The following is a 60948-nucleotide window of genomic DNA, read 5'->3' as shown; positions in this document are numbered from 1 at the left end:
AGTGTAATGGTGGAGGAGAGGTGAGGGCCTATTTTGACGGTCTGGGGGCGGTTGGTCAGGAAGTCCTTGATCCATTGGCAGATGGTTTGGGAAAATCCAAGGTCGGAAAGTTTGGTGACCAGTCTGCTCGGGATGACCGTGTTAAAGGCAGAGCTGAAGTCGAGGAAGAGCATCCTCACATAGCTCCCCTGGTGTTCAAGGTGGGTCAGTGCAGTGTGAAGAGCAGTGTGCGGGGATCACAGGTCGGTGCGGACTCGGTGAGCCGAAGGGCCTGTTTCCATGCTGTTTCTCTAAACTAAAACTAAACTAAATTTGAAATAAATTGTTAGGAGTACTGTGTTCGGTTTTGGTCCTCTTGCTATAGGAAGGATGTCGTTAAGCTGGGAAGAGTGCAGAGAGGATTTTCAAGGATGTTGCTAGGACTTGTGTGCCTGAGCTACAAGGAGAGGTTGGGCAGGATAGTACTTTATTCTGGTGAATTGAGTGGTTTGTTGTTAACTTTTGTATGTAGCGTGCAGTTACTATGTAAGTATGTAGTAAACTTTGTTTCTCTCTGTCCCTGCAAAGGAATCACAAAGTGTTTGTTTATCTGCTGAATCTGTCTTCTGTTCAGGGTATATTTTTATACTTTGTAGATAGACACAAAATGCTGGAGTACCTCCGCAGGAAAGGCAGCATCTCTGGATTGAAGGAATGGGTGATGTTTCTTCCTCACCCATTCCTTCTCTCCAGAGATGCTACCTGTCCCACTGAGTTACTCCAGCATTTTGTTTCTATCTTCGATGTAAACCAGCATCTGCAGTTCTTTCCTACACATTTTTATACATTCTCCTGTGTTCTCTTTTTTTTAACCCTGGTATTGAATACATCAGAGGCTTCAAAATAATTCAAATAGATAAATCGATTGGTGCCGACAAAACATCAGGCGTTGGTTTTAAAATTTAAAAATCAACTCAAATACCTCAATAAAACTCTGGTAAGTGTGCCGGCCTTCATCTGCAGCAAAAGCTTTCCCGATTGTAGATCAAATATTTACCTGTAGTTTTTGGTATTAGTTTTAGTTTAGAGATACAGCGCAGAAATAGGCCCTTCGGCCCACCGAGGCCATGTCGTCCAGCAATCCTCGCACACTAACACTATCCAACACACATTAGGGTCAATTTTATACAATTTTACCAAGCTAATTAACCCACGTGGTCACAGGGAGAACATACAAACTCCATACAGATAGCACTCATAGTCAGGATCTAACCCTGGTCTCTGGCGCTGGAAAGCAGCAACTTGTTTGGCAAATACACTAAACACATTTGATTAGGCTTTGATGGTTCCCAATTTTGGTCCGTCTTAAAAATTAGGATAATATTTCCAATTTTTATTTGGATCTTGGTTGCATTTGCTATTAAATCTTCTCCTTTCTCTCAGCCAAAATCTGAGAGGTTTTGTTACAGTCTTCTGAACCCTAGAATGGATAAAGCTGTAGATTAGCCCGTGATATTCGTTAGATTTGTTGTGAGCATCTGTGGATGTGACAACGTAGTGCCATAAAACACCCTTCACTCTTAATCAGGGCAGGTTTTCAATTTGCATTCAGTTAATGTAGCCCATACAAAAGTAGTTATCTGTACTCATCTTTGGTGGAGAACGATAGTGGAGAAGGTCTGGATCAAGTGGATGTTTCCATCAGTGGGAGAGTCTAGAGTAGAATTGTTTCCTGCCACATCCCAAAGATGTGCAGGTTTGTCGGTTAATTGGCTGTTGTAAATTGTCCCTAGTATGTGTAGGGGTGATTGTTGGTTGGCGTGGGCCGTGGGGCCTGTTTCCACACTCTATTTCTAAACTAAACGTGTGAGATTGTCCACTTTGATGGAAATAAGAATAAAATAAGAATATCGTTTAACAGTGGGTTGTCAGAGTGTTGTTATGCCGACAGGTCCAGTGTCCATGTTAGGTCGCAACTGTGGCAAACAGATGGTAAAGTGAGGATGTGAAGAGAATGAACGAGAAAAATCTATGTATTTTCTGTTTCCTTGTGTACTCCGAGTAAATTTGGTTCAGGTTCTGAAATTGCATCAGTTTTACAATTTGAAGTTTAAAACGTAATGTGACGTGACCATGCTACCATTTCTGATTCTCCTAGACGAAAATGACACGATTCAGTTTGAGGTTGAATGTAAGTACTGGGTGTGAAGTTTCTGTATTGACTTGTGAAGAGAATAGCATTGAGTACAGAGCCTAGAACTAAGTCATTGGTTGCTATTAACACAGCAGTTACCATCTACAATAGGGTAACTGTTTTAGTTTTAGTTCAGAGATACAGCGTGGAAACAGGCCCTTCGGCTCACCGAGTCCGCACTGACCAGCGATCCCCGAACATTAACACTACCCTAACTGCCTAACCTCTCCCTGTAGCCAGGGCCGTCTTAACGCATGGGCCTAATGGGCACTTGCCCGGGGGCCCACGAGCATAGGGGCCCCATGCTGATCTGTGTATGTTAAGTGACTTGCAATAAATAAATACTACTTTAAAAATGTAGGTTCAATAGGTGCTTTTTTCGCAACATTTTCGGTCACTAAGTGCTTCTCAGTGATCTGTAAGTGCATTTCGCAACAATGTAGCACCCTAAGTCCATCGCTAAGTGCTTTTCGGTAAGTGCTTTTCGCCGGCACGACGGGGGGGGGGGGGGGGCTGGTAGGGAAAGGGGGGTGGGGGAGAGTAACGGTAGGGGCCCCAGTACACTGCTTTGCCTGGGGGCCCATAATGCTGTAAAAACGGCCCTGCCTGTAGCTCAAGACAACGAGTCCTGGCAACATTCTTGAAAATCGTCTTTGCACTCTTCCCAGCTTAACGAGATCCTTCCTATAGCAAGATGACCAAAACTGAACACAATACTCCTAACAATTTATTTCATATTTAGTTTAGTTTTAGTTTAGAGATACAGTGCGGAAACCAGCCCTTCGGCCCACTGAATCTGCACCAACCGGCAATCCCCACACATTAACACTATCCTATACACACTAGGGCCAATTTTACATTTACAGTTCATAAAAACGTGGAGGAAAGAGCTGCAGATGCTGGTTTACACCAAAGATAGATACAAAATGCTGGAGTAACTCAGTAGGACAGGCGGCATCTATGGATAGAAGGAATGGGTGACGTTTTGGGTTGAGACCCTTCTTCAGACTGAGAGTCAAGGGAGAGGGAAAACAGAGATAAGGAAGGGTAAGGTGTGAAAACAAGACATCAAAAAAGATGCTCAAGGATGTGTCTTTTTTGTAAATCAGCATCTGTAGATCCTTGAGTCTTCAGAAACACAACCAGAATGATGTAAAGCACCAGACTTTGCTATATCACATGCTCAGCTGATTCTCATATCAAAATTAATTGAATTGGCTGAGGACCGACTTCTATAACAATTGTGACCTCAGGTGGAAGCAGAGATGGCTAACAGAGAAGAAAAACACGGCATTTTTAGCATATTTTGTAAGATTAATTCTTTACTTGGAAAGCACATGATGAGTCCGCCAATATTGAGAATGTTCTTGGAGGTTCCTCCACAGTCAAATTGTGTATCAGTTAATCACCATTCATATCTGGAGGAGCCAAGGCAACAGAGGCTTCATCTGATACAATATACATTAATGACTTGGATGAAGGGATTAAAAGTACCATTAGCAAATTTGCAGATGATACAAAGCTGGGTGGTAGTGTGAACTGTGAGGAAGATACTATGAGGTTGCAGGGTGACTTGGACAGGTTGTGTGAGTGGGCGGATGCATGGCAGATGCAGTTTAATGTGGATAAGTGTGAGGTTATCCACTTTGGTGGTAAGAATGGTAAGGCAGATTACCTGAATGGTGTCAAGTTAGGAAAAGGGTACGTACAACGAGATCTGGGAGTCCTAGTGCATCAGTCACTGAAAGGAAGCATGCAGGTACAGCAGGCAGTGAAGAAAGCCAATGGAATTGTTGGCCTTCATAACAAGAGGAGTTGTGTATAGGAGCAAAGAGGTCCTTCTGCAGTTGTACAGGGCCCTAGTGAGACCGCACCTGGAGTACTGTGTGCAGTTTTGGTCTCCAAATTTGAGGAAGGATATTCTTGCTATTGAGGGCGTGCAGCGTAGGTTTACTAGGTTAATTCCCGGAATGGCAGGACTGTCATATGTTGAAAGACTGGAGCGACTAGACTTGTATACACTGGAATTTAGAAGGATGAGAGGAGATCTTATCGAAATGTATAAGATTATTAAGGGGTTGGACACGTTAGAGGCAAGAAACATGTTCCCAATGTTGGGGGAGTCCAGAACAAGGGGCCACAGTTTAAGAGTAAGGGGTAGGCCATTTAGAACTGAGACGAGGAAAAACTTTTTCAGTCAGAGTTGTGAATCTGTGGAATTCTCTGCCTCAGAAGGCAGTGGAGGCCAATTCTCTGAATGCATTCAAGGGAGAGCTAGATAGAGCTCTTAAGGATAGCGGAGTCAGGGGGTATGGGGAGAAGGCAGGAACGGGGTACTGATTGAGAAAGATCAGCCATGATCACATTGAATGGCGGTGCTGGCTCGAAGGGCCGAATGGCCTCCTCCTGCATCTATTGTCTATTGATTCACTGGTTGAGGGATAACTCATTGCTGCTTCCTGCATGTTGGCGTGCTTCTCGCTCCATCATGGGTATTGAACTCCCCACCATCAAAGGCGACGCTGTCTCAAAGAGGTAGACAGCATCATTAAGGACCCACACCATTGGGAAGAAGCCATAGGAGTCTGAAACTGTGACATCCAGGTTCAGGAACAGCTTCCTAACAATCATCAGACTATTGAACACTACAAATGCCAACTAAACTCCAAACTGTCTTTGTTGCACTCGGGATTTTGTCTTGTACAATATTGGATTTTTTAATTTATTTAACTTTTTTTGGTACAGTACTGTGTCTCAATAGATAATGTAAAAGTCAGCACTCTTGACTCTTTCATTTGCACTCTATTGACTTTGGTTTTGCACTATTGTGGATACCTAGTATTACAGATATTATATTATTATATTGTGATTATATATTATCACTGGTTATGGCCAAGTTAAGCAGCAGCAAATAATTTCATTGGCTACGTTTACGGTACAATGACAATTAAACTTTCTTGACTCCTGATTCCCATAAACACTAAACAGGGACAGTTAATATTTCAGGATGAGGAACCCTTTTTATTTCAGATTTCTCGCATCTGCATTTTCTTTCATTTTTAGTAAAGGTGGTGCTGCACCTAATATGGCTTTCTGCATCCTCACTGAGCTAAGGTTGCTCCCTTTATTTGACTGTGGTGGTAGAGCATGGGCTACAGCTGGTTACAAGCCTCTTAACTACAGTGAAACTGAATTCCCCTTCTGGCGATGGCCCACAGCACCTCATGGTGGTTGTGTATATAATGAGAGGGTCTTTGAGGTGAAGATGAGACTTTGCTTCCATAGGAAGTGCTCAGTCCTACCATATGGATTTCCTACAGGTAGATACACAAGTTCAAGGCGAAATACCAGCAGTTAATCATCAGCTGCAGCCTCCATTTGCCAGTCGACTCCTTTAGCCACTTCGGTCAGTGGGGAAGATATTGACTCCCTCAAGATAATGTGCATCGCTCCCTCCCCACAGCACATTTGGTCCTCATTGTTTCACATACTGCTCCAAAATGTTCATTTTTAAGTCCTCACAGCCCCCGACAACTCTGTAATATCAGTCGTTGAGAAAATTGGCGGAAGGTCTTTCGCGTGGGTCAATCCTCGGAAAACGCCTGGCCCCGATGGTGCACTTGCTGCATTCGGGAAACCTGCGCAGCTGGAGTTTTTGCAGATATCTTCATCCTCTCACAATCAAAGGTTTAAAAAGACATACTGCTTTAAAAGGACATCCATAAAACCAGTGTCCAAGAAGAGCAAGGTGGCATGCCTCAATGACTATTGACCGGTGACACAAACGTCTGTGGTGATAAAGTATTTCAGGAAATGCCTGACCCGCTGAGGTCCTCCAGAACTTTGTGTTGAGAGGTTCAGTATCTGTTTCTTGTGTTAGCTCAATGTACACAGCAGGCTCTTCACGTGAAGCCGGGTAAATTTATTTTCCATTCAATACACTCACAATAATTTCCACAAGAGATCACTGGACATTGACTAGCCGCAAAGACTATATTTGATCCTCGTGAATTTCCCCTACCCTCTCACCCCAATCACCAGCTTCTTGCCCCACCATCAATTAAATGTTGTTCGCTTGTGCCTCACAATTTAGAAATTTCCAGTGACTATCTAATAATATTGATATTCAATTCAAATGACAAAGAACAAATAAATATATTTAAAAGTTCTCAACCAGTTCTGAAAGAGGCTATTACAGGTTTTTTACAACACTATGCAATACAAATATTTGAAACAGCAAATTAATATTAAAATAATTTTTAATCAAAAAATGTCACCTTTACAACTGAAGGACCAAACTTAGTAATTCTAAATGAATAAAAAATCTTTTCTAATGAATAATTAATGAAGGTCTTGGACTACCTGCTGACTTTCCACTGCCTAAGTCAGTACCATTTTGATTGCTTAATTTCTTAGTGTGAATGTGGTCTGTGGTTTACAGTTGGCTTAATTTAATACCACATTAAACAAATGGTTCCGACAGGCTAATTCCATCTTCATCACTTCAGCACATCAGAAGCAGCAACATCCACTCATCTGTACAATGAAGTACACAATACTATGGTACTTCCTCTATATAATCTGCCATATCGCTGCTGTGTGATATAGTGTGGTCCTGTGTAAAGTCATCAAGCTGCAAGAAAGCAAGGAATAAGAGTTATAAAAATGAAAAATCAATGCAAACCAAAATGCAGATACCCACAGTTGACAGAACCTTTGACAGCATCATATTGATTTCCTGTACAGTTGTTCTTGTTTGCTTTTCTCCTGCAGAGAGCAAGGGTAGAGGTAAAACAATTGCTGGACTAACTCAGCGGGTCAGGCAGCATCGCTGGAGAACATGGATAGGTGATGTTCGAGTCAGGATCCTTCTTTAACCTGTCTGAAGAAGGGTCCCAACTCAAAAGCGTCACCTATCCATGTTATCAGGAGATGCAGCTGACATGCTGAGTTACTTCAGTACTTCTTTTTTTGTAAACCAGCATCTGCACTTCCTTGGATCCGCAAGGCTAGAGGTCTTTCTTTGTCGCACCACCACCTTCCACATTCAAAAGACCATTCTACCACTTTCAACAGGATTCCACCACAGCCAAATCTTTCTCTCCCCTTTGAGCATTACTGAGGAATAGTTCCCTTTTTTTCACTCCTACATCTCCGCCAACTGTAACTTGTCTGATGCAACACCCAGCCTGTTATTTCTTCTGACAGGCAGCAGCTTTGAAGAGAAGGAATGGGTGACGTTTCGGGTCAAGACCTTTTTTCAGAGTTATTTCCTCTTTTCGCACCACCCAAGAACAGAAAATGATCATTCACATTTAGTTTTGTTTAGAAAAACAGCCTGGAAACAAGCCCTTTTCCCTTCTGAAAATCTAAAGCAGAAAATCCTGAAAATACTCAGTAGGTCAGGCAGCATTTGTGGAAAGAAACAGAATCAATATTTCAGTACAGTATTTTTATGGGGAGTAGGGAGGAGAATGGAGTTGAGAGGAGAAGATAGATCAGTCATGATTAAATGCTGGAGTAGACTCGATGGTCCGAATTACCTAATTCTAATCTTATGACATCTGAACTTACAAATGGCCCCTCAACAGAATTGACAATTAAAGTTGCCTGACTGTTGACTGTTTTTACCATTTTCTGTAAGACAGTGGTTTATAACATATTAAAAATTCAAAAGGTGTACAAACCTTATCACCGGTACAAAAATCTTCCCCTTCTAACGAAATATCCTCTTCAATCTCCTCACCAATGCTCAATTCGCTCTTGGTTTTATCTGAACGTTGACTGCCACTGAAACAAAGACATTTGCCTTTATGACATAAACCTCATGACAAAATGTTTTTGCAAAATGTGATACCATTCGCATAATAATGTTTTGATTATAAGAATTCAGTGCATAATAAATGGATTTTATTTCCAAAATAGTTTGAGCTTTTTTACAATATGAAACCAGCATATAAACTATTTAAGCAATTGAAATTAACATTAAGCACACCTAAAATTAATAACTTCATTCCAACTGTGCTGCTTCCTTCATCAAATTGGTGTATGGTGGACAACAAGGAAGCAAAAAATATTAAATCGCTTAATTTATTTTGAGGATGCACGTGACTCATCTCAATGTTAAGTTGCAAGTGTTTGCAAGTTGCAAGAGCTGAATACAGAGGTGTAGTTAACAACTTTGTTGAGTGGTGTGGGCTGAATCACCTGCAGCTCAACACGATAACTCCTTATAGGGTGGACTTTAGGAGGAAAGGAACTTTAGATGGAGAGTCCCCACTCCATCAATGGTGTGGATGTGCAGTTTACCAAGGAGTACAAATACCTTGGAGTGTACCTAGAAAGTAAACTGGACTGGTCCAGGAACGCTGAGGCCCTGAACAAGAAGGGACAGAGCCGGCTGTACTTTTTGAGAAGCCTCCACTCTTTAAATGTCTGCAGCAAGATGCTGCAGATGTTCCACCAATCGGTGGTAGCCAGTACCATCTTCTTCGCTGTTGTGTGCTGGGACAGCAGGGCGAAGGCCGTGGACGCCAACAGGATTAACAAACTCATTAGGAGGGCTGGCTCCATCCTGGGGGCGGAGTTAGATTCATGGGAGGTGGTCTTGGAGAGGAGGATGGTCCTCAAACTGTGGAGCATCTTGAACAATACAGCTCACCCCCTCCATGACATGCTAGTCAACCTGAAGAGTACCTTCAGCAACAGATTGGTTCAGACAAGATGTTGTACAGAACTCCACTGGAGATTCTTCTTCCCTATGGCTATCAAACTGTACAACTACTCTCCCTTCTGTCATGGGGTAGACTGACCCCCCCCCCCCCCCCCTCTTCCCTTCCCCCAAATCTTTGCACATCCCCAATCCTTTCCACTTGTCACTTTAATTTCATATTTCATGTATCTTGTGTTTTATGACTGTTGGCAGATCAATTTCCCTCCTGGGATAAATAGTTCTATCGTATCGTTTTTAAAGGCAAGTTGGGCCAAAGGGCCTGTTTCCACACTGTATCACTCCATGACTCTAAATACAAGGACTTAAAATGGAGAAGCAGCATAGAATTTTAAGAAACAAAAAGCTCTGTACCGATCAAACTATTTACTCATCACATGAAAAATCAAGGTGTATTTTAATTATGCTTCAATTATCAAAATTCATTTACCTGATGAAATCATCATAATATTCTTCTTCATCACCTGTTCCAAAGAGATCAGAAATGAAAATGTGAGTCAGAAGTCACCTTTAATATTGTTATACTGTGGAAGATTTATTTTCAGATAATGGGCCTCGAACAAGTGGTGTGTCGCAGGGATCGGTGCAAAGTACATACCCCCCCACACACATATATATAAAAAATATAAATGGATTTGAAAGAGAATGCATATTGAAAAGTTTGAAAATGACACCAAACTTGGAGGTATAATGGATAGGGAAGAATGTTGGCTGCGGCTGCAGCGTGATCAAGATCAATCGGTAGAGGGGGCACGGGAATTGCTATGGGGATTTAACCCATAAAAATGTGAAGTGAAACTAAACCGGGTGAGGATATACACGATGAATGGCACGGCTCGGGGAGATTGGATAGGATAGGACATATTTCTCTAGAGTGACGGCAGCTGCGTGGTACCATTATAGAGGTATTTTTAACTGATGAGAGGCATGGGTAGGGTAGATAATCACAGCCCCTTTTCCAGGGTAGTAGAGTTTGAAACTAGGCATAGGTTTAAGGTGAGAGAGGAAGATCTGAGGGGCAGGTTTATCTCCACAATGGGTGATGGGTACATGGAATGAGCTGCTGAAAGAAGTGGTAGAGGCTGGCACAATTAAGTCTATAAGATATTTAGACAAGTACCTGGATAGGAAAAGATTTAGAGTGATATGGACCAAATGCAGGCAAATGGGGATAGCTCAGATAGTCACTTTGGTCGGCATGGACGAGTTGGGGTGAAGGACCTGTTACCGTGCTGTATAACTATGAATGTACGAGGAGTAAAAAACCTCAGTCGTAAAAGAGGGAATTCAGCAAAAATATAAAGGAAAAAAAGCAAAACTCCACAAAATTAGAGAAGTGCATTAATAAATCTCTCAGTGATTCTCTCCTGATGAATGATATATATTTTTTAAACCAAAGCAAATTTAATTAACCTTAAAAAACCTGTGTGTCTTTGGAATGTAGGTGGAAACTGGAGCATCCGGAAAAACCCCATGAGATCACTGGAAGAACATGCAAACTTCATACAGACAGCACCCACACAGTCAGGATCGCACTCGGGTCTCTGGCACTGTAAGGCAGCAACTCTACTGTTGCGCCACTGTGCTGCCCAAAGAGCAACTCCATGATCTCACAGGACTCTATCCCCTTCTCCAGAACAAGAGTGCAAACATAATCCAAATTTTTGTTATAAATAAAATGAATCATAAAGGATGTTATATAAAATAAACTAAAACACGTTCAGTTTATTCACTAAAGCCACCTTTCACAAGAAAGCATGCTTGTATGTTTAAAATTATTCAGCTTGGGTTGATAATCCGAGTTCTTTACCTTCAGTCTGAATAACAACACATGTAATACTGGATGAGCACATCAGATTTATTCCACAGTGGGGTTCTTCCCGTGAGGATCTCCAGACACAATACTAGTGTCTGAAAAGATCTCAACTCAGGATAGGGGAAGAACAACTTTTCCACGATTGTTTACTTTTTTATACAGAAAGGAAAAAGGGGCGTAACAGATAACTGCTTTCTACTGAAAATAAGCATCCATTTTATATTAGCTAATAGCATAGATTCTCAGGGTAAGTAATGGATTTTTAACTAACCTTTTAAATCAGGTTCTTTTAACGTAGGTTCTTTTGTCGGCGTCCCCAGAGTTGCTGTGAGAGGAGGGGCATCTGAAAGCGACGTCAGGCCACCCACTGGTTTACTTTTCAGATCAGTCCGCCTACACATTTAAAAAAAAACTTTTAAAAACTTGGGTGTTGGAGAATCTTAGGCCATCACAAAATGTATAAGAAATGCAGAATTTAGAACGTCTTATTTCATAATATAGTTCCACACAGCACCTATACAAATTAATCTGTAAATGGACCAGACTAGATATCAAAACCAGGTCATGATTAACTTAAAATGAAATTGGAACCAACTGCATAACCCATTTACAACTCATTATAGTTCTAAACAAATAGTTGGTTAATCGCAAGGTTTGTATTTGAAAGAGTACATTGAAAGGAATTGTGGTATAATGGTTAAATTCAAGGCCTGGATGAATGATTCAAAGGGACATTCAAAGCTCACTGCATAGCTGGCAAATTTAAATCTAGTTAAATGAATCATTTGAAATGTAAAACTATTTTCTGGAATAGCGATCGTTAAATTAAAAATATGCTGAAAAAGAACAATTTTCTCACTAACACACTTCAATCTGTTGCATTTACCCCAGTGTGTGACATCACTGGTTAACTGGTCTCTGAATTAGACATGGAAAGCATTCATTTTTTATCAAAATGCTGTTAAAAAACAAGATAAGAATGAGATGAGATAAATCATGCTGCATGGCCACAAGCACCAGAATTGGACACAACAAGAGCAGTTCCAGCCCAGACAACCAAGTAAAGTTCACGACTCTGGCCCAAAAAGTGGGAGATTCTCCATTAGACTGATCACATAACACAAATTCTTACTCTCAGACTCGTCCCAGATCCTCAACCACAAATCCTGGATAGGTTGCCCAGTACTTACCCAGCAAGTCTTGATAAAAGAGCTCACAGACCACCTGCAACAAGCTGTGAGAAATGCAATGCAAGAGCTAAACCTACTTCAACTCATCTTCAACAAGTTGTAGGTGCATCTAATCCAGTTATTATTGCTGTAGGATTTATGAGGATATTGGCAGGACTTGAGGGCCTGAGCTGTGGGGAGAGGTTGGGACTTTATTTCCTGGAGTGCAGGAGGCTGAGGGGTTGAATTTATAGAGGTGTATAGGGTGAATGCACAGAGTCTTTAACCCAGAGCAGGGGAATCAGGAACCAGGGGACATAGTTTTGAGAGGGGAAAGAATTAATAGGAACCTGAGGGGCAACTTTTTCAAACAGAGGGTGGTGGGTATAAGGAACAAGGTGCCAGAGGAGGTAGTTGAGGCAGGTACTATAACAGCATTTAAAAGCTATTTGGACTGGTACATGGATAGGAAATATATGGGCCAATCATGGGCAAGTGGGACTAATGTAGATGAGGCACCTTGTTAACATGGGAAAGGGGAAAAACATTATAAGGAAATCATAGACAATCATATCACTTCCAAAATTATAACAGTCATTAGAAGTAATAACATATGGGAATTTTTAGAATTTTAAACTTGAAATAATTTAAACCAAACAAAAAAGTTAATGGTTGCAAATTTACTTTTCCATTATATGGGTCTTCTGTGATCTCATATGCACAAACCAAATGGTACGCATTAGACTTGACTATCCTGAAGTTTAATTTAGAGATACAGCATGGACACAGGCCATTCGGCCCATTGAATCCACACAGACCATCTATTACCCATTCACATTTGTTTCATGTTATCCCACTTTCCTACTCCCTTCACACCAGGTAAAATTTACAAAAGTGAATTAACATACATACCTGGGTCTTTGGGATGTGGGAGGAAATTGGAGCACCTAAAGGTCACACACACGGTCACAGGGAAACTACCAAGGTCAGGATCAACCCCAGGCCTGTCACTGAGAGGCAGCAGCTCTACCAGTTGCGCCACTGTGCTGCCCACAGGCAGTTTATCAATTTAGTTTCAATAGGAGTCCTTTTCATTCATGTTTTCTTTTAAATAACTACGGCAAAATAGTGAAAACTAGAATTCATGAAGTTCAAATATCATCCTATCTGCAAATGTTGTGTGACCTGATTTTCAAAGATGTGTTAATCCTTTTTACAACTTCCTTCCACTTTCAGATTACTCAATTCTTTACCATCGCCACCTTGAGTTATTGTACAAATATGAATCAGATGGTACTTACGCTTGCTGTCTGCTATGTTTTTTGCTATCTGACGCATGCAACCCTGAAACATTATTTCTCTGGGAAGGACTGACACCACAGTAGATAATTAACAGAGCAAATGGCAGTGAAATAGAGGAGAAAAGAAAACATTCATAATGAGTTAGTCTGAAGAATAGTCTCGACCCGAAACGTCACCCATTCCTTCTCTCCAGATATGTGTTGCCTGTCCCGCTGTTACTCCAGTATTTTGTGTCTACCTTCGATTTAAACCAGCATCTGCAGTTCTTTCCTACACATAATGAGTCAATTACTTCAAGATATCTACAGCAGCAGTTAATAAGCTTTGTAAACTACAAAAAAAACACGCTACTAATCAGAACTAGGTTGTTGGAAATAGATTTATTTTCCTTTACCCCCTTGTAAAGGCTTGAAGATTTGCAATAAGAAAATAGGCTACTGCAATCAAATTTAAGAGTTTATTAATTATTTTAACATATCCAATAAAACCAGAAAAATTTCGAAGTACGTAGTACCAAAAAAGGAAAAGTAATCTTTTACCAGGAATACATAACATTTACCATCAGAACTTTTACTACAGATACTATTGCAACGTTTAAGAAACATTTGGACAGATACTTGGATAGGACAGGTTTAGAGGGATATGGGCCAAACGCAGGCAGGTGGGACAGTGCAAATGCGATATGTAGGTGTGGGCAAGTTGGGCTGAAGGGCCTGTTTTCCATGTTGTATTACTCTATGATTCTACCAAGTTGAAGTCTCAGAGCATAACACGAGCTGGAGGCGGTGCTGTACAGTTATGATCAGCTGCGCATTGCCCCAAACATGTTAGGATTTCCGGTCTCGGAAGCAATTTACTCCTCCATTTTTCCACCAGTCAAAAGTAATGTTACATGAAGTTTCAGAGGCAACTGCTGGTGACTGGGGTGTCAGAAATATAGATAACACTGTTGAGTTAGGTCGAGCAAAGACACGGAGTGAAAAGGTCAATCATTAGAGGAGAGAGAACCTCTGGGATATATTCAATAGGACTGAAGGAAAAGCTCTTGCTAACATGGCCCACATCTGTTTCGCCTTTCTCATCTCCTTTTACCTATCAGTTCCTTAAGACAGAGGAAGCTCACAGACAACATGAGAAAAAAGGTGGAAAGGATTCAGCAACCAAACTACCCCCTGAAAATTAACTTCCTCTCCATACACCTTTTTTCTGCTGTAACAATTCACACACATCTCTGGGTCATCACGGACCCATTATAACTCTAATGCTCATTATTATTCTATTTGCCTAGTGCCATCCCATCACCAAGACTACCATCTTGTAACCATCTTCAAACCTCTCACATCACAATCATCATTCTTATTCCAACTTCAGCTCCCTTGTTTTTGTCTGTACATGTGATATTTTCCAGTTCCAATTATTTATAAGAACCAGTTCCAACTGGCCCTGAAATATCAACATCACCTTACTTTCTTCACAAATGCTGTCTACCTTTCTAATTGCTTCAGATGTCACTCATCCTTTTAATAGATCACCCCAGTAATGAATGGATTCATCAGAAATCTCCTTGTTCTGCCATGCGATAAATATTGCAATACCGAACAATAAATATATTCAAGGAGCAAAAAAATAGAGGAATTCCACGCAAGCTAATTTCCTTTTGTCATTCTGAAAGACTGTTCAAAAACAGTCTGTTAGATTTCACACCAAAACTGCAGTGTAACCAAAGTTTTGTCATAAGACTTTTTCTCTTGTGAAATTAGGAACACTAAAAGAACTATCATCACATCACCCAGTTACATTAGGACACATTCCTCAGATTATTGGCAAACTATATTGATGGTATTTTTCATGGTAGACATTTCAAAGGTCAAGACTTTACACTGAATTTACAATAAATGCAGTTCTCTACTATATGAAAAATTACATATTCTGAATTAAATGGCCAAAAACATGCTTGATACAACATTGTAAAGAGTAGAAGTGCGACATTCCTGTCAACAACCCTTTCACAATTTCCTCACAGGATTACATACAATCCCCATCCTCCACACTTTGTAAACTTAAAGGACATCTAAACCTCTGCCACTCACATCTGATCTCACATTCAGGTCCTGTAACAAAATATATGCAGCATTCAAGGATTCGGATCAATGAATGGACGGCAAGTCGCCGATGTCTCTACAAAGGCAAAGCTCATCTTAGCTACTTCACAGGTGGCCTTACGATTACGTCTCTTCAAATTAGCCTAAGCATTCTTCTAAAACATCTACTTGTTTTGCGAAACAGGGTTTGAAATGTGGTGTTGCTAATTTAGCTGGCAACTCCATTTTAGCTGACAGTCTGTTTAACCCTTACATTACAGGTCCATTGATCCATCACCTAGATCAGTGCTTCTTAAACTGGCGAATGGTTCGCCCAAGGGTGAATGAAACTAGAGGGGTGCATGAAGGGTGAATGACAATATCTATAAAATTATGCACAAGGGAGAATAAGACGAAAATTACCAAAAAAACATAAGTAAATTTAGTTGAGGGTGAATGAAATTTTGTGATAAACTCAAGGGTGAATGAGTTTAAGAAGCACTGATCTAGATACCTGCAGATTTATACTGTAACTTGATTTGGCAATGCCTCAGCTTCCAAATTCTTTTTTGATGGTCAAAGCTTTCTATTATTCATTATTTCTCCTCTCTACATTCCGCTTCAGCCACTCTAACCATTCTGCCCCATTTCTTATTCCTCCACACCTCTGGTTATAGTTTATACATTATCACCTACACAACCTCTCACATCTTTTGCTGTTGCATCTTCAGTTGTCCAAATCCCAAAGTTTTAGAATTCTCTCCCGAAGCATCTCTGTGTCTTACTTCCCTCTCTTTTCAATACTCCCCTAAATCATCTTTTTGACCAATTTATATTGGTCACCAGTCCAAATACCCTCTTTACAAAGATTACTGACAGACTTAATCTGATAATGTTCCACAAAGTGTATTTGGATATTGTAGGTAAATTCAAAATATTGTCATATTTATTGTACATATATTTCTCATCTTACCATCCACAGGTTTTGATTTGTTCAGGGAATGGGTCATCAAAGAATGAATCTTCATCTTCACCAAAATCTATCTTGTCATCTTTCTCTGGGAGGCTGATGGATGTGTTAGGCAACAAATCTTGTTTTGGCTCACCAGAAGACTGATCAGCTGTAGTTTTTATATCACATGGGGCTATAGTGGTATCTCCATGACCGATGTCAGTGACCTATGGAAAAGCAAATACAAGTGTTATACTTTTAAAAAAAGATCAAGCATTGAATAAATTTGATCAAATGTATAGTATCATTAAAACAAAAAAGAATGTAATGAATTAATGATCAGATGGAATTTATCAATCTGAATCAGTAAATAGCATTCATTTATCAAATGTCCTATGATTTATCACTCCAGGATTACAAGGTAATGCATTAGCAGGTAAATTAAAGTGTAAACATTCTAAATGTTAGATTGTTGCTACATATATCCAGTAATAAAATACTACATCTTTTAACCTTGTTAGAGATAATTAAATAAATATACACGTACAGAGAGAATGATAGTGAGTGCACAAATAGATTTTCATACAACCTACTCATCATAAGCTTTTATGGATTAAACTTTAAGGAATAGAATAAGGTTCATTACTGAATTGAGTGTATGATTAATATAATTACATCTGCACGAATGATAGTTTTTTCTTACCTTCAAATCACCTAATATAAATTGTAGAGCACTTATCAGTTCAAAAATAAAGATCAACTCTAATTTATTCCAGCATTATTACGGCTGAAGGCAGTGCTGTACAAAGATACTAGAGGAGCAAGATGAACCACTGTCAAAATCGCCAATACTGAGGTGTGGTACGCAAAGGAGCGTAACGTCTGCCATTTTAGTAGGCAAAAACCCACCATTTGCTATGCCTCTCGTAGTGTAATCAGTGTTTTGGGGGAACAGTATTCTTGATGATAGCATAAAAATGCAGAATATATCTCATCTATCAATTCACAGATTTTTGTTATTTGTTTAAAAATGTTTCTGCAAGTTTCTGCCTACTAAAATTGCACCATGACATACTACGGTTTTTAGGGTCGAGTGGTCTATCTTGCTCTGCTCTATTATCTTTGGTGCTGTATTACCCAATTAAAAAAATATGGAAGTGAGGGAGTACAGTAGCACACTATACATTTCGCTATTGCTGCCCTACATAACTAAAGCATCATTTCAGCACCTTCAATGTAATGTACAATAGCATATGTCACACAGACATTATCACTTGCTAGCTTAGAAATGACTTCCTTGTCAGAGTCAAGGAGCACCATTAAATTTATTATTTTCTGCAAAAGATTAAGCTTTGGAAAAGGTGAGACATAGATAATATCTGCAAAATTAGAGCGGACGAGGCTGTGGGTTGTTAAATAAATTTGGAAAGTCTTTACATGTAGATAATGATGACTATTGATGCTACGTACAATCATCAATAGCTGGCTATTGGTCTAGTAGTGCATTAACCATTAGCAAAGACTAAGGCAATAACAAAGTGGCACAGAAACTAAACAAAAGTAACTCAGTAACTCCACCACAAAACAATCTCTAACTAGCAAGTTGTGTTTAGTCTTATGAGGATTATAACAGTATTTTTTTTAGCATAAAATACTAGACAGCAGGAGAGAGTAATATTTTCACAATTATATGATGCTGCATCAGATCAATATTAAAGTAATTTATAACATGAAATAAAACACAAAAATTAAAATTCCTAATTTCTGTGATGCATAATTGGGATTTCCAAAAGCCATAGCAATCAAATAAAATCTTTAGAGATTGCTGTATAATTTTTATTAATTGCCTACATATTAAGAGGCATTTTCAGTCTTTTGGGAATCTATGTGCCGTATCTGTGCTAAAGGCAATGCTTGCACCAACACAGACTTGTGCCATCATGCAGTTACCTTCTCACCAGCTTTCTCCCCGCTCTCTTTAACTTTACCAGTTCCTTTGTATCTAGGTATCTGAACATGAACATAAAAACAATAATTTAACTAGTGCTACATCTAGCGTGGAACCAGTAACTTCAAGTCATCAGCGGATAGATGAAGTCTTCGGCAGTACATTCAAACCTCATTGAAATTTCCTTATAAGGAATGCGTTCACATCAAAAAAAGGTCAAAAACGAATTCAATAAAAGGGTATGAATTGTACATTGTAAATCTAATATTTATACACCAAATGTCATACAGAATCTACTGCAAAGTGACAAACTCCATACATTTATTTTTCCGCAGATGCTGCCAAGTGTATCCAGCTTTTTCAAACTTACAGCATCTGCAGAATTTTTGATTTTCAGAATACGTATATAGCTAGATTATTACACCAGATATAAATACAAACAGCAATCAATACATATTAAACCAAAATACAAAATAAAACAGCATCATATGCCCAGTGGGTTGGTTAGTAAGCACACTAACTGCCATGCCAAGAGTAACTTCAGTTTAAATATAGGATGAACATTAGAGGACATGTTCTGTTTCTAAAGTGGTCACATTGCAAATAAAGCAAGGAATTAAACACTGACCTCCTCGTCCTCATCAGGAATGCAGGAAAATAAATTTGGAAAGTCAGCCAAGTGTCCTTAAATGTAGATAACGATGACTATTGATACTAATAAACCAACAGCAATAAGGACTCCATAAGAGAATTCAGAATTAATCCTGATTTAAGAATATAAAAAATTCTGAAAGTTTATAATTTTGGATATTTTCCTCTCAATTACCACCAACCTGACTCTCAAATCTGATTCAGTGTTAGATACCATGTTTTCATTTCACACACTATTCAGTCAGGCCTGAGATTATGACCAGACACAGAGAAACAGGGTAACCAAAACAGCCTTGGACATGCCACATACAGACACCTAGCATTGCGTCCGTACATCTGATTTGTGTTTTTGAAATAATTTGCTCAAATTTATGCCTGCTTAAATGTGGTTTAATTAATTATTTTTTGTATTGCATGCTGTTTTTCAGGAGTAACCCCTGCGTAAAACATGTGGTGCCTGTAGTGTACCAATAGACACACGTTACAATTTCTCGGCCTCTCTCCTATCAGGATCAAAAATAACAAAATCAATGCATTACATTCTTAAAAACACAATGAACCAGAATCACGTTTTCCTCTATCCTTGCCTACCTAGTATTTGCTGAAGGTATACAGATAGGTTAATCAGTTATACATTAGTACAGATCTTAGTTAATTTTAGATAATAGTTAGAATAAGATTTAGCACTGATCTGTACTAGAGATTCAAAACACTTCAGACGACGAGTGTTGTCAGGCCGCAGAGCTTTAACCTGTAATTTGAAGTTGTGCCATAGTCTTTTCACACAAAAGTACAACAGTGCATGTACAGGACCACTGCAACTCGGTAAGCTTAAAATATTTTACACATGACAGCAAAAATGAATTTAATGATCTCCACCGTGTGAAACCACAGCAAGCTCCACTTTCTTACCTTGCTGCCTACGTTTGAAGTTGTTTGCCTCCCTTCTGGAACCTTGCATAAAGATTGTGCCCTACCAGAAATATCTTGAGCCACCTATCATTAAAGCAGACGACACTGATTGCAAATTATTTTTTAAAAATAAAGCACTGTCCTAAATTTATGTCACAAGCACATTATTTCTGCTTTCATCAGAATCTTAGCATAACTTTCTAAAATACTGAAACTACATCAAAAGACTAGCCAGGAGACAGAGAGGAGAACAATGAGTGTTTGATTATTGTAGCTTCTGCTTGAGCAATCCCTCAGGATCGAAGGTGATCTGCTTCCCCTCTGGATCTTTGAGTTCTGAGGTGGCTGATGAGGGCAATGTGAGAAAACACAGATTCTTCCACAGATGGGGCAAGCAGTGGCCAATGAGACCCACGGTGGTCTGCTGCTGCCACTAATTACCCAGGCCTAATGTGTGATCCTGATAAGTGGCCACAATACCATGCTCATTCGTCCTCTTCCATTTTGAGTGTCATGGGCCTGCGATTGCCAGGAGCTGCTGCACATTTTCAAGGAAGCTAAACACATCTTGAATCTTATGCTCTGTCCACCAGATAATCTACTCTCCGAATTGATTTGCTGTTTCACAAGCAGCCAGCACAAACATTATGACCTCCTATAGTATGTTAAGTAGTTCTATGGCACCAATGAAAAAATGTAGTTGAGCACCTTACAGGGGCTTTAAAGAGTTTTATGTTGGGATATTCAAACTCTAGTTACTTAATCTAAAGTCCAGAGAATACTAGCCCACTTCTCGATCTCATGGTGAACTTGCCTTCCTTAGAATCAGTCCAATGAATCTTGCACTCTCCAACGTAAAGACATCCATGTTCGAGTAAGGTGACCAAACCCATATACAGAACTCCAGGAAAAGAAATTAGGGCTGAAACAACTAAAAACAAACTCTTGGAGGAATCAGCGGGTCAGACAGCATCCATGGAGGGAAATGGACAGTTGATGTTTTGAGTCAAGACCTTTCATCTGGACAATACGCAGAGGGGAGATGGCCAGTATAAAAAGGAGTGGGGGTGAGGTGAGGCAAGAAATAGGTGGATCAAAGTATCAAGAAGTTGATTGGCAGATAGGGCCAGGTAGGAGAGGGAAGGGTGGAGATAGTGTCAGAGGCTAGGTGGTGATAAATGAGACGAGAAAGAGCTGGTAGGATAGAAAGCCATTACTCTTGTTATAATATTAATCTCCTGACTTCAGAGATGCCTCCAATATCCAGAAAAGAACGGTTTATTATTCCGTTTATATTTGACATTAACCCACCTTAAATCCATCACTTTTTTTGCTCTTTCATGGATATTGGAGGCATCTGAGGATTTGAGAGGTTAATGTTGTAAAATAAAATGCTATTAAAGCGACACGCTAAAATATCACCAGGTTTAAACATCTTAAGTGGAAACTTTGACTGATCTGTTGCAAAGTCAGAAGATTGGAAAGTTCAGTATTTCCTCTAGTCAGTTGATTGGCAGGTGAAATAATAAAGTTTAACACCATTACTGAATTGAAGGAGGGAAAATATTGGGAGAAATTCACTTATATGGAAGATTGTGCCCCTACATTGATGATTATGACATTGGTGTAGAAGTAAAACTAATAATAACTTTTATAAAGGCAAACTATAAATAAGTGAAATTTAAAAAATAGGGGAAAAGATTGAGGAATAATACTTATTGAGCAAAGGGAGCCCTTTCTCTTTGTTCAGAGGAAGACATAATATTAAAACATACAAGGTTTGTAAGTTTCACAAAATAGACGCTATAATAAAATTTCATCTGGTGGATGGGTATGGGGTGGAGTGAGGAGGGGAAAGAAATATGGACATTTAAATTGTGTAGAAACCCCCCAAGGCTGAATGCTTTTATTTATCACACCTTTGCAAATCTGTTTAAGAAAACAAATCCATGGGTTTTATGATGCGGTAAAATTCTATGATTCTGTAACACTGTCACTGAGTCACATAATGGGGAACACGCCCCGATCTTTATCAACAGGGACAGTGTGGAGAGAGTGTCTAGCTTCAGGTTTCTGGGCACACACATTTCGGAGGACCTCATATGGTCCACTAACCCGCTGCGCTGGTCAAGAAGGCACAGCAACGACTGTTTTTCCTAAGAACACTGAAAAAGACTGGTCTGCCCCAACAGCTGCTGACGGCCTTCTACCGCTGCACCACAGAGAGCATCCTAACGCATGGTATCTATGTGTGGTATCTCAGCACGGAGGCGGAGAGGAGAGCTCTTCAGCAGGTAGTCTACAGAGCTCAGACGATCATTGGGACACAGCTTCCAGCCTTGGAGGGCATCTACAATACACGATGCCTCAGGAAAGCCACCAACATTCATAAAGACTCCTCACACCCTTGCAATAGTCTGTTCGAACTTCTACCATCCGGAAGACGTTACAAGGCCTTCTACGCCAGCACCTCCAGACTTAGGAACAGCTTCATCCTCAGAGCTATAGCTGCTCTGAACCTGTCCGGCTGAGTGCGCCCCCCCTATGAACTGTCTCCTTCGAATGGTCATGTCGCACAGCGACAATTGCACTTTATACTGTTTTAACTGTTTCTAATTGTTTCTCTGGACTGTCTAAAAATCAGCTAATTAATTTATTGCATCGAATGGAAGTCGCATTCCCAATCTCGTTGTACCCCTGTACAATGACAATAAAGATATATTGTATTACCATATAAACAGCACAATTTATCTGTATCATTAGAACTGCACATGTACATTGTCTTAGTCATAATTCATGACTGCAGCTAGGTATCTAAACATTTCTCAATAGCAGTCAGAAAACAGAATGGTTTGTTGACAGATGACCCAAGTGTTCAGTGTGTTGCTGTCTCAGAGATATAACTATCTTTAAAAAACTGCAACTCAATCATAAACACACGGCCATTCCCAATCTTAAAAGTCAAGATGTTGTAAACCAGAAACCACAAACATTCAAACTCCTCTCACCCCAGATAAAGAACTATTCATCGTGATGGCAGAATTCAGTATCCTGTGATACAATAAGGTCAGAATAACTTGAATGAGCCCGTGCCCCTCCAGCTGAAAAGCTTTGAGAAAAGATCTAGTAGCCAGTGATAACACAGCAGAGCTAGATGATTAAAAGGAGTGGCCGGTTGCATTTCTCAGTCAAAGTATGCCGAGGAGGAAAGTGGAGTGAATAGTTTTAGAAATGAATCACTATTATTTTTAATCACAAAAATTTACTTACCACACTTCTGCATTGGATGAATAGCTTTTTATACATTCCCAGAAATTCATCATAATCAATTGCTAATTAAACAAGAAAGAAAAAGAAAAGTTACTTTAAAGCTTTATCCGAATAAACAAATGCCATTTTTTGTTAACTGATTTGCGAAGATATTTTAAAATTGTATCATATTATGGAAGGGATAACATTATAATAGCAAGACAACCACTTTGTTTATTCTTCATTCTTATGTTCATAATGCAACCATATGTTACGAATTGTAAAATTGATGTTGATTGTGTCAACATCAACATTGAAGAGAGGCAGAGACAGAGAATCCTACATTCAGGATATAAGAAATGCTCATTGTTCCAGCAGAGCTACAAAAATCCGTTCAAAGCAGAGGAATTTAAGAACAAGGAACTGCAGATGCTGGTTCACAACAACAAAAAAGACACAGATTAATTCAGCGGGTCAGGCAACATCTCTGGAGAACATGGATAGGTGACATTTTGGCTCAGGACCCGTCAGAATTTAGGAGTCTTTTTTCTTCAAATGGTACAAATAGCCAATGACACCAATGTCACTTCTGAATGATGTTTTGGGCCATACGGGCTGACCATCATTTCTACTCGAGTAAGACTCAGCACCAAGCTCTCTGATCAAGACTTGAACTGGACTCCCCTTCAATCATCCCACGTTCCTTGACATTTCACACGGGTTTTTTGACTGCCAGTATATCGACCATCTCACTATGTGTGAGGCTTATAGTAGTTCAATTTAACGTTATGGAATGAGTTTGAAGGATTTGCAGGTGTTGGGAGTCATGATTAACAGGGATTCAGTGCATAGTCAATTTGAGGGCAAATAATGCATTTGATGGAGATGTGATTGTTTTTCACTGATCTTGGCCCCCTTCAGCTATCAAAACTGTGGCACTGTATCTATATCCTCGATGTCTGACTCCTTGCACTCACCTCATTTGCCCAATTCCCCTGACTTGCTACCATTCATTCCCCCCAACCCCAAGGATGAAAAAACCTATATTTTTTCAACGAATACTCCAAATCCACATTAAAAAAATAAATCAGGACATCTGCACTTCCAATGATCAGGTATGTCTTAAAGCAAAACTGCAATGAACAGTGAAATGATTCTACCGCTAATTGTAACCACAAAACACCACCAAGAATTGCAAACAATGCTTCAAACATTGCAAGTTAGTTTCAACTGCTTCTTGCTGATGATAAAATTAGGCTGCAGTGACGTGCACCAAGACAATGAAGAGCTCAACTCTTGATGGGTAATCGTTGAAACCACGTTAATGGGATTACACCATGTATCCTGTAGGTTTCTACACCTGATCAGTTTAGTTTAGAGATACAGCACAGAAACAGGCCCTTTGGCCCACCTAGTCCGCACAGACCAGAGATCCCCGCACATTGACACTACCCTACACACACCAAGGACAATTTACACTTATACCAAGTCAATTTACCTACAGAACAGAGCTGTCCTTTCATAGGCACACATACATAATCATTCGCTCACTTCTCCACCAAAACACAGTCGCAACAGTTTGTACCATCTGCAAGATGCACTGCAGCAACTCCCCAACATTTCTCAGACAGCATCTTTCATTGCCACAGAAGGCTGTAGAGGCCAAGTCATAGGATATTTTTAAGGCGATTCGTGATTAGTAATTAATAAGGTTGTCAGGGTTTGGGGTCGATTGCAGGAGAATGGGGCGGAGATGGATAGATCAGCCAGGACTGAATGGCGGAGTAGACTTGAGGGGCCGAATGGCCTAATTCTGCTCTTAGAACTTATGAAACTCATGATGTCTACCAGCTGGAAGGACAAGAGCAGCAAAAGCATGGGAACATCACCATTGAAGTTGCTCCAATCTACATAGCATCTTGACCTGGAAATATATCACCATTCCTTCATTGTCACCGGGTCAGAATCCTCCCCTCCTTCCCTAAAAGCATGGAGGATGTACCCACACGTCAAGATTCAAGGCAGCAGCTCCCCACCACCATTGAAAGGGCAATTACGGATAGAGCACATAAATTCTGGCTCAGCCTGTGAAATCAACATCCTTTCAATGAATACAATCATGGGAAAGAGGTGCTGATTTTGAGCTACGATCCGAAGTGGCTCAGCAGGCTTGAGGGATCACTTCGCTTACCTCTGCTACTGTTTCTTATGAAAATAGAGTTATAGAGTTAGTCATACAGTGTGGAAACTGGCCCTTTGGCCCAACTTGCCTGCACCAACCAACATGACTAGCAATACACAATCAAGTTCAAATGACTACCTTGACATAAAGATCCTTTTTTGTTAAAATATGCTTATTTTTATTAGAATTAAAGAATTAAGAATAATCAATTCTACCACTACCCCTCAGATGACTAGACATAAACATTCTTTAATTGCCTCTATATTTACTACAAAACACTTACCATTACTAAAATCTTTATCCACTGCTCTAAATTCATCATTTACATATCTGTCCAGCATATTCCTATCAGTGAAACAATTTGTAATGATTAGATGTTTAAAAAGGTTTCCAGTGAAAGTAATTTAAAAGTATAAACTTTCTTTATAGTAGATGCTTGCTTACTTGTGAAAATGAGGGAAGAGATCTACAAATAGTTCCTTCAATTCTTCTTTATTTATTTCACCATTCTTGTCCTAAAATCAAGTTAGATCATGGAGATATTTGTTAATGAAAACATTGGCATAAAAATCATACAAGGGCTTTAAAAAAAAATTGAACATCTATACAATTCAAAAAATTCTGCCCCTGAGCAGCACTAATTTTAGCTGATAACAATATGAAATTTCTAGTTTTCCAGTGAAATGGATAGAATGGACAAATGATTTCTTATGGCAACTAAAAATCTACTGCTAATTAAACAAAAATATTAAAACGTACTTTACTACAAGACTTCCATTCGGAAAAGCCAAGAAATGCTTGTAGCTATTTATACCTGTTAACAAAATTGTTTTGTGTAAGCATTTATTGAGGCTAATAATCAATAAGATGCTGTGTGGATACTGCACTGGGCAAATGATGCACAGACTATAAGATCAAATGCTATTGTCTGGCTCTAGTCATTGGCATATGGAAGAAATTCAAACCATAAGATTAAGTGTCAGAGTACCAAATTATGAAGAATTGGACGCCAATTCAGATGAGTGACACAAAAATGAACACAGAGGAGTCTTTCTTCCCAAAGATGTTGATTGAGGTGAATATTTCCAGCATTTACTGTTCATATTATAGATTTCCAGCATCTGGTGGTGCCGTACAATGGCTGCCTCGCCAACAGTCTGTCTCATCCCTTTCTCTCTTTGTTGTTTTTTAGTCTGTAGTTAAATGTTGTTTTAGTGTATCTTTAGTTTTGTATTATGTGGGGGAAGGAGGAACTTTTTTAATCTCTTTCCTCGACGGAGATGTGACTTTTTCCTTATCGTTTCTTCATCTGCACTGCGGCTTAACATCTTGGAGCTGGCGGCCTCTTGCTGGGGATCGACCTTGGGAGCTCCAACCGCGGGAGCCTGCGGATTTGACATCACGCTCGCGGTCCCTTTGCCAGGGATCGCCCTCGGAAGCTCCAACCACGGGAGCCTGCGGATTTTAACATCATGGAGCTTGCAGTCCCTTGGTTAGGGACCGGCTTCAATCGCCCCGACTGTGGATGGTTCGACTCCCCCGACCGCGAGAGAAAAAGGAGGAAAGAAGATGACTTTATTGCCTTCCTTCACAGTGAGGAACATGGAGGAACCGCTGTGATGGTTGTTTATGTTAAATTTTTATGTGGTTGTGTATTTTGTTGCTTTTTTGGTATGACTGTATGGAAAATCAAATTCCTCGTATGGGTTAACATACTTGTTTTGTTTTCATACTTGGCTAATAAAATCAATTACAATTACAAAATCAATCACAATTTTGATTTTCACTTAAAAGGACTACTATTCCATAGTGCACAATCATCCATTCTTTAAAATTTGTGTCACCAAATCCTTAAGTATAAACTTGTATATATCCTTAATATCCTTAAGTATATCTATATCCTTAAGTATAGAACATTGTCAGTTCTCCTCGAGACCATTTGCTCGGATTGCCTAATCACTAAAAAATAAATCATTTTATAACCTAATATGTTTGGCCTAAGCCATAAATCTGATTATTATTTAAGTACATCAAAACATGTATCAAGTTTAATTTTACACTTATTTTCACATACATTACAGGGCCATTGGTGAATAGCTTAAACTTACTTTATCATAAAATTCAAACTTTTTCTTGGCTTCTGATATGTGCTTTGCTGATAATTCCTGGAATAAAATAAACACATTAGCAATAAGCCTGAAGAGAGGAGTAATACAATTACAAAGTAGGAATTCATAAAAGGAGATGGTTGGATATTTGTAACCTTTATCATTTATCCTCTTTTACTCTACATTGATACTTCATATCATATATAATCAACCCCTGTTATAACGGAGCATTGGGGGTGGGAGGAAATGGTGTCCATTATTGCTGATTGTCCACTACAACCAAGCAATGGGGTTTTCCTCCATTGACATCACTGCCCTGGCGCCGGGTCAAAATCCCCTCCCCCCCAGTCGTAACAGGGATAGAGTCCCCTGGTCCTCATCTTTTATCCCATCAGCCGTCGCATATAACGCCTAATCCTCTGACATTTTCACCACCTACAACCGGATCCCACCACTAGCCATATCCTCCCATCTCCAAACCTTTCTGCTTTCACAGAGACCGTTCTCTCGGCAACTCCCTGGTTAACTCATCCCTCCCCATCCAAACCACCCCCTCCCCATGTACCTTCCCCGTGCAACTGCAGGATATGTAACACCTGTCTCACTATGCAAGGACCACGACCATCTTTCAGATTAGGTAGCGGTTATAACATATAACATATAACAACTACAGCATGGAAACAGGCCTGTCCGGCCCTACCAGTCCACGCCGACCATTCTCCCTGACCTAGTCTCATCTACCTGCACTCAGACCATAACCCTCCAATCCCCTCCTATCCATATACCTATCCAATTTACTCTTAAATAATAAAATCGAGCCAGCCTCCACCACTTCCACCGGAAGCCCATTCCATACAGCCACAACCCTCTGAGTAAAGAAGTTCCCCCTCATGTTACCCCTAAACCTTTGTCCCTCAATTCTGAAGCTATGTCCCCTTGTTGGAATCTTCCCCACTCTCAAAGGGAAAAGCCTACCCACGTCAACTCTGTCCGTCCCTCTCAAAATTTAAAAAACCTCTATCAAGTCCCCCCTCAACCTTCTACGCTCCAAAGAATAAAGACCCAACCTGTTCAACCTCTCTCTGTAGCCTAAGTGCTGAAACCCAGGCAACATTCTAGTAAATCTCCTCTGTACCCTCTCCATTTTGTCGACATCCTTCCTATAATTTGGCGACCAGAACTGCACACCATACTCCAGATTTGGCCTCACCAATGCCCTGTACAATTTCAACATTACATCCCAACTTCTATACTCGATGCTCTGATTTATAAAGGCAAGCATACCAAACGCCTTCTTCACCACCCTATCCACATGAGATTCCACCTTCAGGGAACAATGCAGTTATTCCCAGATCCCTCTGTTCCACTGCATTCCTCAATTCCCTACCATTTACCCTGTACGTCCTATTTTGATTTGTCCTACCAAAATGCAGCACCTCACACTTATCAGCATTAAACTCCATCTGCCATCTTTCAGCCCACCCTTCCAAAAGGCCCAAGTCTCTCTGTAGACTTTGAAAATCTACCTCACTATCAACTACTCCACCTATCTTAGTATCATCTGCATATTTACTAATCCAATTTGCCACACCATCATCCAGATCATTAATGTAAATGACAAACAACAGTGGATCCAACACAGATCCTTGGGGCACTCCACTAGACACTGGCCTCCAACCTGACATACAATTGTCAACCGTTACCCTCTGGTATCTCCCATTCAGCCATTGTTGAATCCATCTTGCAACCTCACTATTAATACCCAACGATTTAACCTTCTTAATCAACCTTCCATGTGGAACCTTGTCAAATGCCTTACTGAAGTCCATATAGACAACATCCACAGCCTTGCCCTTATCAATTTCCCTGGTAACCTCTTCAAAAAATTCAAGAAGATTAGTCAAACATGACCTTCCAGGCACAAATCCATGTTGACTGTTTCTAATCAGGCCTTGATTATCCAAATAATTATATATATTGTCCCTAAGTATCTTTTCCATTAATTTTCCCACCACAGACGTCAAACTAATAGGTCTATAATTGCTAGGTTTACTTTTAGAACCTTTTTTAAACAAAGGCACAACATGCGCAATGCGCCAATCTTCCGGCACCATCCCTGTTTCTAATGACGTTTGAAATATTTCCGTCATAGCCCCTGCTATTTCTGCACTAACTTCCCTCAATGTCCTAGGGAATATCCTATCAGGACCTGGAGACTTATCCACTTTTATATTCTTCAAAAGTGTCCGTACCTCCTCTTCTTTAATCCTCCTAATTTCCATCACTACTCTACTTGTTTCGCTTACCTCACATAATTCAATATCCTTCTCCTCGGTAAATACCGAAGAAAAGAAATTGTTTAATATCTCCCCCATTTCTTCCGGCTCAGCACATAGCTGTCCACTCTGACTCTCTAATGGACCAATTTTATCCCTCACTATCCTTTTGCTATTGACATATCTGTAGAACCCCTTGGGGTTTACTTTTACATTACTTGCCAAAGCAGCCTCATATCTTTTTTTCGCTTTTCTAATTTCTTTTTTAAGATTCCTTTTACATTCTTTATATTCCTCAAGAACCTCATTTACTCCCTGCCGCTTATATTTATTGTATATCTCCCTCTTTTTCCGAACCAAGTGTCCAATTTCCCTGGAAAACCATGGCTCTTTCAAATTATTATTCTTTCCTTTCCACCGAACAGGGACATAAAGACTCTGTACTCTCAAAATTTCACCTTTAAATATCCTCCATTTCTCTATTATATCCTTTTCATAAAACAACAATTTCCATTTCACTCCTTTTAAATCCTTTCTCATCTCCTCAAAATTAGCCTTTCTCCAATCCAAAATCTCAACCCTTGGTCCAGATTTGACCTTCTCCATAATGATATTGAAACTAATGGCATTATGATCACTAGACCCAAAGTGCTCCTCAACACATACCTCCGTCACCTGACCCATCTCATTTCCTAACAGGAGGTCCAACACTGCCCCTTCTCTGGTAGGCACCTCTACGTATTGCTGCAAAAAACTATCCTGCACACATTTTACAAACTCCAAACCATCCAGCCCTTTAACAGAATGTGATTCCCAGTCTATATACGGAAAATTGAAATCACCCACAATCACCACTCTGTGCTTACTACTAATATCTGCTATCTCCTTACATATTTGCTCTTCCAATTCTCGTTCCCTATTTGGCGGTCTATAATACACCCCTACTTGCACCCCCTCCAACCTCATCTACTGTATCCGTTGTTCCAGATGTGGACTCTTACATATCAGTGACACTAAGTGGCCAACGTGATCTCCAGGTTGCCAAACACTTTAACTCCTCTTCCCATTCCCATATTGACCATTGTCCTGGGTGTCTTCTGTTGTCAGAGTGAGGCCAAACACAAATTGGAGGAACAGCACCTCGTGTTTCGCTTGGGCATCTTACAGCCCAATTATATGAATATTGATTTCTCTTACATCAAGTAACCCTTGCATCCCCTCTCTCTCCAACCTAGCTGTCTTCAATGTTTCAATGTTGTCCTGTTGAGTTTCAATGTATAACTTGTTATTACCTCGCCCGCAGTCATAAATGGACCATTGTGGGCTATACCTTTTCCTTGATCATTATTATTTTGTTACTTTTTTGTATATCTGTCATTCATTTGTTCCATATCTCCCTATATCTCTGGTTTCCCTTTCCCCTGACTCTCAGTCTGAAGAAGTGTCTCGACCCGAAATGTCACCCATTCTTTTTCTCCAGAGATGTCTGACCCAATAAGTTACTCCAGCTTTTTGTGTCTATCTTTGGTTTAAACCAGTATTTGCGGTTCCTTCCTACACATAGAAAACAGGCTTGGTTCTTGGAGTCAGAAGGTGGGTGTCCAGGGTTGTTTTTCAGATTGGAGGCCTTTAACCAATGGTGTGCCACAGAAATTAGTGCTGGGTCACTGAAAAACGACACTTGTAACATCAAACATAATTATGAAATAAAAAGCAAACTAGATTGCAGTGGAAATCAATTTGTACTAGCAAACATTAATGCCATCATAAAATGACCAAATGAAATCAGAAAGATATTATTTAGTACCTTTGGAATACAGGTAAGTTGGTCTCCCTGCAACAAGAGCAAACTATTATTGTGTGATATTAAGATTATGAACAATCTTACTGACAGAAATATGCATTCAGATTTCTGATTTTCGTTCTTTTAAATAGCAAACACATTCATTTTTCATATTTCAATTGCATTTATTTGTAAAATAATTTAGTTGAACCAGAATTACTAATGAATTCTTGTGGATCCATTGCAAGGTATATCCGCCCTTCTTTGGAATATGGGAGGAAACCGGAACTCCCAGAGGGTACCCATGTCAGACCTCCCAACATTTGATTTTGCAAATTCAGAATTTTGATGTCCAAAATTCAGAATTTTACATCAAAATTCATAATATGGCGCGTAATGCAACTTTTCTGCAAAAAAAAGTATGCATGCCAAATGCGCGTGTATGCGTTATGCTACATTCACGTGTGAAAAACGACTATTATTTCCAAGTCTGTAGTTCTTGGACTACATGTACAATGTCAGGCCTATCATGAGTATATTCTACTATTATAGAAAGGTTGTTGAACAGAAATACTTTTTACAACACAAAGAAAAATTTGTTTTGTTTTGTTTTTTCTATTTTGCTTTTTCCTTACACATCCCAATTCCCTTGGTGTTGAATAAAAGAACAATGGTCATAAAATGTTTGACTAAATTATGAAGAAATAGTTTCATTTAAAAAACTGCACATACCTAATTTAATTGAAGACATACTTGCTCCAGTGGTCTTCAACAGCAAATCACAACGGTCCATGTCCCCCCCACATCCACCCCTACCCCCCACCCCCCAACTCCCCCCACCACTACCCCTCCCCCCTAATCCACTCCCCCTCCCCCACTCCTTTCCTCCCCGACCCTCACTCCCTCCTCCCATTTCCCTGCCCCCTCCCCTCTCAACATCAACGGGCCTCACTCTCCGCAGCGAGGCGAGGCCAGCGGCGAGAGGCGAGGCCGGGCCAGCAGCATGGCGAGGCCGGGTGCGCGGCGAGGCGAGCGGCGAGACGAGGCCGGGCCAGCGTCGAGGCAAGGCGAAGCGAGGCTAGCGGCAAGGCGAGTACAGTGGCGAGGCTGGGCCAGCGGCGAGGCGATGTGAGACCAGAGGCGCAGCGGGGCGGGACGAGGCAAGCGGCAGGGCAGGGCAAGCGGCGAGGCATGTGTTTTGCGGAAAAATGTAAGGCGAAATCAGAATGGCGGAAATTAAATAAGAAAGTGGAAACGTTCCGCCAAATTCGGAAGGGTTGGGAGGTCTGCTATGTGGTTACAGGGAGAACATGCAATCTCCACATACAGCTAAGTGCCAGAGCTTGCTCTGCTTTAGCATGGTGTTTGAAGGCATTTACCCTCACTGACCAAGTCTAAACAAATTAATAATAGTGATTCTCCCCCCAACCCAGCCAAAGTCAATTGAAAGTGTTAGTTATAGATCAATTCTGAAAACAACAATAAAACGATAATATGATGAAGAGTTTATAATCCATTCATACCTCAGCTGATTCTCACTTAACTACATAAGATATCAGAGTGACCCAAGTGTCACTTTGAATATATTATAAATAATTTAAAATACAATATTACCCCAGCTTTCAAACCAGTAATGTAAACACCCCAGAAATCTATCAACCTATTTTCCATAACAAGTGTCAAAGCATTTATGAAATCTCATGATGCCTCACAAGATGAAAGCATTGCAGAATCAAAGCTTTCAGGTGTTTATATATTTTATAAATAATATAACTGCATATAGCTAATATCACATTTTGAAAATGAGCGCAAATGACAGATAATTACTTAAACAATATAATATTCAAAGATATCAACTTTTTACATGTAACATACTTCGGAAAAAATATGATCTCTCTCTTTTTGTCGATTTCTTCGCATCACCTCCAACAATATAGGTGCTCCCTTCAAGCAGTCTCCCTCACGGAGTCCTAGCTCCCTTGCCAAATTATCTCGTCCATCAAGTCCAGTGAACTATGTATAAACCAAAAAAAAATGATGTTGTTTATTTATCAAGAATTGTATTGATCTGAACTGGGATTGCAAATGTGCAAGTACTGCGAAATATTTCTCAGCTACCTGTCTTACTCCTGCCTAATAACTGCATCACATTGCTGATCATTCTGTTATAAAGTAAACATGCTGATAGTTTAATGGAGCTTAGAATGCCAATTTGTAGTTGTACAAAAGCAAGGAGTACTTCCGTTTATGTTAATAATAAACCGACCCTATAAGATGGCACCTCGTGTTAGGTTTCTTTCTGCTATGGCTTTTAGTATTTTCTTTTTTACATCATTTTATTTCAACAAATATATCAAACTCAAGGTGTGACTGTAAACAGACTGCAAACATGCACTCATACGTTCCTTTCACATAAGTATTGAGATGATTCAGATTTAGCACTCAGAGTTTGATGCTGATGAAATATACAGATTTTGATCAAAAGATTTGTGCTTAAGAGGTTTAATGAAACAAGAAATGGAATCTCGTTATTTATGAGTAAAGGAGTAGGAGTAAAGAATGTGTGATACGTGTTGTCTCAAAGGGACAAAAGTGCTTGGAAGATGTTACAAGGATGGACGACATAGATGTAGTGATTGCAACAATTGGATGGGACATGGCCATGAAAACATTTAAAACCATAATCAGGAAATAAAAGTAATTTGAAGACAGGTGGCTACCATAGATCAGAGGGGTAAAAGTTTCAGAAAAATAGGAAAGTAGAAATGTAATTATCTATGGAAGCTGAAGGATGGGAGAGCAATATTGCAGTAAAGTCCCAAGATGATAAAGCTGTTGACGAAGGTAGACACAAAATGCTGGAGTAACTCAGCGGGTCAGGCAGCATCTCAGGAGAGAAGGTATGGGTGACGTTTCGGGTCGAGACCCTTCTTCAGACTGATGTCAGGGGAGCGGGTGGGACAAAGATAGGATGTAGTAGGAGACAGGAAGACAGAGGGAGAACTGGGAAGGGGGAGGGGAAAGAGCGGGACAGAGGAACTATCTGAAGTTGGAGAAGTCAATGTTCATACCACTCGGGTGTAAACTGCCCAAGCGAAATATGAGATGCTGTTCCTCCTATTTGGGCTGGGCCTCACTATGACAATGGAGGAGGCCCATGACAAAGGTCAGACTGGGAGTGGGAGGGGGAGTTGAAGTGTTGAGCCACCGGGAGATCAGGTTGGTTAAGGCGGACTGAGCGAAGGTGTTGAGCGAAACGATCGCTGAGCCTGCGTTTGGTCTCGCTGATGTCGAGAAGTTGACATCTGGAACAGCGGATACAATAGATGAGGTTGGAGGAGGTGCAGGCGACCCTCTGCCTCACCTAGAAAGACTGTTTGGGTCCTTGGATGGAGTTGAGGGGGGAGGTAAAGGGACAGGTGTTGCATCTCCTGTGGTTGTAGGAGAAAGTACCTGGGGAGGGGGTAGTTGGGATAGGAAGGGACGAGTGGACCAGGGAGTTATGGAGGGAATGGTCTCGGCGGAAAGCAGAAAGGGGTGGAGATGGGCCAGTAGTGGGATCCCGTTGGAGTTGATGGAAATGTTGGGATAATTTGTTGTATACGACGGCTGTTGGGGTGGAAGGTGAGGACAAGAGGGACTCTATCCTTGTTACGAATGGGGATAGGTGGAAGCAAGAGCGGAGCTGCGGGATATAGAGGAGACCCTAGTGAGAGACTCATCTATAATGGAAGAGGGGAACCCTCGTTTCCTAAAGAACGAGGACATCTCTAATGCCCGAGTATGAAACACCTCATCCTGGACGCAGATGCGGCGTAGACGGAGGAATTAGGAGTAGGGGGATAGAGTTTTTACAGGGAACAAGGTGGGAAGAAGTGCAGTCAAGATAGCAGTGGGAGTCAGTAGGGTTGTAGTAGATGTCAGTCACTAGTCTGTCTCCTGTGATGGAGATGGTGAAATCCAGAAACGGTAGGGAGATGTCGGAGATGGTCCAAGTATATTTAAGAGCAGGATGGAAATTAGTGGTGAAATTTATGAAGTCAGTGAGTTCTGCATGGGTACAAGAGGTAGCACCAATGCAGTTGTCAATGTAGCGGAGGTAGAGTTCGGGGATGGGGCCAGTGTACGCCTGGAACAGGGATTGTTCGACGTACCCCACAAAGAGGCAGGCCTAGCCAGGGCCCATGCGAGTGCCCATAGTTGAGGTTAAGAACCAGCTCTGCTAGGCGGAGGAGAGTATTGGTAGATGGAGATTGGCTTGTTGATAAAGAGTCTGAGGCACAGTGCTACGAGATGGTGCTGTTGTGTCACAGTTCCATCACACCTGGTCTGTGTGGAGTATGCATATTCTCCCTGTTGTGGCTTAGTTATGCTTGTACTGGAGTTTGAACTGATACTGATTGTATCTATCTATGTATGGTATATCTAATCGTATCTATGTAAGGTGTATCTGATCTGTTTAGATGGCATGGTTATGGAGAGAAAGCAGGAGAATGGGGTTAGGAGGAAGAGATATATTAGCATTGAATGGCGAGTAGACTAGATGGGCCAAATGGCCTAATCCTGCTCCTATCACTTATGACCTTATGCGCATGCAAACAAACAAAAGCTTTTCTCTGCGCCTTGGTACATGTAACAATGATAAACTTAAATCGTACACTCACATTCCAAAGCAACTCTGATAGGTTAATTGGCCACCCTAAATTGCCCGAAGCATTGGTGATTGATAAAAGAGAATCAAACAGGAACTTATGAGCATGTTTGAGAATTTAGGTTCCTCGGTAATCAGGCATGTGAGTGAGGTAAAAAAAAAGGGGGAAAAGAGCCGAGCGCTTGCACGAGGCATACAGCAGTGTCAAAAAATTGGAAAATGTACACACAAAATTACTAGTTTCAGGCCTCTTTTAGTGCATTTCAAAGTAATAACAGATAATAAAATAATATAAATATGTCACTGTATACTAATAACACTTTGAAGTAAATTTGCACATTAATTGATAATCAGCCCAAAAAGGTGGTAATTGGCTTTTCTGCTGTGTTTCATATTTTAACCTGTCTTAATTAATTTAGTTATATAATCTTGCACTTAAATTTAATATTTACTAATTACAGTTCCATCACTGATTTTCTGGCACTCTTGGTTCCAGAGCTTTGCTGGTTTATCGAGCCGGCCAAGGAAGCCGGCTATGGGATAGATATGCTGGCTCCAGCTGGGCTGGAGTTCCAGAGCCCCGGCCGCAGGTTGCAAATTCAACCCACCGATCGGCTGTGGAAGTCCCGATGAGGTAGAAATTGGCTGCCTTGCCCAGCCTAGGTGCCACATTTTCGGGAGACTTCCAGAGCGCGGGGGATTTCTCGCGGAACCCCTAGCGATCACTAGCCGAACCCTAGTGTTCATTACAAGTCTAGACATCGTTTCTTTTCTTTTTTTTCCGATCCAATTTCTCCGTTGGTAAACACGATTTTGGCAAAGTGAAAAGCGCAGGAAATTGATTTTTAAAACGCGAAAATCCGCAGAAAATTCACATGCCTGGTAATGTGGAAGAATGTGATCGATAAGATGCTCTGAGAGCTGGCATAGATCATATGCTGTAAGGGAATGTTAAAGGGTGAAATAAAAAAAGTACTGGATTTCCCTAAATACACAATTAGATATCTGTAAAGATATATTGAAAAACAGAACCAAAATAATATTTTGATATTAACTTACAGTGTTTGTTTCTGGCTGGAATACTGCCAAAGTAAAATCAAGGTTGAAAAACTGGAGAAATTCAGTAACAAGACCAGCCACCAAGCGCCCTGTTAAAAGAAGGCCGAATTTCAATTTCAACATATTTATACTAGTTTGCTTCAAGTTGTGGCTTTGTTTTTTTTTTTACATTAGAAAATAATAAAAGCCACACTTACCGTCCTCTGTATTCAAAAAATTTTTCAAGCTCTCATTAACCAATGGTGTTTTGTTCTGTAAAATAAATTAACATTGATTGCTTGTATCACAGCTCTACGTTCTTCCTAATATCTTTTTGCCAGTTTTGTATGTTTCTACCTACCATTTTTTTTCCACTTTGCTTTCCATATTTTTGGGTTTTAGGTTTCCTTTCCAAGTTGTCTCGTCAACTTTATTTTCTTTTCACAAGTTTTATTTCCAAATTTCAAAACAATGCAAAAATCTATGACAGTCGAGACAGCTAATACTGCACAAATATATTGCAAAGCGATATTTAAAAAAATGCAAGTATAAATTCTGTAAAGTTTATTTGTGTGGAGAGGTGATGTGAAGAAGCAAAGTTCAGATAATTTCATGGAAACTATGATTCGATGGTGACTTTAAAGAGTTTTCAGTCCATTATTCAAATTCATCTTGACAATTTGGCAAATCTTTTAACTTGGCAAGTGGCTAGCATTAGGTTACTGCGATTGCTTTCAGGTCCATAACATTGAATAAATAAGTACACCAATATACATTTCATTTGTGTAACCCACTTAGAATTTTTTTTAAAGCACACCTGCCTTCAACCAGCACAACAGATTCACTGGATTAAAAAAAGACAAAGTGCTAGAGTAACTGAGTGGGTCAGGCTGCATCCCTGGAGAACATGGACAGGTGGTGTTTCTGGTCAGGACCCTTCTTCACACACCCTTCAATTTAACCACAAACAGAACTGCCCTGGTAGACCCATCATTTCCACCTACTCCTACCTCACAGAACTCATCTCTACATACATTGATTCCATCCTATACCCCTTGTCCAGTCCCCTTCCCGACCTACATCCGAGACACCCCACATGCCCATCAATTTAAACTGCTCCCCCTACTGCAGATTAACTGGATAGGATGCCTAGCTGCTGTAGAAAGCTATTATGTATAAAGACATGCACTACTTTCTTCCACAAGAAAAATCGCTGTGGGTGATTAATACAATTATACCATCAAGAACTGCGCAAGAAATAATGTGTTATAATTAATTTATTTCCAGGGATGAATCACAGCGTAATTTCATCTTGTAAAGAAGGTATAGTATAATGTTTTTCTTTAAGCTTAGTTCTTCAGAATTCCCTTAATAAGCTTCTCTGTATTCACCATCAGAAGATTCTTTAAAATCACATTAGTTCGACAAAGTTTTTGATTACCCACCCAGCATGTTCTTTTGGGCCTCATGTGCAGTAGTCTGTGATGAGTGTTTATATATACGTGCGTCTGTTGCCACATGAAACATGAAGCATGCATCTGTTGACCCAAATGACTCACTTTTATATTCTACATCCAATGTGATTATTTTCAGTAAATACTATAAGCAGTTCAAACAGGTCCCAAAGCTTTACTCAGCACTTACTTCAATTCTCTCCTGTTCTTCAAGTGCTAGGAATACAGCTGCCCGTAATTCAGCCTGAAACAGAAAATACAGTTTGATTAATTCCCCTTTTCTGCTGCTGAAACAATATATAAAGTGCTGCTTATACAAGATTAATAGCATTGAGAGAAGCAGAACTACTTAATAGCCTTTTTTTCTAAGTCAAAATAAAGAGGCTACACCCACTAAGGCAAAGCAATTTGAGTTGATTGTTATATGCACAAGTAGAGAGAAATGGATACAATGAAAATCTTACTTCCAGTGGCATCATCGACACATGGTCACAGACAACGTACAACATTTAAATTACACAAATTCTGTAAGGTAGTGAAAAGAATAAAGACTGCAAAAAACAATTTATTTATGTTACTCCAGCTGAGTTACTCCAGTATTTTGTGTCTATCTTCGATTTAAACCAGCATCTACAGTTTTTTCCTGCACAATTACAAAAAACAATTGCTTGAAGTGGTGATATATTAAATGTGTTCATCAAAGTAGCATAGGAAAGAGGACAGTGTGTGGAAATGCTCCTGTTATGTATTCTGAAATGAACCACAAGTAAATTCCATTCATTGTCCCACAGTGACACCAGTTAAAAATATCAGCAGAAAATACTGGCTTTTTACATCACTTCAACATCCGGGCTTCCCACCGATTCAGTTATTAAATGTTTTTATTTTATAAATGCAGTTTTTAAAATCAGCATCAGTGAATATGACACCCCTAAATATGGATGGATGCATGACAATAAAAAGCACCATATATATACAGCTTCTGTAATGTGGCAAAAGTTTCCAAAAATCCAAAAGAGCTTCACCATAAGTATTACATCAAATAGGTCAATAACTAAAGGCTTTGTCAAAGATACATGTTTTAATGAGCAAATTTAAAAGAAGGCAAAACAGAAGTGCTGGGAGGGAATTTCAGAACTTAAAACCTTATTAGCTGCTGGCATGGTCACATTGATGGAGTATTTGAAGATGACTGGAAGTCCAAAATAAGTGAGTTCGGTATCTCGACTGCGCATGCCCAGGTCATAGGTCACACGCGCTAAACATTCTCGCCGGCTGAGCTGCTGCGTGTATACAGACCTGCGTTTCATCCGTATTTTCCAGTTTTGCTTCTTCGAGGTAAGAAAATACTGCTTTCAAAACAATTAACTCGGTGTATTTATGGTTAATTTGTACAAAACTACGATGATTGTTGGTTTTATTGATTTATGCTTCGGTGAGTGAGCGAGATCGTGATTTCCGTTTGCATTATAACATGCTTACAGGACCCTATTTGAATTAACATATGATTGACTTTGTTATTTATTTTGTTTTATATGTTGCTAGGCAAAGCCATGCGCATTTGTACAATTTTGGAATGTGAGATTAGCACATAACACCTGAATAAGTGGATGCAGAATGTGTGTGACAGCCACAATTGTCAATTTGTAAGGGGAAACTGTTTCTGCCCACCTCCCTTCAAATGCTAGGAAACAAAACTGCAGATGCTGGTTTAAATTGAAGGTAGACACAAAATGCTGGACTAACTCAGCCGGTCAGGCAGCATCTCGGGAGTGAAGGAATGAGTGACGTTTCGGGTCGAGACCCTTCTTCAGAAGTCTGGAAGATAAGCGAGTTCGGTATCTACGTACCTCAAAGAAGCAAAACTAGAAAATACGGATGAAACTCAGGTCTGTACACACGCAGCAGCTCAGCCCGTGAGAATGTTCAGTGCGAGTGACCTATGACCTGCGCATACACAGTCGAGATACCGAACTCGCATATTGGAGGAGCTCAGATCTACTTAGAAGGTAACAAAGCTGCAGATAATAAAAGTGACTATCGGAAGGAATCAGTGATAATAATAATAATATATTCCTTTATTCGTCCCACACCCGGGAAATTTACAGTGTTCCAGCAGTAAAGTGGATAGCAAGAGAGCATTCATTATAAATAAAAGATACATAAATTGTCATCAGTTTTCTGTATGTTCTTAGATGTTATTGTTGACTCATCTGCTGGGAGCAGTGCTGGTTGTGCAGTCTCACAGCAGCGGAAAGGAAGGACCTCCTATATCTCTCCTTCACGCACGGGGTGATGGAGTCTGTCACTGAAGGAGCTACTCAGTGTAGTGACAATGTCCTGCATGGGGTGGGAGTCATTGTCCAGCAGCGATGTTAGCTTTGTCACCATCCTCCTCTCTCCCACCACCTGCACTGAGTAGAGGGGGCAACCCAGGACAGAGCTGGCTTTCCTGACCAGCTTGTCGAGTCTCTTCCCTTCCGCCGCCGCTGAGATGCTGCTGCTCCAGCAGACCACTCCATAGAAAATGGCCGATGCAACCACCGTGTTGTAGAAGGTCCTTAGTAGTGCCCCCTGCACTCCAAAGGACCCGAGTCTCCTTAGCAGATAATCTGCTCTGGCCCTTTCTGTATAGCGCATCGGTGTTTTCAGTCCAGTCCAGTTTATTGTTGATGTAGATACCCAGGTACTTATAAGAATCCACCCTCTCGATGTCTTTTCCCTGGATGTTCACCGGTGTCGGGAGAACCTGGCTGCGCCTGCGGAAATCTACCACCATCTCCCTGGTTTTCCCCGCATTGATCCGGAGGCAGTTCCACTGGCACCAGTCCACAAACTCCTTGATCAGTTCTCTGTACGCTGCTGCTGCACGTCGGGGCGGTCGTGGCTCCCGACATTGAAGCCCCCGCCGAGCAGAGAAAAATTCCGCGGCCTATTTCAGGTCGCACCGGATGGTGAAATCTAATACTTACATGTCACCCGAGGACTGCGGATGGTGCGACTGCCCCAACCGTGGGGAATAAAGAGGGAAGAAGATTGGATTTTATTGCCTTCCATCACAGTGAGGAATGTGGGGAACCCGCTGTGGTGGATGTTTATGTTAACTTTTATGCAGTTGTGTCTTGTTGCTTTTTTAAATATGGCTGTGTGGTAAATCAAATATCACTGTACCTTAATTGGTACACGTGACAATAAAAGACCTTGAACCCTGATATCCAAATAGATTTAAATAGATTAGTGGCAAGAAATTCCTAGCAATTATTTACCTCTGAGAATACTGTGAGATTGAGGCCAAAGTCTATAAGGAGCTGATTATCACTGCAAGACAAGTATGGAGTGGAAAAGTGTAACCATGGCACTCATTTTCAAACAGACAAAACAAACCTATGCTTAATAGGCAGACGTGAACAACTGGCACAATAATGAGCCTAATTAGGCACAAATATCAGGATTACATGTTTGTGCCTAATTAGGTGCAAATATCAGGATTACATGTTTTGGAGCTACAAATCCCACCTCGCTATCTGCCTTATTCTGGAAAATATTTCAGGCTATTTCAGCACAGAACAGCTTTCTTATTCTCAGCAAATCACTTATTCTGCTTAATCACGCTGGATCAGACTGCAAATGGGAAACCCTTTGGAGGAGTGCTGAATCTTTGACACCAAATTACTTTGTCCAATTACTCTAGCTGCTCTAGGTTTCAGTGTAATTATAATGAATGCTGAGAATATTTTGTTCGCTTTGTATTGGCAGCATCTACAATTTTACTTTTGTACAATTTTCTTTATTCACAACATGTATGCAATATTTTCCTCACCAACTGTGTGAACATTAAGATTAAGAACATTACAAGAACTCTGCCTGTCCACTTCCCTCATCCTCTGCTCCTACGCACAATTACGCTGGCTCTCCCTTTGGTTCCTCTGGCTGATCTCACTTCCCCTGTACTAATCACCCAGCCCTCTACCCCAGCCGCTCCTTGACCACCCCATTCTTCCTCGACTGTCCAGCCGCCCACACTCTTACTGCTCCCCTCTGATCACAATTCCCTTCTCTAATATGTTCATTTGCCGCCACTGCTCCCATTACCCCCCTTCTTTAACTCGCAATCCTTCCCTCTCCCCCACCCCTTGCATATGCCCCCATCCTCTCCCTCGCTTGTGCGTGCCCCACCCTCACCCGCTTGCACCCCACTCCACCCTCGCGCACCCATCCACCATCTCCCTCAAGCACCCATTCTATCTCCCCCCACCCCCACAACTCCCCACTCCTCTTACACCCCTTCTCCTCACATACTGGTTTCCCCCACTCCCTCTCACCGCCCAAACCTCAGACCCCCCCCCCCCCCCACCTCTCGCCTGTCACTGGACTTCATCATCAACCCTGTCCGATCCATTGCGGCCACAAACTTCGCCGACACCCGAGTTGCTTCCAACCAGCGTCCCGGCGAGCAGCGGCTCCACCACCGACGGGAAACGGCCGGGCCGGGCCGAGGGGGGACTGACCTTGATCTTATTCAACACGCCGCTGCTCTCCAGGGTCTGCACTAGCAGGTCCCGCAGCTCCGTGTCCTCCTCCGCCGACATCTTCATTCACCTCCCTCACCTAGTGCTCCCCACCCGCCAGCGCTTTCGCAACCCTCTGTTCCTCCCCCCAACACAAATCAGATCAGATCAGTCACGACCAGGCAAAACGTCCCTTCACATCACTGGCGGCCGTTGACGTTTCAAAAAATAACTCACGTCTACAGCCGTTAAACTTTGACGCCGCTGTGACGAAAGCGAGGCCGCGAACGGAACGCTAGCGCCAACGGTCGGCCCGCGGCGGGAGCGCGAGAGGCGGCGGGAACGAGGAGGCGCGCGGCCGACGAGCGCGCTTCTGGTTCTGGTTGATTACTGCGCAAACACTATCTCGCGCAGGTCGGAGTGAGTGGAGGAGTGATTAAAGTTTGAAGTGGGCCTTTTTGACCAAGTTGAAGAGATCTAGTTGCTCAACCCCCTTTTTAAATGACTGAATCATCGGTGTGTTGGGTGGTAGCATATTCCATTCCCTTGCCTTGTCGTCCTAGGGTAAAGGGAATATTGGTAGCAGTTTATTGAAATTCAGCGAGTTGGTGATGTAGGGACCGGTATTTTGTCTTGTTTCATGGCAGTTGGTGCTCTAGGATGATAATAGATAATAGACAATAGGTGCAGGAGGAGGCCATTCGGGCCTTCGAGCCAGCACCGCCATTCAACGTGATCATGGCTGATCATTCTCAATCAGTAGGGAGATGGGAGATTTGATGGCGCTCCTGATACTCGCCGGCACGGCCGTATGGAATTGTTCAGTTTATCTCTCCCGGGCGAGGCAACCCTTCCCCGACTGACGATCCTGCCGGGCGGGGAGTGTCCCCCGGGGCCGTGGACGGGCGAGGGGGGTTCAGGGAAGGAGAGGGAGCCATTCACCTCGGACCCAAAGGAAGCCTCTCCTGCATTGATCTAGTACCTTCCCCTCCCCCCTACCCCACTCGCCGGGCCCAGCAACCCTACAGATCCGTGCACCCGTTGAGCGGGGAGCGTCCCCCGAGGCCGTGGGCGGGAGCTTGTGGCGGGCAGGGAGCGTCCCCGGGTCCGTGGGCGGGAGCCGATGGCGGGCGGGGCGCAGCAACCCTACCGATCCGTGGACCCATTGGTGGTGAAAGCCACTTACCTGTGCTCCGTGCGAGCAGCGTTGTTCTGCGGGGAACGGCGGCGACGGCCATCTTGTTGGACCCTCTGCCGCAGCGCTGCACCACGGGAGGAAGGTCAGGCGCGAGGGCGGGGATGCGCATTTGTTAAAGACAGTACCACCATTGGCCGCGACTCCCCATGCGTGCAGCGTTGATCGACGGCGAAGGCAATGGAGAACGGTGACGGCGACGATGAGTAAGGTGGTCCTAAAATTGTCGCGCTACATGTGTCGCAGGCACAAATACGGTTATATCAAATGCGGCCAAAATAAATAACAAACATCCTCACATCACAAACATCCTCACATCCCTCACTGCGACACAGAGCTTTAGTAATATACAAGTTGGGAGGAATAGACGAATGAGAACGGCTGCCATTTTTGTTGGAGTCGTCGATGATGCCGTTGGTTGAAGCGGGCGCTGGAGGAGACGTGGGAGGAGGAGGAAAAGAAACTGCCCGCTGGGGGTTGTAGTCCAGTGATGGTCCAGGGGCACTGGGCCCAGGCAGGAGCGGGGACTCGACGACGTCGTCAGCTGAAGCTGGCGCTGGAGGAGACAGAGGGGAACGATAAGACCACGGAGACGACCATCTTCCTCCTGCTCGGAGTTTCCCCTGGGGCTGGGTGCGGGCGAGCACAAAATCGCAACATTTCTCCCCTCCCCCTATATTCCTTCTTCTGGCCTCACAATTCATACCTCTTCTCTCCTTATCTCACATTTCTAATCTTTTCATGTCTGACATTTGCCCAAACATCTGCTTACCCACCTCCCCCCTCACCTGTATCCACTTCACTCACTAGGCTTTGTCCTACCACTTCTCTCTTCTAGGATTCTACCACCCCACCACAACACAATCAGTCTTAAGAACGATCCTGAAATGCCACCTATCCTTGTTCTCCAGAGATGTTGCCGGACACGCTAAGTTACTCCAGCACATTTTGTCTCTTTTTATTTTGCAAGCCGGATTTACAGAAATTGTTTTCGAATTTGTTACATTTCGATTGGAAGACGTAAGAAAAGCAGCTTTTCTTTAGTATCGCCATTTTCAAGTCAGTAAGGGCAGCATAGTGGCGTCCTGATAGGGCCGCTGCCTCATAGTGCCAGAGACCCATGTTCAATCCTGACCTCAGGCAATGTCTTTGTGGAGTTTACACATTCTCCTTGTGACTGCGAGGTTTCCTCCATGTGCTCTGGATTCTCCCACATCGGGGAGACATGCGGGTCTGTAGGTTAATTGGCCTCTGTAAAATTGCCCCGAATGTGTAAGAAGTAGATGAGAAAGTGGAATAACAACTAGTGTGAATGAGTGATCAATGTTCAGTGTGGATTCTGTGGACCAAAGGGCCTGTTTCCATCTTTCAATCAATCAGTCAGTAAATTAACCCTATAAGTTGGCATTCGGTGGTAGTTTTCATTCAGGTATTGTATTGCTTTAACAGAGGGCCTGTTTCCAAGCTGTGTCTCTAAAACTAGACATGGGGGCTAGAGAGTGAACAACAGTGATGAGGATGACCATTGTGGCGTCAAACAAATGGTGACGTCAATAATAGGTAGGAAGCTGGAGTGACTCAGAGGGTGGGGAAGGATCTCTGGAGAAAATGGATATGTGAGGTTTGGGTTGAGACCCTTCACAATAGGACAGGTGACTGGAAGAGAGAAAAGACCAGGACAAATCAGGGCCAGCAATCTTGGGCAGGGTGGTTATCTGATAGTTCAATTTTTGACTAGGGACAGTGTGATCCCGAGATGAACGCAACATTGCGAACTGTGGAACTGGTTAATGGACTTTTAATGGTGGAAGGTGGGGAGTAGGGGAGCAAGAAGGGGAGGGGAAGAGGAGTGTTGTATACAAGTTACCTAAAATTGAGGTGATCTCAATCTTGAGCAAACAACAGTGCTGGAGGAACTGAGTGGGTCAGGCATCATCTGTGGAGATGGAAAGATGACATTTGGTCTATTTATATCTAATTTTAAAATAAGAATTGTGAATATCACAAGATATAATAATAGTTGGATGAAAAGTCCAAAAGAGTACAATGAAATGGTCCTTAAAGGAAAGGACCATTGTGGAATTTTATTTCAACAATTTTTTTTTTTTTGAGGAAATTTACATTCCAGTGAGCATTATAATTCAGTTACAGCTTTGCAAGCTGCTTGGATTAAAGAGCAGGGCAGTTTGAAATAGACCATATTTAAAATCACTGTTAATATAAAATCATTCTTATATAGATCACCTAACAGACAAGGGACTGCAATGTTCTGCATGTAAACAAGTGCTAAGGAGCTACATAATAAATGTTGAAAAGTAAATTTTAATTTTATTCCCTATTGATCAGCAGATTTTATAGCATCATTGCATCTGCTCGGCAGCGAGCACATTTTTGTTTGCATTTAAAAAATGCAGTTCTGTTGTGATAACTAGCTGGCCATAAGAGTCTTTTACTAGACATGTGGATTGTTCTTGAATTAGCAAAAGCACAGACTTTAAGTTAGAATTACTAGGTGCTAAATTTGATGGAACTCGACCATTGGTGAAGCAATCATGATGTATAAACCTGCAACTTTGAAGCGCTTACTCACTATTAGAAGTTATACAGGTCTGAAGGGTCCCGACCCAAATAGTTGCCGATCCATTCCCTCCACAGATGCTGTCTGACCCACCAAGTTATTCCAGCATCCTATGTTTTGCTCAAGATTTCAGCATCTGCAGTTCCTCGTGTCGCCAACTCTTACTTTTAATCATTATGAAATATTCTTTATTGGCAGCTATCATCTGCAAGTGGCCTGATGTTGTCATTAGCTGTTTTAGAGGTAGCCAGCAATTTAGAGCCGCTGCATATAACAAAGAACAAGGGGATTAATGTAGAATTTGTGTAAATGGATTGTTGATGGTCAGAATGGACTCAGTGAGCTGTTTCCATGCAGGATGTCATTCAGTGACTAAAAAGGCAAGTATTTCAGTAGACCTAGAGCTTACCTTAACATGCCCGACGAGGTCAAGAAATTTCTCTGGCACTGCTGCATACTTTAGGAATTCAATATCATGTCCACCATTGCCAGAGCTTCCAATGATGGCACAAGCAATTGTCCTGTCCCCTCTGGCGTACAAAACATCCATCTCAGTTTTTATCTCTTTTTCCTTTTTTTCCATCCTTGTGCACACAAAACTGATTAGCAAAGAGGTTAAAAAAGGAACCAAGAAGACACAAGGAACTGTGATAGACACAAAAAGCTGGAGTAACTCAGTGGGACATGCAGCATCTCTGGAGAGAAGGAATGGTGATGTTTTCAATCAAGATCCTTTTTCAGACTGGTTAGGGATAAGGGAAACGAGAGATATAAACGTTGGTGTAGAGAGATAAAGAACCCACCCAAGACGCACTAACTTCTCGTCTATACCCTACAAAAATTGTAACAATGGCCTGTTTCCTTTATCATCGTTACTTTTTTGCATATCTTTCATTCATTGTTCTTTATTTCTCAACATCAGAAATTTGCATTAGGCGAGAAATAGTATTGGGTATACTGATGGGACTGAAGGTTGATAAATCCCCAGGGCATGATGGTCTGCATCCCAGGGTACTCAGGGAGGTGGCTCTAGAAATAGTGGACGCATTGGTGATAATTTTCCAATGTTCAATAGATTCAGGATCAGTTCCTGTGGATTGGAGGATAGCTAATGTTATCCCACTTTTCAAGAAAGGAGCGAGAGAAATAACGGGGAATTACAGACCAGTTAGCCTGACATCGGTGGTGGGGAAGATGCTGGAGTCAATTATTAAAGAGGTAGTAACGGTGCATTTGGATAGCAATAAAAGGAGAAGTCCAAGTCAGCATGGATTTATGAAAGGAAAATCATGCTTGACTAATCTTCTGGAATTTTTTGAGGATGTGACAAGTAAAATGGATGAAGGGGAGCCAGTGGATGTAATGTGTCTAGACTTTTAGAAAGCCTTTGATAAGGTCCCACACGGGAGATTGGTGAGCAAAATTAGAGCACATGGTATTGTGCGCACAGGACTATAATGAGTACTTTGTAACTTTGTCAGCGCCAGATACGTGGCAATTCTTTGCGTACCTGGACGCAAAAACAAAGAATTTCACTGTAGCCAGGTACATGTGACAAGATATCATTGAATTGAATCTTCTCCCTGTACATGTATATATGTGCATATCTGATTTATACAGATGCAACATGCTAAAACTTTCCTCTTTAACAAAAATATGCCAAGACCAATTTAGAACATGGATCTTCCCTGCCCGAGATCAACAAATGTTTAAACCGGGTATTGAGTCTGGCAGTGGTCCGTACAACTCAGTAAGGCTAATAAACTGAATTTTTAAATGGGAGTAGAAAAATCAGATTCACCATCAATGCTGGAAATAAATAAAACCAGAAAATGTTGAACACACAGAGCAAATCATACAGCATCTATGAAAAGAGAATTAAAGTTACTGTTTCTGGTCCAAGATGTTTCATCAGAACCAGAATGGGAATCGTACTTAAAACCACGATACAGAATGTCCATTCATTGCCATGACTGCACTGCTTTAAAAAAAAGCATTAAGATCTTTGTAAGATTTATTGAGGCATAAAGGATTGTGCGACAACCCTGTTGCCATGATCGTTAAATACCCATGACTAGGTATTGCAAAGCAAACATAAAATGCGAACATAAATGATAGGAGTAGAATTAGGCCATTCGGCCCATCAAGTCTACTCCGCCAATCAATCTTGGCTGATCTATCTCTCCCTCCTAACCCCATTCTCCTGCCTTCTCGTCATAACCTCTGACACATGGATTATAATTGCATTTTAGTTTAACAATATAAATATTTTGTTTGCTTAAAATGAGTACTGCATAGAGTTTCCAACCCCCAATGACAGATCACATGCATTCTATGGAGTAGTTTAGTTTAGAGATACAGTGCAGGTACAGGCCCTTCAGCCCACCGAGTCCATGCCGACCATCGATCCCTGCACATTTACACTATCCGACACACACTAGGGACAATTTACAATTATACCAAGCCAATTAACCTCCAAACTAATATGTCTTTGGAGTATGGGAAGAAACCGAAGCACCCGGAGTCAGGATCGAACCTGGATCTCTGACGCTGTAAGGCAGCAACTCTACCGCCGAGTCACTGTGCCGTACTCCAAGCTGATTAATTTCAAGAAGTAAATGGACAATAGTAGCCTTTTTTAATAAAAACTGAGTTTGAGAAAGTCCTGAAACAAATCAACGGAAATTCTCACACCAGTATTATTTAAAAACGAAATGCAGTCATTTACAGAAGTGTGATAAATAATCTTTAATTACATTCATTTTACATGCATTTTTTTTTCAACAGCAGCTGAGGCAATACTCTGAATCAATTTTGCTTGGCTGATTTATTTTGTGGTGTGGCACGTACTTCCTTGAGTACCTCATATTTGTTCAACCACCTCCACAAAAAGTTCCACACTTAATGTTGACCAAAAGAAAATTGAGGAATTGGAAAGCAGACTAATTTGCTAAAAACAGAAGGACGTATAATCTCCTCTTCCCTTATCGGCACAAAAAAAATTTCCAGCACAAACAATGCAAGCACATCAGACTAGTAATGTAATTTGAATTGAAAAACAACACATTACAACTGGTAAAACGTCCAACTGACTACCAAATCAGTTTATATTCACTCTCCAATTTTTGACCATGGATATTCTTCAAAGAAGACACGAATTTATTCCCCAAAATGCTCTTTAAAAGCAAAGTGTAATAACAGACTGCAGGTTACAACAGTTAAGGAAATACTTTGGTCCCCAAAATTCTAACTTCCTCTTCAGCACAGAATGCTTTTCCCTCTCCTGAAAATCAGAAAAAAATTGAATCCACTTCATACTATAGCAAACTAATTCAGTAACATTTTTGCTTTGGAAGATTGAATCCATCCCCTATCAGACCTCTTAAATTCAATATTCCATTAGTGGCTTACTCTTGAATGTAATGAGTACACCAAAATAATTGCAGCAAATTTTTACAAGGAGAAAAGTTCTGCACAGAAACTAACAGGGCATTTTGGCAATTATTTATACATTTGAGCACTGATGTGTCTTACCAAGTATGAACGTGAGTGAGCTACAGTGCATTAATGCTGGAGCAAAGAGGCAACGAGGAGTGAAGAATAATCTTTCAATGCACAAAAAATGACCTGCCCATCTCATTGGCTAACAATCCACAGCATCCTCATATTAAATTTCTGCTCGGACTTAATTTTACCTGTCTTCTGAAGAAACATTAAAAGCAATTTATATCATCAAAACTATTAACATCCATATACACAGATTTTAAGCTATAGTTATTAACTTAAGTTGTAAGAAAAGTGATGAAGCAATTCTGCACTACAAGGTTTCACTTGCAAATCAAAGATTCTGAATACATTCGGGAAGAGTTCAGATACTGACAATGCACTGAAGACAAGAGTCAAATCATCTTAGTTTTCTGAGGCTTCAACAACCTTGGAAACTCTTGGACATGCAAAAGCCACTAATTAGTAATCTCAGTGCTGCTGTTGCGGTTTCCATATTTGTGGTGGATGAACAGTAGTACGACTCCCAGAACGAAGCAGATGGAACCAACAGTGATGTAAGCTATCCCCAGGAATGGATTCTTTCCTCCCATCCACGAAATGGTGCTCAAGATCATCCTTTTTCGGCCATGAAAGCTATCAACCGGATAATCTGAACATAGTATAGGAAGACTTCATAGAGGTAAACCTACATTTTCATCCCATGAACATTAATTATTCATCTAATTTAGAATGAGTATTCTTAAAGTTGCCATTCTAAACAAATACATTCATTTTATTTTTGCACAATGAAATTCCCTGAGACAAAAATCAAATTAAAAAAAACTTTACTTTACATTATTCTGTATCACAAACTTCAATGCTGTTGATCTTTAGGCAACTGCTCAGATTTCTATAATATACTCACATCTCTGTGCTTTATAGATGAAACATTGCTTTCGAGCTTTCCCTTCTGCTATTGGAATTGGGTGTCAAACAGAAATTAATCTTGCCTTCACTCAGAATCAACAAAACTGATCATTGGTAGACATTGTGAAAATGCAATCAGCGAGAATGAGCAGAAAATTAAATAGAGATGCAGCTCCTTTGTCACAGACTCCTGAAAGATTTGCTGCATTAAAGTTGCGCAATAAATATTTCATAGGCCATTTAATACTTCGTTCATTATCTTCCAGATGGATCCCAACCTACCACAATAAAGAAATTGCACCAAAAATTTTGAGAATATCTTAAAAGATTCGACGTTTTGGGAAAGGAAATTTTATTTATACCTTAGTGTGTGGTACGAACATTATTTCTGGAAAAAACAGCACACGACCATGCGAATGATTTTAAATTTAGGCTTTAGAGATACAGCATGGAAACAGACCCTTCAGTCCACCGAGTCTACACCGACCAGCGATCATCCCATACACTAGCCGTCTTACACGTTAGAAACAATTTACAATTTTACCAAAGCCAATTAACCTATAAACCTGTATGTCATTGGAATGTGGGAGGAAACCGGAGCACCCCAAGAAATCAAATGCGGTCACAGAGACAACATACAAAATCTGTACAGACAGCACCCGTAGTCAGGATCAAACCCAGGTCTCTGGCGCTGTAAGGCAGCAACTCTACTGCTGTGCTGCCCTCAATTTGTCGGACTTTTTTCTTGCCCTCAGTATGAGGTTGTCTTAATCACCATTCATCTTAATGGATGTGTCTAGTGCACGTCTGCATAGGCCTACCATTGTTTGGCGAGACAGCCAGAATGCCAAATTTGACCAGGAATTCATCCTGGTGACTTAATGAGTTTCAGTTTCAATTGTTGGCATTGTAAAATTTGGCTAATACAACTTTGGTACAACTTTCCTGTTCCTTTATCTTACCAATTTGATGCAATAAGTGAAATGAAAGACGTATCCGACCATTAGATAGTAACACAAGACACCAAAAAACAATTTTGCTTTTGGCATAAACTATAAATTACTGTTAAGTCCATATGTGTAAGAATGCTATTTAAACCTTGATGGACTAGGGGGGGGGGGGGGGGGGATTAAAATGAAAAATAAAGACTTTTATTTCTACACAAAATGAAGGATACTGTAGGTAATGTGCAGAGTATAATTTCCATGTTGCAGCGTTGGAGCAGGTGAATCCTTTTTCTCAATAAGCCTGTATAGCTTGCGGAAAGTGGGCAGAGCTGCTGTGCGCATCCACACGATGAAATCCTCATTAATGAATCCATTGTTGTCTTTTTCCCCTGGATCCAGTTCATACACTGGTTTAGGCCAGTTCACTGGTTTTGCAGTACCTGTAATTCCAGAACAAGTTTACATGGTTTTATTCGACATTCAGTTATACTATATTGAGCATGGTCATTTGATTGAATTGACTGAGATACAGCAAGGAAACAGGCCCTTCGGTCTACTAGTTATAGAATCATAATAATAATAATTTAATTGTCATTCGACAATTCGAAGTGGCCCTCACCTCGGTGGTCATGAAATGCTTCGAGAGGCTAATCAAGAAGCACATCTGTGCCCTCCTTCCTCGCAACATGGACCCACTACAGTTCGCATACCGTCCGAACAGGTCCACGGATGATGCGGTCTCCCAGGTTCTGCATCTGGACAGCCAGGGGGGCTATGTGAGGATGCTGTTCATTGACTTTAGTTCAGCTTTCAACACAATAGTCCCCAGCAGACTGGCTGAGAAGCTGCTGGAACTGGGGCTTAGCACCCCTCTGTGTGCCTGGGTCCTGGACTTTCTCACCGCCAGGCCCCAAGTGGTCAGGATGGGGGAACACACATCTAGCTCCCTCACCCTGAACATAGGATCCCCCCAGGGTTGCGTCCTTAGCCCCCTACTGTACTCCCTGTACACACATGACTGTGTGGCCAGGTTCAGCTCAAACTCCATCATCAAGTTTGCTGATGACGCTGTGGTGGTGGGCCGGATCTCCGACAACGATGAGAAGGCCTACCGGGAGGAGGTGGCTGATCTGGCACTCTGGTGTCAGGACAATAGCCTCCTCTTGAATGTCACTAAAACTAAGGAGCTGATTGTGGACTTTAGAAGGGCTCTACATCCAAGGACGTACACGCCACTGGAGATAAATGGGTCTACTGTGGATGGGGTGAGCAGTTTTAAATACTTGGGAGTCCACATCACAGAGGATCTGACATGGGCAACGCACATTGCCGCACTGGTGGGTAAGACAAAGCAGCGCATTTACTACCTTAGACAGCTGAGGAAATTCAGAGTGTCTCTGAGGATCCTTCATTGCTTCTACTCTGGGGCTGTAGAGAGCATCCTGGCCGGCAACATTACAGTCTGGTTTGGGAACAGCTCTGCCCAGGACAGGATGGCCCTGCAGAGAGTAGTGCGTTCGGCAGAACGCACCATGGGAACTACACTCGCCCCCCTGCAGGACCTATACATCAGGAGGTGCAGTTCCAGAGCAAGCAAGATTATGAGGGACCCCTGCCACCCCAGCAACGGACTGTTCCAGATGCTACGGTCAGGCAAACGCCTCTACTGTCACGCTGTGAAAACGGAGAGGATGAGACGGAGTTTCTTCCCACAGGCCATCAGGACTGTTAACTTTTATAACTCCAGGGACTAAATTTTGTCTTCTCTATATTAACTTTATTTATATGCTGTAACTGTAATTCTTTTTCGTGCACAATCCACAGGCATCCACAGGCAATCCACTGCACATCGTGTATGTGTATGTGACAAATAAACTTGACTTGACATATAAGTATAAAATGTCATTCCTCACGGGGCAATGCAAGGTGCATAGTGGTTGCTATTGATGTAAGGTGCCAGTGCAGCGCGTGTGTGTGTTTTAGGTGAGGTGTGCGTGTGTGCTTTGGGGGGCAAGAGAGTGTTCATCATTCTAACAACCAGGGGGAAGAAGCTGTTCTCGATTCCCCTACTCTGGGAAAGTGTCCTGGCAACATCTTCGTAAATCTTCTCTGCACTCTTTCCAGCTCGACAACATCTTTCCTATCACATGGTGTCCAAAACTGGACACAATACTCTAAATGCCGCCTCACTAATGTCTTAGACAATTGCAACATGACCTCCCAACTTCTATACTTAATGCTCTGTCTGATGAAGGCCAACGTGCCAAAAACCTTTTTGACCACCCTATCTACTCGTGATGCCACTTTCATTGAACTATGTACCTGTACTCCTACATCTATCTGCTCAACAACGCTCCCCAGAGCCCTACTGTTTGTTCACTGAGTAGGTTCTGCCCATGTTAGTGCTCCCAAAATGCAACACCTCACATTTTTCAGTATTAAATTCCATCGAGCATTCCTCAGTCCAACCGATCAAGATCATGTTGCAGTTTTGACAACCATCTTCACTATTTACAATACCACCCACTTTTGTGTCATCTGCAAACTTGCTAACTATGCCATGTACGTTCTCATCTTAATCAATGACAAACAGCAAGGGGCCCAACACCAAACCCTGAGGCACACCAATAGTCACAGGCCTCTGAAAAGCTACATTCCACACCATCATCCTCTGCTTCCTTCCAAGAAGCCAATTTTCTAACCATTATAGACAATAGACAATAGACAATAGGTGCAGGAGTAGGCCATTCAGCCCTTCGAGCCAGCACCGCCATTCAATGCGATCATGGCTGATCACTCTCAATCAGTACCCCGTTCCTGCCTTCTCCCCATACCCCCTCACTCCGCTATCCTTAAGAGCTCTATCCAGCTCTCTCTTGAAAGCATCCAACGAACTGGCCTCCACTACCTTCTGAGGCAGAGAATTCCACACCTTCACCACTCTCTGACTGAAAAAGTTCTTCCTCATCTCCGTTCTAAATAGCCTACCCCTTATTCTTAAACTGTGGCCCCTTGTTCTGGACTCCCCCAACATTGGGAACATGTTTCCTGCCTCTAATGTGTCCAATCCCCTAATTATCTTATATGTTTCAATAAGATCCCCCCTCATCCTTCTAAATTCCAGTGTATACAAGCCCAATCGCTCCAGCCTTTCAACATACGACAGTCCCGCCATTCCGGGAATTAACCTAGTGAACCTACGCTGCACGCCCTCCATAGCAAGAATATCCTTCCTCAAATTTGGAGACCAAAACTGCACACAGTACTCCAGGTGCGGTCTCACCAGGGCCCGGTACAACTGTAGAAGGACCTTTTTGCTCCTATACTCAACTCCTCTTGTTATGAAGGCCAACATTCCATTGGCTTTCTTCACGGCCTGCTGTACCTGCATGCTTCCTTTCATTGACTGATGCACTAGGACACCCAGATCTCGTTGAACTCCCCCTCCTCCTAACTTGACACCATTCAGATAATAATCTGCCTTTCTATTCTTACTTCCAAAGTGAATAACCTCACACTTATCTACATTAAACTGCATCTGCCATGTATCCGCCCACTCACACAACCTGTCCAAGTCACCCTGCAGCCTTATTGCATCTTCCTCACAATTCACACTACCCCCAGCTTAGTATCATTTGCAAATTTGCTAATGGTACTTTTAATCCCTTCGTCTAAGTCATTAATGTATATCGTAAATAGCTGGGGTCCCAGCACCGAACCTTGTGGTACCCCACTGGTCACTGCCTGCCATTCCGAAAGGGACCCATTTATCCCCACTCTTTGCTTTCTGTCTGTCAACCAATTTTCTATCCATGTCAGTACCCTACCCCCAATACCATGTGCTCTAATTTTGCCCACTAATCTCCTATGTGGGACCTTGACGAAGGCTTTCTGAAAGTCGAGGTACACCACATCCACTGACTCTCCCCTGTCAATTTTCCTAGTTACATCCTCAAAAAATTCCAGTAGATTTGTCAAGCATGATTTCCACTTCGTAAATCCATGCTGACTCGGAATGATCCTGTTACTGCTATCCAAATGCTCAGCAATTTCGTCTTTTATAATTGACTCCAGCATCTTCCCCACCACTGATGTCAGACTAACTGGTCTATAATTACCCGTTTTCTCTCTCCCTCCTTTCTTAAAAAGTGGGATAACATTTGCTATCCTCCAATCCACAGGAACTGATCCTGAATCTATAGAACATTGAAAAATGATCTCCAATGCTTCCCCTATTTCTAGAGCCACCTCCTTAAGTACCCTGGGATGCAGACCCTCCTTGCTATCTCTCCTTGAATCCCATGGAATTTAACCTTCCAGAGCAGCCTACCATGCAGAACCTTGTCAAATGCCTTACTAAAATCCACGTATACGTCTATAGCTCTGCGTTCACTGATCTTTTTGGTCACATCTTCAAAAAACTCAGATTCGTGCGACGACCTCCCACGTACAAAACCATGTTGACCATCCCTAATCAGCCGTTAGCCTTCTAAATGCATGTGGGTGTTTCCGTAAATAAGGGTACCAACCTGAAAGTTATTAAATTATAACAAAATACCACAGCATTAAAAATGGGCCTACCTATGATCCTTTTGAGCTCATTTGTGATCGACCAAAATTTAATACTTTCAAAAAGTGGAAAAAAACGAGAAAAAAATTGATTTATAATTTTTTTAAAAAGTATACCTAAATGAGAAAGAATATAGTAACCTTTCATTGAATTCAATGTTAATTTACTCTAAATATGCCCGGAACCAAAAGCATCTGTTTAGACAGGAATATACTTTCAACGAGTCATGGCGTTATCTAGGACCAGATCACTTTCGATTCCCTTCGCTACAGTGCACACACTTTACAACAACATAGCAACAAGCAATGAAAGTTTAACGGATGCTCACACAAACAAGATGGACACCGTTAGCGGAGCCGTCCGCCCGCAATCAGGGGCTCCCCTCTCCCCTCGCTTCTCTCCTCTCCCCCCTCACTCTCCCCGCTCTCTCACACCCGGGGGACATTCCCGAGCAGGAGGGAAATGTCCACTGACGGTCCACTCATCCTTCCCTTCCGTCCCTTCAACCCACGGCGTCCTCGAGTCCCCCCTCCTGCCCAGGCCCAGCGCCCCGCACCATTACCGCACACAAGTGGGCAGCTTCTTCTCCTCCTCCTTCAGCGGCCGCTTCCACCGATGGCGGCTTCGACGAGGGCCGCTGCCACCGACGGCCCCGTCGCGACTTCAGAAAGATGGCGGCTGCTCTCCCCCCTCCTCCTCACGCTCCGCCATGTTGTGCGCGCCTCCCGCCGCGCCTCTCTCCTCTCCCCACTCTCCCAGACCCGCCGCCGCCCGCCTCGAGTAGTCCCACCTCCGCTGCCCGACTCGAGTAGTCCGACCTCTGCTGCCCGACTCGAGGGTGGGGGGGAGGAGTGGAGGAAAGGGGGGTGGGGGAAAGGGGGTGGGGGAGAGTGAGAGTGGGGCTGGAGGAGGTGGAAAGGGGGGTGGGGGAGAGTGAGAGTGGGGCTGGGGGAGGAGAGAATGGGGGGGGTCGGGGGAGGAGAGAGTGGGGGAAAGGGGGGTGGTGGGGAATGGGGGGTGGGGGAGAGTGCGAGTGGGGGTGGGGAGGAGGAGGGGTGGGGGAAGGGGACAGCAGGTGTGGGGGGGAGGGGTGGTGGTGGGATGAGAGTGGGGGTGGGGGTGAAGGGGGACAATGGGGGTCTAAGATAGGAGAGTGGGGGGTAGGGAGGGGGGATAAGGGTGATTGAGGGTGAGTCAGGAGAGGGGGGAATGGGGGTGGAGGCAGGGCTGGGGGAGTGGGGGTGGGGCAGGGGAGGGACAAGTGGGGGTGGGGTAGGGGGATGGAATGGGTCAGTAGGGGAGGAGGGGGATAAGGGGGTGTGTGGGGGGGGTTGAGGGTGCTACACCAATACAGGAGAGGCTTTGAGTCCAGGGCTCCCTCAGTGACGACATCCTCTCCCCTTCCCAGTTCCCCCTCTACGAGGAATGGGGCCAACGGGTCCACTTGGTCTAGTACTACTTAAAATACAGGATATGCAGACCTCCCAACATTTGATTTTATAAATTCAGAATTTTGATGTCCAAAATTCATAATTTTACATCAAAATTCAAAATATGGCGCGTAATGCAACTTTTCAGCAAAGAAATGTATACACGCCAAATGCGCATACGCGTTGCGCTACATTCACGTGTGAAAAACGACTATCATTTCCAACAGTCTGTAGTTCTTGGATTACATGTACAATGTCAGGCCTATCATGAGTATATTCTACTATTATAGAAAGGTTATGGAACAGAAATACTTTTTACAACAAAGAAAAATTTGTTTTGTTTTGTTTTTTCTAATTTGCTTTTTCCTTACACATCCTAATTCTCTTGGTATTGAATAAAAGAACAATGGTCATAAAATGTATGACTAAGTTAGGAAGGAAGAGTTTTATTTTAAAAAACTGCACATACCTAATAATTGAAGATATACTTGCTCCAGTGGTCTTCAACAGCAAATCACAATGGTCCATGTCCCCCCAAACCCTATTCCCCCCAACCCCCCCTACTCCCCCCGACCCCCTCCCAACCCCTCCCCCCCTTCCTCCCCCCCACTTTCCCCCCAAATCCACTCCCCCACCCCCACTCCCCTCCCACCCCTACTCTCCCCTTCCTTCCCCCTCCCTTCCTCCACCCCCCCAACCCCCACTCCACTGCCCCACTCCCCCCAACCCCCACTCCACTGCCCCACTCCCCCGCACCCCCTCCCCCCCATCCCCTCTCAACATCAACGGACCTCACGCTCCACAGCGAGGCGAGGCCAGCGGCGAGAAGCGAGGTGAGGCCGGGCCAGCGGCGAGAGGTGAGGCGAGGACGGGCCAGCGACAAGGCGAGGCCGGGCGAGCGGCGAGGTGAGGCTAGTGGCGAGGCAGGGCCAGCGGCGAGGCGAGACCAGCAGCGAGGTGAGGCAAGTACAGCGGCGAGGCCAGGCCAGCGGTTAGGTGAGGCTGGGCCAGCGGCGAGGCGAGGACAGCGGCGAGGCCAGGATAGTACGGCGGCGAGGCGAGACCAGCGGTGAGGCGAGTACAGCGGCGAAGTGAGGCGAGGCTAGCAGCGAGGCCAGGCCAGTGGCGAGGCGAGACCAGTGGCGAGGCGAGACCAGCGGTGCGGCCAGGCTAGCGGCGAGGCGAGTACAGCAGCACGGCCAGACCAGGTGAGCACAGCGGCGAGGCGAGGCCGGGCCAGCGGCGAGGAGAGGCGAGTTCAACGGCGAGGTGAGGACAGCGGCGAGGCCAGGCCAGCAGCAGTGCGGGGCGAGGCCAGGCCAGCGGCTGTGCGCGGGGCAGAGCGAGCGGCGAGACATGTGTTTTGCGGAAAAATGTGAGGCGAAATCGGAATGACGGAAATGAAATAAGAAAGCAGAAACTTTCTGCCAAATTCGGAAGGGTTGGGAGGTCTGGGATATGAAACAATGGAAATATTGCATAAAAAACAAGAAAATAACCTGGAAGTTTGGAAACCAGTTTCATTACTGAATGCTGTATTTACGGATACACCCATGTATATCCTATCCCTCAGAATACTCTAGTAACCTTCCGACCACAGATGTTAAGCTCACTGGCCTGTAGTTTCCAGCCGTTTCCCTGAAGCCCTTCTTGAATAAAGGTACAACATTTATCTCTTTCCAGTCTTCAGGCACATCACCTGTATTTAACAACTCATAAATCTCAGTGAGAGCTCCTGTAAATTCCTCTCTAGCTTCCCAGTGTCCACGGATATATCTGATCAGTCCTGGGAGATTTGTCTAACTTCATATGCGTCAGGACATTCAGCACATCTGCGATCATAATACTGACTGCTCCCAAGACACTTGCAGTGACTACCACAGGCTTCCCCGTCCTCACTTTCTTTCTCCACGGTAAAAACAGAGGAGAAATACTCATTAAGGACCTTGCCCATTTCCTGTGGCTCCACAGAGTTCAACGTTATCCCACTTCCTCATCCTTTCCTTCCACACTCGGGGCACTTTAGAAGCCAATTACCCAACAAACCTGCAGGTTTTTGGGATGTAGGAAGAAACCGGACCACCTGGAGAAAACCCAGGCGGTCGCATGAAGAATGTACAAATTCCACACATACACCACCCGAGGTCAGGATAGGATGGAACCCGGATCTCTGGGGCTGTGAGGTAGCTGCACCACCAGCTACACAATTGTGCCATGCTAAATATGATTTGAACTAACAAAATAGAAAAATATGTTCACGTTTCTGAAGAAAATTTTGAATTATATAGCTGATGATACCTGTCATTGAAGAAATCCTTCCAAAATCGACATTATTTCATTCTGAAAAATTGCATAACTTTGGGGTTTTTTTGGAAATTATTTTGAAATTTTTGTATCTTTTTTGAATAGAAAGTGTTCTTCATATTAACCACACTTAAAAAACATAATTTGTCTCAAGGTGGTTACCTTAAACCTTAGCTTTTTCTTCTTCCACTGATACTGCCTGACCTATAATTTTCTCATATTGTTGGATTTTAAATTTAAAAGAAAATTAGCATTCATATTTTCTGAAGGTAACAGAACATGATTTCCCACTGTATCATCCAATTCCATGAGTAATTTTTAAATTACCGGTGATCTCGGCATTGTAGATTACATTACATTTAGATGTGACGCCAGAGGTTAACAGTCATAGCATGTCCCTCTTTTGCTGTGCTCTCGTCAGTCCAAGGATGTGAATAGATGTCTCCGAATGCAGCACTACCACATCCTTCACCTACGAGGCATTTTCTCTGACAAGCAAGGTTTGTGAATTAGGAAAGTGTTTGGGAA

The 60948-nt window shown here is 42.2% G+C and overlaps 2 protein-coding genes across 6 annotated transcripts in view; both read right to left on the bottom strand.

The window, feature by feature from the left end:
• Window positions 1–6414: 6414 nt before the first annotated feature.
• cep43 (centrosomal protein 43) lies at window positions 6415–43178 on the bottom strand. 5 transcript variants are annotated; one of them, XM_078405169.1, is made up of 17 exons: window positions 42984–43177; window positions 38666–38719; window positions 37240–37294; window positions 37043–37131; window positions 33208–33345; window positions 31357–31383; window positions 27274–27330; window positions 25610–25680; window positions 25449–25510; window positions 23005–23066; window positions 19735–19818; window positions 18174–18233; window positions 16245–16450; window positions 10991–11112; window positions 9334–9367; window positions 7861–7963; window positions 6415–6806 (listed from the first exon to the last, which is right to left on the bottom strand). In XM_078405169.1, exons 1-17 carry the CDS (start codon window positions 43068–43070, stop codon window positions 6732–6734), a joined length of 1386 nt encoding a protein of 461 aa, XP_078261295.1. In that variant the 5' UTR covers window positions 43071–43177; the 3' UTR covers window positions 6415–6731. The 5 variants fall into 5 exon arrangements, with proteins under 5 accessions (XP_078261295.1, XP_078261297.1, XP_078261296.1 ...); XM_078405171.1 differs by lacking the exon at window positions 19735–19818; XM_078405170.1 differs by lacking the exon at window positions 18174–18233 and having other exon boundaries at window positions 42984–43176.
• Window positions 43179–49492: 6314 nt separating this feature from the next.
• LOC144596623 (cell cycle control protein 50A-like) overlaps window positions 49493–60948 on the bottom strand; it is a 21293-nt gene continuing 9837 nt past the window's right edge. The window contains 2 exon segments of the mRNA XM_078405168.1: window positions 49493–50912; window positions 52347–52556. Coding sequence (XP_078261294.1) covers window positions 50719–50912; window positions 52347–52556 — 404 coding nt within the window. The 3' untranslated portion in view covers window positions 49493–50718.

Source organism: Rhinoraja longicauda, chromosome 9 (assembly GCF_053455715.1).
Source record: "Rhinoraja longicauda isolate Sanriku21f chromosome 9, sRhiLon1.1, whole genome shotgun sequence".
Taxonomy (NCBI): Eukaryota; Metazoa; Chordata; class Chondrichthyes; order Rajiformes; family Arhynchobatidae; genus Rhinoraja; species Rhinoraja longicauda.
This window is presented reverse-complemented; position numbering and strand designations above follow the sequence as displayed.

What these genes read in the sequence shown, in the direction of transcription:
- cep43 (XM_078405169.1), bottom strand. Translation starts at nt 43,070, where the DNA reads ATGAAGATGTCGGCGGAGGAGGACACGGAGCTGCGGGACCTGCTAGTG. An exon ending in AAAAGAACCTGATTTAAAAG is followed by an intron (nt 9,368 to 10,990) that starts GTTAGTTAAAAA and finishes TCTTTGGAACAG; the next exon opens with GTGATGAAGAAGAATATTAT. An exon ending in TATTATGATGATTTCATCAG is followed by an intron (nt 7,964 to 9,333) that starts GTAAATGAATTT and finishes TCTTTGTTTCAG; the next exon opens with TGGCAGTCAACGTTCAGATA.